At 47.1% G+C, this 70619-nt stretch overlaps 3 protein-coding genes and 1 long non-coding RNA gene across 4 annotated transcripts in view; all 4 read left to right on the top strand.

The window, feature by feature from the left end:
• The window catches only part of LOC125444858 (membrane primary amine oxidase-like), a 13166-nt gene extending 6935 nt beyond the window's left edge, over nt 1-6231 (top strand). The window contains exon 3 of the mRNA XM_048517586.1: nt 4564-6231. Coding sequence (XP_048373543.1) covers nt 4564-6226 — 1663 coding nt within the window. The 3' untranslated portion in view covers nt 6227-6231. The remainder of the gene's footprint in view (nt 1-4563) is intronic.
• A 3967-nt stretch (nt 6232-10198) lies between these two features.
• Nucleotides 10199-36666, top strand: LOC125444857 (primary amine oxidase, lung isozyme-like). The gene is made up of 6 exons (XM_048517584.1): nt 10199-10253; nt 11506-11702; nt 13101-13147; nt 21576-21603; nt 22513-23881; nt 36602-36666. Exons 1-6 carry the CDS (start codon nt 10199-10201, stop codon nt 36664-36666), a joined length of 1761 nt encoding a protein of 586 aa, XP_048373541.1.
• Nucleotides 36571-68992, top strand: LOC125445251 (membrane primary amine oxidase-like). The gene is made up of 4 exons (XM_048518213.1): nt 36571-38981; nt 59770-60055; nt 61746-61875; nt 68071-68992. Exons 1-4 carry the CDS (start codon nt 37412-37414, stop codon nt 68353-68355), a joined length of 2271 nt encoding a protein of 756 aa, XP_048374170.1. The 5' UTR covers nt 36571-37411; the 3' UTR covers nt 68356-68992.
• LOC125445252 lies at nt 62526-66067 on the top strand. Its single transcript, XR_007246280.1, has 3 exons — nt 62526-62718; nt 63310-63312; nt 66057-66067. It is a non-coding gene; the product is annotated as an uncharacterized LOC125445252 (long non-coding RNA).
• Nucleotides 68993-70619: the final 1627 nt, after the last annotated feature.

The following is a 70619-nucleotide window of genomic DNA, read 5'->3' as shown; positions in this document are numbered from 1 at the left end:
CATGTCCTTACTGGCGCCGGTGGGAGACGCCACAAAAATGAGGGGGCGGCGGTAGTGTTGCCGCAGTACCCCTGGGACATGCTCACGGCACCCCAGGGTACCACGGAACCCTGGTTGAGAATGGCTGCTCTAACAACTGACCCACCCCTGCAGCAATCAATAAAAGAGGCCATGCAAACAGATGGAGGCAAAAGGACTGGGCAAAGAGCAGGAGGAAAAGAACCCATCTCTGGATGAAGAAGAGAAGAAGAAGAGTTTGGATTTATATCCCCCCCCCCTTTCTCTCCTGTAGGAGACTCAAAGGGGCTGACAATCTCCTTGCCCTTCCTCCCTCACAACAAACACCCTGTGAAGTAGATGGGGCTGAGAGAGCTCAGAAGAACTGTGACTAGCCCAAGGTCACCCAGCTGGCGTGTGTGGGAGTGCACAGGCTAATCTGAATTCCCCAGCTAAGCCTCCACAGCTCAAGCGGCAGAGTGGGGAATCAAACCTGGTTCCTCCAGATTTAGAGTGCACCTGCCCTTAACCACCACACCACTGTATGCCCGAGTCCCTGAGGGAAAGAGTGCCTAAGCCACGCCCCCAAACCCTGTAGGGGCAAGAGATAAACACAGCTGGTTGGCCAGGATCTTCCACTGCATAAGAGCCCCGAACTTGCTGGTTGTCTCCCATCCAAATGCTTAGCTTCTGAGATCAGACAAGATGGGCCTTTCATTCCCTAGGCCTGTTGAAAATACTGAATTTGCTCTCTTGTGGGCATCGGACTGTTCTCATGATGTTTATACTTGTATATTGTTTTTAGTTTATTGTATCGTTTTATTGTGTGCATACAGGTAAGCGGCTTCAAGTCCCTTTGGGAGGCTGGCGGGATAGAAATATGATATGTAAAGTTGTGCCGTGACTTCAGAGCTGCGGGACATTTTGGCTTTGTAAAGACTCTGCATGTAGCCCACCAGCAGTTCTGGTAGAAACTGCTCAGGGGTGTGTGGAAACAGGTGTGTGACGGAGTAATGGCCAAGAGGGGACGCAGGAAATCCCCTGGCCCATTGAACCCTTGCAAGCGCCCCAAACTTCCTGGCCTGTCATTTCCACTGACTTTATTAGAAGAAGAAGAAGAAGAAGAAGAAGAAGAAGAAGAAGAAGAAGAAGAAGAAGAAGAAGAAGAAGAAGAAGAAGGAGGAGGAGGAGGAGGAGGAGGAGGAGGAGGAGGAGGAGGAGGAGGAGGAGGAGTTTGGATTTCTATCCCCCCTTTCTCTCCTGCAGGAGACTCAAAGGGGCTGACAATCTCCTTGCCCTTCTCCCCTCACAACAAACACCCTGTGAGGTGGGTGGGGCTGAGAGAGTTCTGAGAAGCTGTGACTAGCCCAAGGTCACCCAGCTGGCGTGTGTCGGAGTGCACAGGCTAGTCTGAATTCCCCACAGCTCAGGTGGCAGAGCTGGGAATCAAACCCGGTTCCTCCAGATTAGATACACGAGCTCTTAACCTCCTACGCCACTGCTGCTCCTTACTTACTTACCTGCCCCTCAGGAATGGGTGGAAATGGAACCTTCCCCAAAGTCACATTTCAAAGGCTGTGAAGGAGTCCCCCTGTCACAACCCCAGATGTGGTCATGATACCCCATGACTCAAAAGCTGGCTGATTGAAATCGAACAAGGAGGAAGGCTGGATCCCACTGTTTACCTCTCCTATCAACAGGTATCTAAATTATGCTAGAAATCTTTAGCTGGTCTAATGCGTCTGTGTTTAATTTCTCTTTGCCTTTGCCTTTTGCCCCATTGATTTACTCCCCAGTTAGGAGTCAATATATGCCAGATTCCACCTGCGTTTCACCTGCAAATAAACTCCTTTTGTTTCTCAAATGAATTGTTGCTCTGAGCATTGAGCCATGTTCCTTAGACTGCTCAAGTTTTAACTATCCTTCCAAGGTTTCTCCCATTTGCAGACTGCCTTGCCCAGGGGTCTGCAACCTGTGGCTCTCCAGATGTCCATGGACTACAAATCCCATCAGCCCCAATTGGCCATGCTGGCAGGGGCTGATGGGATTTGTAGTCCATGAACATCTGGAGAACCACAGGTTGCAGACCCCTGCCCTAGCCAAAGTCAGTGGAACCCTTGCAGACTCCCTAGCTAGCCAAAGTCAGTTGAGGGGTATAACTAGCTGAGGAATTGCACCTGACTGAAACCCCTGCTGTGGTGACAACCCCAGTCTCTTCACTCTTAGGCTCATTCCGCACATGCAGAATGATGCACTTTCAAACTGCTCTCAGTGCTCTTTGAAGCTGTGCAGAATGGCAAAATCCACTTGCAAACAATTGTGAAAGTGGTTTGAAAACGCATTCTTTTGCGTGTGCTGAAGGGGCCCTAGTTTATATTGGATTTTTCCCCCCTAGCCCTTTCCTTTATACCCAGTTGGGCACATCCCCTTCCACTTATTATTATTATGGTAGATTTCACAACTGCCAGATCTTTAGCTGGTTGTTGGCCTTCATTACAATTCGGGCCTCACCCAGAGGCCCAGGAAGTTGTAGTGTATCGGCATAGTATTCGTGCGGATCCCAGCAGGGCTGCCTTCTGAATTTGACAGATGTTAATTTTGTCAATTCGAAGATGTTTCAAGTGCTGCCCTAGCGTTTTCGGGATGGCACCCAGTGTGCCGATTACCACTGGGACGGCCTCAGCTGGTTTGTGCCATAGACGCTGAAGCTCGATTTTCAAATCATGGTATCTAGCAACCTTCTCGTGTTCTTTTTCAATGACCCTGCTGTCACCGGGGACTGCTATGTCGATGATGGTCGCTATCCCCTAGGGCAGTGATGGCGAACCTTTTCAAGACCGAGTGCCCAAACTACAACCCAAAACCCACTTATTTATTGCAAAGTGCCGACACGGCAATTTAACCTGAATACTGAATACTGAGAAAAAACAGTTGGCTCCAAAGTGCGCATTACTCGGGAGTTAGCTTGGTGGTCGTCGGTGGCTTTGCTTTGAAGCAACTGTGTAGCTCTTCCAACGGGTGAATCACGACCCTAGGAGGGGTTACTCAGAAGCAAGCCCCATTGCCAGCAACCGAGCTTACTCCCAGGTAAAGGATCACGCTTTAGTTCTTCGTATGAAAATCAGTGGGGTTTAACAGCTCTTGGCAGGGTTACCTACACCGCTTCCCCAAAACTAGGTCTTAGGTTTAATGCTAATAATTGAGCCCAGCAGCCCAGGCCAGCTTAGATGTGTGTGTGTGGGAGGTGGGGGCAACTCTGTGCATGCCCACAGAGAGGGCTCTGAGTGCCACCTCTGACACCCGTGCCATAGGTTCGCCACCACTGCCCTAGGGTTCAGTCACTTAAGTCACTACAGTTCCAAATAGGAAGTTGGAGTTGTCCAGGAATTACAGCTGCTCCACAGATGATCAAGATCAGTTTCTCTCGAGGAAATGGGGCAGCGTTGGAAGGTAGACTCTCTGGCAAAGCTTTTCCACTGAGCTTCCTCCCCTCCCAAACTCCACAGTCCCTCAGCACTGTGCCCATCTTTAGAGTAATTTCCCAAGCTGGGGTTGGAAGTCCTATTTCCAAAAAAAACCCCAGTCTGGTGGAATCCTTCCTTGCTGTTACAGAAGTATCAGTACAGGCTCTGTTGATACCTAGTCAGGTTACATAAGCTTTTTCTTAAACTGTCAACTGCACTTTATTAGTTGTGAAAGCTTCTGTTCTGTTCTGTTCAACAGGAAGTCAAAACCTGAAGCAATAAGCCAGCCCTGGCCAGATACAGCTTAGGAGAAAAAGTACAATCATAACTTCTGCCTTTGCAGGTTACATGGTCCCAGAAATCTTAAAATCTTCATAATTGTTAGCTCAGATATATTCCAAAAGCAGATCTAAATTTCATACCTTACAGACCCCACGGAGTATTTCCACAAGGAGTATTGTTTCACATAGTACCCCTTTCTGGCCTCCCCTTTCCACCACATTCTGAAATGCCCCCCCAAATCTTGTTTCAGGGATGCTAAGCTGGTGTTGTGGGGTATGTGCACATAGGAGTATGTCTTCCCTCCTTCTCGTGATCAGGCTGAGATTATGTTTGTTGAGTGATTTGATTTTGCAGTTTACTGGAGAAGTCCCGATGACATGGGATATGGCATAAGGATAGGAAAAAATGTCTTCTTAGTCTTAAAATATTTTAGTCCGGAAGAGGTGATGCTTTTGCAACAAGAATCTGCCAAAAGGAGACTCGGCTGGGCCTTTCATTCAATTCATTTTAAAGGGATTGTTGCAAAATCTCTCTCAAGTTTCCCTGTACCTGGCACCACCTGTATCCATTTAAGTCTTGTTAAGTCTACTTTAGATGTTATCTGTGTATGTATCCTACAACTCATTACAAGATACTTTTGAACATGTCTGAGGCGTATTATGAGGTGGGAAGGCCCTGTTGATGTCTTTGTTCAAAGTTTTTGAGAAATACTGAGTGGGAGGAACATGTTAGAGCAAGGAAAGGGTAGATATGTGAAACTCATTCACATACAAGGTCTCCTCCCCTAATTCAGGCTTTATCTTCATCTCACACTCTACAGTTTGCTTCAGTCTGCATTCTCCCAACTGCGCTACAAATCCCAAGAACCTACCATGCTGAAAACGAACTGGAAATTGGTTTGTGCCCTCCTAGCTGCGTGCACAGCAACGGCTTTCCTCATAGGCTGGATATTCCAAGGAAGACGAGAGAAGCCCCCTGTTTGTGAGACCCAACACCAGGATCGGTGCTCAGGGAAGGTACGCCAAGATGGACACGGCTCGGTCTTTGCTGACCTAACTCTGGAAGAGTTGTTGCAAGTCAAGAGGTACCTGTGGAACAACCTGGGTGTGCCTTTGGTGGAGCCCCCTCAAGCCAAGCCATCAGACAATTGCATTTATTCTGTCGGCCTTCATCTTCCCCCCAAAGCGGAGGTGCTGGCATTCTTGGACCACCAAGGCAGAAAACCCCCACGACAAGCTCTAGCTGTGGTCTATTTTGGAAACCAAGAGGACCCAAATGTCACGGAATATGTAGTGGGTCCTCTTCCAAAGCCAACATATCATCAAGATATCACAATTGAGAAGTATGGAGGGAAGCTACCATATTACCGAAGATTTTTTTTGATCAGTGAGCGAGAAGAAATATCTATTTTCTTCATGCGTGAGGAATATCCTAGAGCTCCAAACTTTATGCACCAGGTACTTGATTATAATGGAAGAAACCTTATGGTGCTCCCTGCTCTGCCACCAGGATTTAAATCGGGAGACAGAAAAGTCTGGATGGGTCATTTCCAGAATGTATCTGGTCCGTATTTGCATCCCGTTGGGTTGGAGCTGCAAGTGGATGTTAGCAGCTTGGATACTTCTGAGTGGCAAGTGTTGAATGTGTTCTACAATGGACAGTACTTTGAGGACATGGAAGACCTTGAAAGACAGTTCAACGAGGGAAGAGTTCGAGTGGCCAAAGTGAAGAAGGCTCCTCTTGACGGGGGGTTCTCATCGCTGAAACCAAGAGTCCCACCAGGGTGGCCAGGCCCTTTGCAATACGAGCCCCGCGGTCCCCGCTACTGCGTCAGGCACAACCAGGTCACCTTCATGTCTTGGAGTTTTGCCTTTGGAATGGAAGTAAACAGAGGACCACGGATCTTTGATGTTAGGTTTGACGGTGAGAGGATAGCCTATGAGTTAAGCTTGCAAGATGCTGCTGCCCTCTATGGGTCCAATTGTCCAGGGACAATGACTACCCGGTACATGGACCTAAGTTTTGCCCTTGGGAGAGATGCTGCCACCCTTACTCAGGGAGTGGATTGTCCTTACTTAGCTACGTATTTGGATGCGCACTACCTACTGGATTCTTCGTTACCTGTCACTCGCAAAAACTCTATTTGCATCTTTGAACAAAATGCTGCGATTCCAATACGGCGCCATTATGACCAGTCGGACCCTAAATTTTACGGAGGGCTGGTTGATTCCGTTCTGGTCTTCAGGGCCATTTCTACAATGGTGAACTATGACTATGTCTGGGATTTTGTGTTTCATCAAAATGGAGCTGTTGGTGTAAAAGTACACGCTACTGGATATATTATGTCTTCATTCTTCTTCGGTGATGGCGCAGATTTTGGGAACAGAGTCCAGGAATTTACACTGGGAACAATGCACACTCACAATATTCATTACAAAGCGGACTTGGACATTGGTGGTAAGTGTTGTTTTCTGTTTTTTTGAAGAAATGCAACACTCTGTATGCCTGTTTGGTGAATATTTAAGTTGAATCTGGAAGACTTAAGTATGTTGAGTCCCACAATCTGATGGTGAGGTGAGGATTAAGAGGCATCCAAGCTATCCCAAACGGGTGTCTGAGAGCTGGCTGTCCCGTCCATCCCTGGAAAAGGGATGCAAAGTGTGCTTCCCTTCAGTGCAGCTGTTTGCAAGAAAATTGTCATTTTTCCTGGGAGTTCTCAGTGAATAAAACTTTCTGTGTAGTAAAGTTGGACTGCCATCTTCAGGAGCACAGGTGTGAGGGAGAGTATGCTGTAACGATCAGTGGTGGGATCCAAAAATTTTAGTAACAGGTTCCCATGGTGGTGGGATTCAAACAGTGGCGTAGCGCCAATGGGGCTGGGCGGGGCACGACGGGGGCGTGGCCGGGCATTCCGGGGGCGGGGCATTAATAATTTCTCTGTTACTATAAAAAACTCTTACTGTAACAAAAAGTTCCTAATTTCCAGCTGGTATCTTTCTGTCCATAATTTAAACTCATTATAGCAAGTCCTATCGTCTACTGCCAACAGAAACTACTCCTCCTCCTCTAACTGACTGCCTGTCAAATACTTAATACTTTCAAATACTTGATTTTGTTTCTAGAACTCAAAAGAAGGATGCTTTCCTCAAACAAGGAACTTTACCATATTTCTAAAACATGTTTTTAAAGCAGCCCAACAGGGAGAATTATCCCGTTTTCTACCTTCACTAACCAGCCACATAGGAAACAACAGGACTTGATGATTTTTGGACCTAATGGAATTTCTAATGGCAAAGCAGACCCAATTAGTAACCCCCTCTCGGCACACACAAATAATTAGTAACCCACTCTCGGGAACTGGTGAGAACCTGCTGGATCCCACCTCTGGCAACGATGGACAGTGAGCCATAACAACCCCAAGTGCAGTGTATGTGTGGGCACTGTGCAATAATAGTGTTGCCATACTGGCAAGGGAAAACTGTGAAGGTATATTTTATTTAGATAGGCTTCCAACTTTCTTCCCGAGCAACAAGGCTCCCTCCCTTCCCAGGGCAAGAAGGATCTTCCAGGCAGCTCTTGGCCTTTTTCCTTGTAAGCTGGGATGCAAAACAGTGTTGGGTGGGGGTCTAGGCATCCCGTTGGTAAGAGGCCTAGATGAGAAGGGATACCCAGCCTACCTCCATCTTTGTGGCTGAGATCCAGGTTGCCTTTGTGAGCCAATGGTTGTTCCAAAGCTTCTAGACTCTCAACATGGCAAGTTTGCAACCGTCTGAAGCTTAGCTGCTGGGAACTACCTGGCAATGTTATTAAGCAGATCCCCCTTACGAAGCAGAGGCAAAATGCCTGAGGGTCACCAAGTGTCAACGGATGCATTTTCTCCCTTCACCAGTAATGTTTTTGCATTTTCCTCCAGCTGGTGCTGCCTTCTCCTGGGCTGTCTTATTAATGGGGTGTAGGGATCATGGTCTTTCTTTCTTTCTTTCTTTCTTTCTTTCTTTCTTTCTTTCTTTCTTTCTTTCTTTCTTTCTTTCTTTCTTTCTTTCTTTCTTTCTTTCTTTCTTTCTTTCTTTCCAGGAATCTTACCTGATTCTAAGAAGTGCCTTCATATGATTTCAGCTGCTTTCAATTACTTTTCTCTGCCCAAGGAAATAATCTGGCAGAGGAGAACAAAGAAGGGAAGATAATTTTTTGTGCCCCAACCCTCCTATTTTGTGAGCTCCCCAAGGCACCTGGTGGGCCACTGCAAGTAGCAGAGTGCTGGACTAGATGGACTCTGGTCTGATCCAGCAGGCTAGTTCTTATGTTCTTACCTCGTGACTGCTCATCTATCTAGCCAGCGGTCTCAGCAGGGCAGATCGTGCTGTTGATCTTTCTTTGAAGAACGGCATCTACTGAGCATTTAGCAAACAAATTAATCCCCTGTTTAAGCTGAGCCTGACTTTCGGTTAGTTTTGCCCGAACCAGTTTGTGGAGCCACCCGGGGGAGTTCTATAACTGGTGCCCTGCATATTGTTCCATTTTACTATTCCATTATGACCACTGTGCATAGACAGTTCATTCTCTCTGGGCTTATTATTTACTCATCTGACTAGATTATTTAGATGATTATTAGATTATTTACTCATCTGACTGTCAAGTTTGAGGAGGGGAGCAAGGCTAAATGTGAGCCAGAGCTGAGCGCCAGTGTAACCTCTTTCTGTGGGTTCTGTGGGGCAGTACTTGGAAGGAGTGGCAAATGAACTAAACAAAACAGTTTACTTCTCTTAACAAAAAACACTTTAAAATCATTTAACATGGCACTTCAAGGTCCCGTTCAGGTTGCATTGTCAAGTCCTTATATTTACAGTCTACTGATACTGCCAAGTCCAATTCTTCTTTGCAAGTGGGTTGGCTCCTGAAGACTCCAAGGGCTTGATGAACAGGATTCAACATGATGAAGGTTTCCAGGAGAACTCTCACCCATTACAAACATTAAAAAAACCCTTAACAAGATGTTAAGGGCTTATACCAATCAAGGTCCAAGTCTGGTAGCCTTGTCTCCTCCAAACTACATGAGCTCTGCAGCCTTCTGCTGCTTTTGAGTCTCCACCCCTTTCTGGGTCAACCCATTCTGAGCATGGGGGTTACACCAGGAGTGCTTTTAAATGACTTGAATACCTTGGGTACCAGAATTTGATTACCTCGGGGACCGAACCCTTACCTACTTGTTGTTAATCGGCTTCAAGAATTCCAAGGGTTTGGTGAGGTAGGAGGACTCTTTGGAAGCAGTGGCAGAGGAGCAGTGGCGTTCCCAGGCAAACTGGCGCCCTGGGCAAAATCTTAGTTTGATGCCCCCACCCCCCCCACGGGCAGAGCAGCCCGGCCACGGCACTCACCCTTTCCAGACGGCTCACAAATTCCAAAGGGGGGACGCGCACTCCGCGTTCCCAAGAGCTACCCACCCCCCCCTTCTTCCTCCCATCCAGCTGCACTTTCTAGGGGGGTGGCCGTCTAGGTGCCCCACACGAGGGAGAGGGGAAAGGCAACAGCATCCCCCTCCCACGCAGCCCGTCCACAAGCAGGTGCGCGGCACGGCAGGGGGGACGGGGGACGGAAGGGCTGCTCTGCCCTTCCGGAGAAACCCGAAACCTCTTGCAAACACCAGGGGCTGCCCCACTGGATTGGACTGCCGGGATTATATACTCAATGAGGAATGGGCAGGCACATCCCTCAAGACCCGGCCCCCGCCCAAGCTTTGGACACAGCTGCCCCGGGGCTTGATCTTGCCGCCCAGCCCGACGTCTCCCTAGCGCTGGTGGCAGGCGGCGGACGGGCGAGCGAGCGAGTGCGTGTGCCTTGCCCGGGAAGGGGGCCCTGGCTGTCGGCCTGCGTAGCGGCTTCTTCTGGGGGGGGCAGGGTCAAGCACAATGGGAGGGGGCGGCTCTGGGACCAGACAGGCAGCCGCCGCCGCCGCCGCCAGAAGCCAAGCTAGCCCTCTCCGCCTGCCTAAGCTGCAGCCCAAGGCAAGAGCTCCACCTGTCGCCCACCCCCCGCCCCAGAGGCGGCGGCGGCGGCGGCGCTGGCTCTTGAGGTGCACGAGCCCTGCGGGGGGGCTGGTCAAGATTTCTCCAGCTGATGAGGGCTGATGAGCCACCGCCGACCCCCCCCCCCCCTCAGCCCTTCAAGTGGCCCGTGAGGAGCAGAGGAGGGCTCTGGCACGCTCCCTCCGCAGCACCAGGCTCTGCTGCCCGTCCACTCCAGCCTCCGGCACGTGGGAGCCTGGACCAGCCCGATCTCCTGTCTCCTTCCCTTTCTCCCTCTCCCGCACACATGCGCGCAGGCACGGGCTCTCCCAGGCCAGACCACTTGCGGCTGTTCCAAGCCAGTCCCCGGGGAGCTGCGCGCGCGCGCCTGATGTTGTGTGTGGGGGGGGGGGGGAGGAGGAGAGGCAGAAGGATGCCCTCTGCGTGGTCCTAATGCGCTGCCTTGTGGGCCAAGGGGGCCGGCCGCCTGGCCGGGCAGGGAAAGATGGTGGGTGGGGTCAGGGCAGCCGCACGAAGCTGCGGAGGCGGAGCTAGCTCTCCCCCGTCCTGAGTCTGACTCAGTGGCGTAACTCAAACTTAAACTGGAGCCCCTGGGCGAACCACAGAGTTTGATTCCCCATGCGCGTGCCCAATGCAGTTCGCTTTTGCACCCCTTGTAGCTTCGCTTGATGGCGTATCTAGGCAGGCTGGGAGTTTGCCGCCCCCCCATGGGCAGCCACCCTCCCCCACTGTGACCAAGCAATGATTTTTTACACCAGGTTGTTTCAAGGTCACCATCACATTTATAGAACGTACTTGCTTTCTCTGAAATCTGAGCACAGCGGTAAGCCGTACTTACCTGGCAGAAATAATTTTTTGAAAACATTTTCCAAATGCTTTCAGAAATGTTTTATTACTGCTATGGCTTATGTATGGCGTTGTATCCAGTACCCCCAGTTGGGGGAAACAGCATCACTTTCAGTGTTTCCAAAGGAGAGATCTGGAGCTCCCTAGGGTTTAAACAGAGGTGATTAACTGGAATCCACTTCCAAACAGCATCATTTTCAATGGTGTTTTAAGCAGAGGGAGCCCAGATTCTCCTTTTTAAATCCCGCCTTAAAGGAAGAATCTGGGGTTCCCAGTTTAATAACATTGGAAGTGATCACTATTTTGAGGATGATTCTCTACCCTGAAACAACATCACTTGCAATGTTTAAACTGGGGACCTCAGATTCTCCCTTTAAATCCATGTAAAAGGCAGGGGGATTTAAAAGGAAAATATGGGGAAATTTGGGAGGTGCTTGCTGGCAGGGGTGCAATTGTTAAGCTAGCAGCACCAAACTTTCAGGGTATCTTTAGGAGACTTCCCTAATGATACCACCCAGGTTTGGTGAAGTTGTGGGGGGGGTCCCAAAGTTGCTCGACCCTCAAAGGTGTAGCCTCATCTCCTATTAGCTCCCATTGGAAACAATGGGGGATGGGGCACCCCCTTTGGGAGTCCATAACTTTGGACTCCCTGGCTCAAGCCTCCTGAAACTCCCTGGGTGATAGCATCAGGAGAGTCTCCCAAAACATCCCTGAAATTTTGGTGCTAATGCGCCTAAAAACTGCGCCCTCTGCAGGCCAAAAATGGAAAAACACTGAAAATACAAAAAAATCCTGGAAACAAGTATAAGCCCCCCACGGGGCTTTCGCCCAGAGACAGCTACCCACTTTGCTTAATGGGAGCATCTTCTCTGTGGTCTGACTTTCTGGAGCAGCCAGGCTGCTCGGGTGGCTTGTGGGCCGGGCGGCAGGCGGCCACCATGCAGAGTGGGCGGGGCTGATCAAACATTGTGTCGCCCATCACGTGACATATAATTTCTACGCCCAAGGCAGCTGCCCATTCTGCCCAATGGGCGGTCCGCCTCTGCAGAGGAGTAGCAGCGGAGAGGAGGACTGGGACAGAAATTACAAGGTGAGCTCTCCAGAGGAACCAGCCTCTGTAGTCTAGAAATTAGCTGTGATCCCAGGGTGCCTCCAGGCCCCGCCGGGGGGAACGGCAGCCTTAGTTAGACGGATGCTTTCAACCTGCAGGCCTTACCACCTGGTAGGGATTAATCCTGTCTACCTTTCCTACTATGCTTTGTGTGTTTAATCCATATGCCTATAACATCAAATAGCAATAATTAATCCAATAAGAGAATCGGGGTATTTAAAAGTTATTGTTTCAGCTCGCAATCTATAAATTAACATTTTCAACAAATTTGCCATGCCAGTGTATTGGTTTCAGTTTACCTCAATAAGGGCAGTTTGGATGTGAAATCAAGGATCTGTGTTCATCTATACCACTGTGTTCATCTATACCACTGTGTTCATCTATACCACTGTGTTCATCTATACCAGGGGTCCCCAGACTTTTTAAACAGGGGGCCAGTTCACTGTCCCTCAGACTGTTGGAGGGCCGGACTAAAAAAAACTATGAACAAATTCCTATGCACAAATGATTGTAAAATGTTTGATTTCACCTTTCAGCCTTTCTGTCATGGTCTATTTTTAGAACAGTGACCAAAGTATGTCAAGTACAGAGTGGGCTCCAAATATTGTTGGGGAGGCTGTGGGGCCACCTTCCCCTGTAAAAAAAAAAAAGCAGAACTTTCCCAATGAAGCATTCCATCTAACCCAGGATCAGGTATCTTCCTGGGTTCTTTCCTCCTCAGCAATAATGAGCGATTAGCCAGCCTGGCTGATGCCAATGGGAAGTGAGCAAGAACAAATAGCAAGAGAGCAACACAAGGAGTAGCCGAGGAGGGAAGGCCCGAACAGGGAGTTACCACGTGTAAGGTTTCCAACTCTGGGTCAGAAGAATTCCTTGGAGATTTGGGGATGCTGTCATGTAATTTCAATCAACAGCCGTTGGGGCCGGTTCCTCCTCTCCCTCGAGCCCCCACTGCACATGAATGGAGCCATCGCCGCCATGCCTGGCGGGCCGGATAAATGCCTTCAGGGGGCCACATTTGGCCCCCGGGCCGTAGTTTGGGGACCCCTGATCTATACTAAATTGGTTAGCAAGTTCCCTCATGCTCCCATTTTTTAAAAGGTAAATTCAGCCATAGCGTTCCTGTATTGGACCGAGGCAGTACGACTCTATGGAAGTGAGATTAAATCTGTTTCCCCGCAATGTTTTCCCAGTTTATGCCCCCCCTGCAACAGCCCACATGGTTACCCATTAAACCTCTGCCCCCATGACAGTGATGCTGCCTTCCACTTTTCATTAAACAGAAATTTGCAGCACATGTACATCATCTCTGTCCTCTCTCTTTCCTGTGTTTTCCTGATTTAAACTGCCCTCTGCAGCTCTTATTTACCCCCAAAGGGTGGAACTGCACTGGTTCTCAAGTCCAGAGCAAACAAACAAAAAAGGTATGTGTTTTTGGGATTCATTTTTAAATGATTTTCCACACAACCAAAATAAAAGAGGAAGGAAACAAAACCTTTTTTCCAAAGAGTTCTGCACAGTTTTTAGCCCAAAATGTTTTGCCAACGTTTTATTTCAGCCTTAAAACGTTTTATCTGATTCATCAATTTCAGCTATTTGTTTTTCCTGAAATGTTTTAAAAAACGTTTCCTCCTTGCCTGTGTGGACAAACAGGAAACGTTTTATTTCCTCTGCCTGAACTAGCAGCTCCAATGCCCCTCTTCTACTCTGCCATTTTCTGCAGCTTCAGATTCTCTGGCTGTCCCCCATTTTCTGGAGATTTGTAAGGACGTTTTCTCACCGGGCATCTCAATTTTCTGCCGTTTCCGCCATTGCTGTACAGTAATAAATTTATAATTCTTATTATGTGAATGTGTTGTTTTTTCTTATTTTAAAAAATTGTGTGTGATGGGTTGGACCAGGGGTTGGGAACCTGCGGCTCGAGAGCCGCATGCGGCTCTTCTGCCCTTGCACTGCGGCTCCATGAGCCGAGCCGCCGGATTCATCCTTGCCTGCCCTGCAGTGGCAGCAGTACAGGCTTACCAACTGCCCGTGGCCTGCCTGGGCAGTGCAGCGAGCTTCCCCACAATAAGCCCACCCCATTCGAGTAGGGCGGGTGCTTTCAATGACTAGCAAGGAATAGCCGTTGGCCCCATCCTTACCCATACAGGCAACTGGAGCAGATACTTCTCAGAATGAGTGGAGTAAAAGGTAAAAAACCACAATATATACAGTATTATCTTTATTTTAAATGTCAAAAATTATTTGCGGCTCCAAGTGTTTTCTTTTCCCATGGAAAACGGGTCCAAATGGCTCTTTGAGTGTTAAAGGTTCCCTACCCCTGGGTTGGACGCTTTGTAAATTCAGTGGGAGGGGGGAATGGAAGTTGTTCTCTTAAAGAGATGGCTCCTCCTTTCTTATAATATTAAACAATTACACAGCAAAACAAACTTTCTAGCATTGTTCCATTTGCCTGCCTAGAATGTCTTCTGAATTTCACAGAGACTGGTGTAGTGTCTTTCTTTCATTCCTTTGGACCAAGATGTAAACACAGCGTTCCAACTTTTTCTCCTTTCAAATTTATAGACAGTCTTCCTCTCCCCTCCCCCACTCCTCGCAGGGATTGATGGCCGACTTTTCCCCCAAAAGACAAAAAAGAATGGTAGCAGGCTGCTCAAAATCAACATAAGATATCTTTATCCTTGGCTGGTCTGGGAGCAACCCAGAAATGGTCACACAGAGGGCATAGGGGCACCTCCTCACATGTAAATGAGGGAACGTGAGGACACCCCACTGCAAAGGCACTGCGGGACAGTGGCGTAGCTACAATGGGTGGAGGGGTTGCGACGCCCCGGGTGGAGCCACAGTGGAGGCATGGCCGGGCCATGGTGGGGGTGTTCCGGGTGCGTTCCAGGGCGGGGCGGGTGGCGTTTTCCTCCAGCTGGTGCTGCCTTCTCCTGGGCTGTCTTATTAATGGGGTATAGCGATCATGGTCCTTCCTTCCTTCCTTCCTTCCTTCCTTCCTTCCTTCCTTCCTTCCTTCCTTCCTTCCTTCCTTCCTTCCTTCCTTCCTTCCTTCCTTCCTTCCTTCCTTCCTTCCTTCCTTCCTTCCTTCCTTCCTTCCTTCCTTCCTTCCTTCCTTCCGTTACCGCTCTGCCTGAGTAACTTTTATTTTCCCAGGTCTGCCAGCTCTCAGCAGCGCAGAGGAACAGAAACAGGACCCAACACAGCGAGAATATTGAAAATAAAAATGAGTTTATTGAGATGCTGACCTATGTGTCAGCACCTCCACACCACGGCAACTGCAGCTGCCTAGCAGCACACAACTAACTTTTATACACTTTCTCCATCCCGAGGGAGTCAAGGGGGAGCTAAGACAGCCTACAACCATTCATTTATAGATACATGGGAACCAATTAGAGTCCAGAGGGCAGGTGCTTGCTTGAACCCCGGCAGAGAGGCGAGTGAGGTGATGGCAGTGAGCACAGGCAGGAGGAAAAGAGCACAAAAGAGTCCAGGTGCTTGGGGTCAGGAAAGCGAAACCCTAGCGGACCCGGCGGCATCCCTTATCTGCCTGCCTGGTGGGACAAGGCAGATGGAGGTGCTTCTTCCGGGGTTCCCTTTTGTCCCAGCAGTGAAATTTCATGGTTTTAGCAAATGAAAGAGTTATTACCCAACTGGAGCAACGGAGATTTGGATTCCTGCCCAGCAGACGGAGGTTCCATGCAGACGCAAATACAAAATACAACAGTAATTCCTACATTCTACCTAATACAACTTGTTCCTATCTAACTTATAAAGAAACAAAACATAAATTCACCTTTATGAACAACAAGATCAGAAATGGAATAATTCCTTCTGACTCCGCTATCACTTCCGTCCTTCCTTCTTTCCAGGAATCTCACCTGATTCTAAGAAGTGCCTTTATGTGATTTCAGCTGGTTTCAATTACTTTTCGCTGCCCAAGGAAATAATCTAGCAGAGGAGAACAAACAAGGGAAGATAAAGGGATTACGAAAGCTCCCTGAAATTTTTTTTTTTTTTGGTACTTTAGAGGCCCTCCCTGCACCTGCGGCTGTTGCTAATCTGTTTAACTAGCGATCTCAGCAGGGCAGATCGGGCTGTTGATCTTTCTTTGAAGAACGGAATCTGCTGAGCATTTAACAAACAAATTAATCCCTTGTTTAAGCTGAGCCTGACTTTCGGTTAGTTTTGCCCGAACCAGTTTGTGGAACAACCCGGGGGAGTTCTATAACTGGTGCCCTGCATATGGTTCCATTATACCAGGGGTCTTCAAACTATGGCCCTCCAGATGTTCATAGACTACAATTCCCATAAACCCTACCACTTGGCCATGCTGGCAGGGGCTGATGGGAATTGTAGTCCATGAACATCCGGAGGGCCATAGTTTGAAGACCCCTGCATTATACTGTTCCAATTCCAATTCCAAAACCTTTATTAGGCATAAAATTGAGAGAACATCAAGAATGTCCAGATGCAATAGAAAATCATTCTCTGTTACACAATCAATAAAACATGCCTTAAGAATACGGCAACTGCTTCTGTATTCAGGAGCTTAAACATTTTTATGTTGTCTGAAAGTAGCCCACAAATCAATTCTAATGTTGTTATACTTCGAGCAATACAACAAAAAATGACAGATTGAATCTGATGTACGGGGACGGTATTGGCAACGGCGTTCATTTTGTGGAATGTTGAGAAAGCGACCTTGGAGGAAAACTGAGGGGAAGGAGTTACACCTTGCTCTGGTTATGACCCATCTATTCTTTTAGTCAACTAGTTGGTCCAGATATACAGCTAGGCTTGATTTCTGGGGAATAATCCCAAGGTGTAGTAGGGAGCAAGAGCTTTGCGCTGTACTCAGGGGAGATGGATATTCCAAGTCATATAGTCTTGTCTTTAGCCGGTGGTAGATCTCCTTGGTGGTGAATTATTTGTGTGTGCCGAGAGGGGGTGACTCATTGGTGATTTTGCCCCGTGATTTTTGCCTTAGTTACGCCCCTCCTCTCAGCAGTAGCGCGCAGAACTTGAAGCAGTCTAGCAGGAGGTGCCCCGGCGTGCGTGGCAGCCTGCGCCTGCGTGCATTCCTTTCCCGCCCAACGACAGGCGCAGCGGTTGCGTCCTTGCCACAGCCCCGCCCAGGAATACCCGGCCATGCCCCCGTCGTGGCTGGCCCAGCCCCATTGGTGCTACGCCACAGTTTGAATCCTACTACCATGGGAACCTGTTACTAAAATTTTTGGATCCCACCACTGCACGCAACCAAAACTTAAATGTTACAGCCCATGCCATAGTTTCAAGTAAGTGCTGTCCTGATTCCAAGCAGAGGACACTGTAGGGGACACAACGTGGGCTCCCAAATAACTTGTACAGGAAATTTGATTGAACTCGTTCCAAATTCTGATGCCAAGCTTGGATCCAGATGGGAATACCGTACAAAAGGTACTGAGCCACCTTAGCACCGAATACCTTTAACGCTACTGGAATAAACCTACCACCATGGATGTTGTAAAATTTGGATGTTGTAAACACCGTGGATGTTGTAAACTTTTTCTCCTTTCAAATTTATAGACAGTCTTCCGCCACTCCCCCCCCGCACTCCTCGCAGGGATTGATGGGCTGGTGGGCCACTGCGAGTAGCAGAGAGCTGGACTAGATGGACTCTGGTCTGATCCAGCTGGCTTGTTCTTATGTTCTTATGATGGCCGGCTTTTCCCTAAAAAGACAAAAAGAATGGTAGCAGGCTGCACAATATCAATATAATTTATTTATTTATCTATTATATTCATATACCGCCCTCCCCCGGAGGGCTCAGGGCGGTGAGCCCTCCTCCCTCCGGGGGAAGGCTCACCGGTCTAAGGACATTTCCTTAGAATTTCCTTCTAAGGACATTTCCTTAGAATAAGAATTTTTTATTCTTGGCTGGTCTGGAAGCGACCCAGAAATGGCCACACAGAGGGCTTGGGGGCACCTTCTCACATGTAAATGAGGGAATACGAGGACACCCCACTGCGAAGGCACTGTGGGGCAGTGGCGTAGCTCCAATGGGGTGGGGGGTCGCGATGCCCAGGGTGGAGCCACGATGGAGGCATGGCCAGGGCATGGTGGGGGTGTTCAGGGTGGGTGGTGCCGTGGAAGGGGCTCAGGGTGCGCGTGAGCCCCGAGCGCATTTTCCCTTTGCTCCGCCTCTGCTGTGGGGTGAGGAATGGCATGGAAAGTGCCGGAGTTGTCAATATAATTGACAGGATGGGATCATCAAATACAACACAATAAAATTAAGGTTGTAGAAACAGTCAGAAACGTAAAACAGGACTGAAGCAAAGAGTGAGTATTAACATGAGATGACACATTACATTTTGCCATAATGACATAGTAGGATCCTAGTTTCAGCAAATTAAACGCAGTAATAAAGAGCAGGGTCCCTCTTGTCTCTTTGTTGGGTTCTTATCCATGTGGGCAGGATGAGGAGACAGGCTGCACCACACACACACCTGCCTTGCATATATACCCTTATATGCATGCGCGCATTGCACGCACGGCATTATACTAGGAATGTTTAGCTGGTCTGATTTGGGTATGTTTTCTTTTCCTTTGGGTTTGTATTTTCCTAAGTCCATTTATTACCCATTTAGGATTTTAACTTAATCAAGATTCTGCCCATGTCTTCTCACTTTTTCTGCCTACATAAGCCTCTTTTGTTTTATTTGGAATAGAGATAAAAATGCTCAAGCAAATTCATTAAAAAACCCTTCCCCCAAGAATTTTCTGAATTGAAGAATTCCGGGGAGCCCTGGGGAAAAAAGAGTATGAATTTTTTTAAAAAAATAAGTAAAATGCTGATTAAGACCATTTTCCCACCCACACAAAAAGTGTAGCCTGGAAATGTCCTTAGACCAGTGATGGCGAACCTAAGGCACGGGTGCCAGAGTTGGCACTCGGAGCCCTTTCTGTGGGCATGCGCACACAGAGTTCATCATGTGGGGGGGGGCAGAAAATCATCCCCCCCCACATCTAGGCTGGCTTGGGCCACTGAAGAGCGACATGTCTACGCCTTCCCTTGGCAATGAGCTGCTTAGGGAGGACTTCGACTGGCGGGCCTGAATGCCACAATATGCTCCAGGTAGCTGCTGCTTAGAGCATGGGGCGCAGAGGAGACAGAGATGCTACAGAGGCACAGAGCGGTGCGCTCAGGACTTGCTGGAGGCTAGAGCAGACTGGCCCCTGCTCGAGCGGGTGGGGCGGAGGAAGAGGGAGCCAACCGGTTTTTTCTAAACTAAAACCTCAGCATTCAGGTTAAATTGCCAGGTTGGCACTTTGCGATAAATAAGTGGGGTTTGGGTTGCAATTTGGGCACTCGGTCTCAAAAAGGTTCGCCATCACTGCCTTCTACTTTTTAAATGGGGGGATATGGGGAACCCCGGAAAAGGCTCCTATGTGTAGTATGAAATGTTTAATGTAAGACCGTCTACTGCCTTGGATGATGGTCACTCCCATGTGTAATGGAGACATTCAGCATGAAAGATTGTTTTGTTGAAATGTAAAGAATGGCTTAGGTCTGTGAGACGGGGATTGGGTGGTTGCGGGGATGCCGGGCACAGGTGATCAGACTCTACCTCTTGTCCTAACCGCGAGAATGCTCAACCTCACCCCAATGGCTGGCCGGGCCAGGCTGTTGAGGCCGATCTATCAGGAGAGATCGTCAAGGGGCGTCTCTCCTCCATCTTAGGCCGTCGGTCCTCTTGTCAGGGTGTCTTGCCATACATGGTCTGTAGGGGTGCGTTAGCGAACCCAGTAGAGCTTCAGAAAGTGCACAGGAATGCCTGCACCATCTGTCCCCTCCTGGGCTTACACATACGAACATCACGAGATCCCCCAGACACCAGGGTCACAAGATGCCTGAATGTGGATTCGACCCAGACAGGAACATTTCTCCCTGCACGTACTCAACCCTCCGCTGAGTCATGAATTGCGCAACTTTCTCCCACTCTCCCGCCTTACCCAAACCCTTAATAAAGGTGCCAGGGACCCCAGCTCGGCAGACTAGCCAGATCAGCTAGATTAGCCGCTGGCTTCTCTCCACCGACTTCCTGCGTCTCGTCTCTTCATTGCGTCGTCGTAACGACTTCAATGATCATCTTTGGTACCCATCAGTTTGGGTCTCATGACTTAGTGGGGTGATCCTACTACACAGTCCCATGACTGGCTATAGTGGACTCTTGAGTCACAGATGATTCTGAAACATTTCCGACACTTGTCTTTTGCCTTGGTTTCCGTGACTTTTTACTGACCTAAAGCGTACAAGTCTACTTTTCACCAGCCCAAAGGTGGAGGGCATCTGCGCAATTGTGTTCCCTGGCCTGGATCTTCAGACTGCCTTCACTCTGATAGTCACTCTTTCATTCACTCAGTGTCAGGGGGATAGTATCTTCTCGAAGCAATGTTTGAAATTGCTGGGGGTGGAACAATACCTAAGGTGTTATGTTAACTACCATCAGGATAACTGGGTTGATTTACTACCATTTGCTAAATTTGCATTCAATAACATGGTGCACCACAGCATGGGCAAGAGCCTCTTCCCCATAGTACACAGGTGTCAAACTCGTGGCCCTCCAGATGTTATGGACTACAGTTCCCATCCTGGCAGAGGATTATGGGAACTGTAGTCCATAACATCTGGAGGGCCGCGAGTTTGACACCTATGCCATAGTGTATGGACAGGAGGGTAAACCATTCCTGCAGTGGCAGTGGATGGGCCTGTGATTTACAAGTGAGCATCACAAACTTGTAGCATTCTTGGGAAATGATCCAAGATTTGTTAAAGAGGGCCAACGGAAGCAATAAAAAGCATGCGGACAAAAAAAGCGGCTGACGGTGTCGTACAGGGTGGGGGATTCTGCACATCTGTCCACCCACAACCTCTGAGGGCTGCAGGGGAGCCAGAAATTAGGGCCGTTTAAGGTGTTGGAGCTGCCTAAAAACTTACATGCTGTACACCCCGTGTTCCATTGCAGCCTACTGAAAAAGGCACTCCTGGCGGATCGTTCTCGTCCAAGATTAGCTGCACCCCCTCCCAAGTGGATTGGAGAAGGGATTCATCACAAAGTGGATTCTATCATGGATTCATAAGTCTTTAGGGGGCAACTCAACTACCTGGTCTCTTTGACCCATTACCCAGCTGGTTTCAACGAATCGGTTGATGTGGATAAGGTTCGGGCCCCTCGTTTAATAAAGGCATTCCGCTGCAATATCCTCACCGACCTAAGGGAGGGGGGAGAGACCCTTAAGAGTGTTTGTTGTGAGGGGGGAAGGGCAAGGAGATTGCAAGCCCCTTTGAGTCTTCTACAGGAGAGAAAGGGGGGATAGAAATCCAAACTCCTCCTCCTCCTTCTCCTCCTCCTCCTCCTCCTCCTCCTCCTCCTCCTCCTTCTCCTTCTCCTTCTCCTTCTCCTTCTCCTTCTCCTTCTCCTTCTCCTTCTCCTTCTCCTTCTCCTTCTCCTTCTCCTTCTCCTTCTCCTTCTCCTTCTCCTTCTCCTCCTTTCTTCTTCTTCTTCTTCTTCTTCTTCTTCTTCTTCTTCTTCTTCTTCTTCTTCTTCTTCTTCTTCTTCTTCTTCTTCTTCTTCTTCTTCTTCTTCTTCTTCTAATGCCTGGGGGATAGAATCTCTGTGACTGAGATGCATTCCTAATGCAACGTAACTGCTTGAAACAACTCATCAATGCTGCTGAAAGATATATGTAACCAGTCTGCTATATGAAACCACTGCCATTTGGGGTATTCTTTCCTTGATTTTTCCTTTATGGCTTCACATGCTTTGTAGATAACTAGGCTTTCCCCTGACACCCTGGTCCCGTGAGAAAAAGAGTTACATCTGTTGTCTCTTGGGTCAGGAAGCCATGTAGTTCTCTACTACTATCTGCTTGCGACCTTGGGGCACCTTAGCTCCAAAGATTGTTTTTCACAACTTCTTTAGAAAATGGGAGGGGGGCTTGCTTTGGGGATAAAGGGGACTGTGAATGCTAGCTTCAGCAGGACTGACTTTTCTAGAGCTTCGATGCCTAGTCAATAAATTCTACTGAGCAATAACTCACAGTTCATTTGTTGGCTTAAGGGTCTGCGACCTAACTCTCAGCTCTCCTCCACACATGCAAAGGTCACGTGACCTACAGGTTGCCCAGGTTACAGAAACTTAATTTTGAAGGAATTCCCACAAAACTTCTTCCTGGAGATAAAGTTTCCCTGTACCTGGCATCACCTATATCTGATGCACTTAAGTCTACTTTAGATGTTATCTAGGCATGTATCCCATAACTCATTACAAGGTGCTTTTGAACTTGTCTAAGGAGTATTTGAAGGTGGAAAGGCACTGTTGATGTCTTTGTTCAAGGTTTTTGAGAAATGCTGACTGGGAGGAACATGCCAGAGCAAGAAAAATATAGAGGTGTGAAACTCATTCACACATGAGGTCTCCTCCCCAAATTCAGGCTTTATCTTCATTTCGCACCCTAAGTACCGCTTCAGTCTGCGTTCTCCGAACTGCGCTACAAACCCCAAGAACCTACGATGCTGAAAATGAACTGGAAACTGGTTTGTGCCCTCCTAGCTATATGCACAGCAACGGCTTTCCTCATAGGCTGGATATTCCAAGCAAGACGAGAGAAGCCCCCCTGTTTGTGAGATAACACCGGAATTAAGGTGCTCAGGGAAGGGAGGCCAAGATGGACACAGCTCAGTCTTTGCTGACCTAACTCTGGACCGAGTTGCCTGGGAGTCAAAGAAATGCCGCAAACGGAGACAACCCGCAAATTGCTTGGATTGGAAGTGGAGCCCCCTGAAGCCATGCCATCCGACAATTGCATTTATTCAATCAACCTTCATTTTCCCCCCAAAGCGGAGGTGCTGGCATTCTTGGACCACCAAGGCAGAAGACCCCAACGACAAGCTCTCGCTGTAGTCAATTTTGGAAATGAAGAGGATCCAAATATCACTGAATATGTAGTGGGTCCTCTTCCAAAGCCAACATATCATCAAGACATCACAGTTGAGAAGTATGGAGGGAAGCTACCATATTACCGAAGATTTCTTTCAGGTCGTGACCGAGACATAATCAATACTCTCTTTATGCGCGAGGAATATCCTAAAGCTCCAAACTTTATGCGCCAGGTATTTGATTATAACGAGAATGACTTTTTTCTGCTTCCTGGTCTCCCGCCGGGATTTAAATCAGGAGACAGAAATGTGTGGATGACTCATTTCCAGAATGTATCTGGTTCGTATTCACATCCTGTTGGACTGGAGCTGGAGGTGGATATTAGCAGCTTGGATACTTCTCAGTGGAAAGTTCTGAATGTGTTCTACAATGGACAGTACTTTGAGGACATGGAAGACCTTGAAAGACAGTTCAACGAGGGAAGAGTTCGAGTGGCCAAGGTGAAGAAGGCTCCTCATGACGGGGGGTTCTCATCGCTGAAACCAAGAGTCCCGCCAGAGTGGCCAGGCCCTTTGCAATACGAGCCCCGCGGTCCCCGCTACTGCGTCAGGGACAACCAGGTCACCTTCATGTCTTGGAGTTTTGCGTTTGGAATGGAAGTGAACAGAGGACCACGGCTCTTTGACGTTAGGTTTGAAGGTGAGAGGATAGCCTATGAGTTAAGTGTGCAAGATGCCGCTTCCCTCTATGGGTCCAATAGTCCAGCGACAATGGATGCCATTTACATGGACCTAGGTTTTGCCCTTGGGAGAGATGCCGTCACCCTCACCCGGGGAGTGGATTGTCCTTACCTAGCTACGTACTTGGATAGGCACTATATGCATGAGTCTGCATTACCTATCACCCGCCAAAACTCTATCTGTATCTTTGAGCAAAATGCTGCGATTCCGATACGGCGCCATTATGACCAGTCGGACCCTAAATTTTATGGAGGGCTGGTTGATTCCGTTCTGGTCTTCAGGGCCATTTCTACAATGGTGAACTATGACTATGTCTGGGATTTTGTGTTTCATCAAAATGGAGCGGTTGGCGTCAAGATACATGCTACTGGATATTTTTTTTCTTCGTTCTTCTTCGATGATGCCGCGGATTTCGGGAACCGAGTCCAGGAATTTACGCTGGGAACCATGCACACTCACAATATTCATTACAAAGCGGACTTGGACGTTGGTGGTAAGTGTTGTTTTCTGATTTGTCTGAGGGAGACTATGCTGTAACAATGGGCACTGCGCTGTAACAACCCCAAGTGCGGTATATGTGTGGGGACTGTGCAATAATAGTGTTGCCATACTGGCAAGGGAAAACTGTGAAGGTATATTTTATTTAGGTAGGCTTCCAACTTTCTGCCCCAGAAACAAGGCTCCCTCCCTTCCCAGGGCAAGAAGGATCTTCCAGGCAGCTCTTGGCCTTTTTCTCTATAGGCTGGGATGCAAATCAGTGTTGGGTGGGGGTCTAGGCATCCCGTTGGTAAGAGGCCTAGATGAGAAGGGATACCCAGCCTACCTCCATCTTTGCAGCTGAGATGCAGCTTGCCTTTCAGAGGTAATGGTGTATTTTTATGCTGTGGGTTGTTCCAAAGCTTCTAGACTCTCAACAGGGAAATTTGCAACGGTCTGAAGCTTAGCTGCTGGGGGAACTACCTGGCAATGTTACTACGCAGATCCCCCTTAGGAAGCAGAGACAAAATGCCTGGGGGTCACCAAGTGTCAACAGATACATTTCCCTCTTCACCAGTAATGTTTTTGCAGTTTCCTCCAGCTGGTGCTGCCATCTCTCGCGCTCTCTTATTAATGGGGTATAGGCAGTGGTGGGATTCAGCAGGTTCACACCACTTCTTTCTTTCTTTCTTTCTTTCTTTCTTTCTTTCTTTCTTTCTTTCTTTCTTTCTTTCTTTCTTTCTTTCTTTCTTTCTTTCTTTCTTTCTTTCTTTCTTTACTTCTTGATCCTTCTTTTCCTTCTGGAATTCCTAATGGCAAAGCTTTCCCAATTAGTAACCTTCCCTCTCGGCACACACAAATAATTAGTAACCCACTCTCGGGAACTGGTGAGAACTTCCTGGATCCCTTCTTTCTTTCTTTCTTTCTTTCTTTCTTTTCTTTCTTTCTTTCTTTCTTTCTTTCTTTCTGCTGGCCCTTTCCACACAGGCCTCTGGGCGCCCTCACGCCGGCAAGAATTCTGCCGGCGTGGGGGTGCAGAAACCGATACGCATAAACATCGCGAGCGGCCCCAGCAGAGGCCGGCGCAGGAGAGGCGGCTCCGCATGGAGCCGCCTCTTCCCTGTCCCTCGCTTACTTGCCCTTGTCCCGTCGTTGCCCTGCTGTCTTCCTAAGCCCCGCCCACGCTGCCCTCCGACCTCCAGGGGTCAGAGGACAGTGTGGGCAGGGCTTAGGAAGACAGCAGGCTGTGACAACGAGTTAGGCTGAGTAAACAAGGGAAGGGGGAAACAAACGTGTTCCAGGCGGTGCTGCAGGGGAACATGCTGTTTTTTCTCAAAGCTGCTGCTAAAGGGGTGTTTTTGAGAACGACCTGGCAGCCGCCCTGAGGGAGGTGGAAGGGGAGCCAGATTCGGCGGCTGCTGCGTTTCAGCAGCGCCGCCTGTGTCTGAACGGCAATGACCTAGGTGCGGCGTTTTACCCGTTTCCAGGCCGCCATTTTTTGGCCCGATGCGAGGAAGCGGCCTTTCTCTTTCTTTCTTTCTTTCTTTCGTTCTTTCTTTCTTTCTTTCTTTCTTTCTTTCTTTCTTTCTTTCTTTCTTTCTTTCTTTCTTTCTTTCTTTCTTTCTTTCTTTCTTTCTTTCTTACTTACTTGCCTGATTCTAAGAAGTACCTTCATATGATTTCAGCTGGTTTCTATTTCTTCTCTCTGCCCAAGGAAATAATCTAACAGAAGAGAACAAAGAAGGGAAGATAAAAGGTGCAATTCTAATTTTTTGTGTCCTAATGACTCTCCTTCCTCTTGGCTGCTAATCTGTCTAACCAGCACTCTCAGCAGGGCAGATCGTGCTGTTGATCTTTCTTTGAAGAACGGCATCTGCTGAGCATTTAGCAAACAAATTAATCCCATGTTTAAACTGAGCCTGACTTGCAGTTGGTTTTGCCCGAACCAGTTTGTGGAGCCACCCGGGGGAATTCTATAACTGGTGCCCTGCATATTGTTCCATTTTACTATTCCATTATGACCTCTGTGCATAGACAGTTCACTCTCTCTGTGCTTATCCTGGTTGTACTATGGTTGTGGAGGCACCTACTTGCTATGAGCCAGGAGAGAAGATCACAATTGAATCTTTGGGCCTAGATTAATTGTTTCTTTAAGGAGCAGCAGTGGCGTAGTGGCTGAGAGCAGTGGCCAAGAGCAGGTGCACTCTGATCTGGAGGAACCGGGCTTGATTCCCAACTCTGCCGCTTGAGCTGTGGAAGGATATCTGGGGAATTCAGATTAGCCTGGGCACTCCCACACACGCCAGCTGGGTGACCTTGGGCTAGTCACAGTTCTTCCGAGCTCTCTCAGCCCCACCCACCTCACAGGGTGTTTATTGTGAGGGCGGGAAGGGAAAGGAGATTGTAAGCCCCTTTGAGTCTCCTGCAGGAGAGAAAGGGGGGATATAAATCCAAACTCCTCCTCCTCCTCCTCCTCCTCCTCTTCTTCTTCTTCTCCTCCTCCTCCTCCTCTTCCTCTTCCTCTTCCTCTTCCTCTTCCTCTTCTTCTTCTTCTTCTTCTTCTTCTTCTTCTTCTTCTCCTCCTCCTCTTCCTCCTCCTCCTCCTCCTCCACCTCTTCTTCTTCTTTCTCCTCTTCCTCTTCCTCTTCCTCTTCCTCTTCCTCTTCCTCTTCCTCTTCCTCTTCCTCTTCCTCTTCCTCTTCCTCTTCCTCTTCCTCTTCCTCTTCTTCTTCTTCTCCTCCTCCTCCTCCTCCTCCTCCTCCTCCTCCTCCTCCTCCTCCTCCTCCTCCTCCTCCTCTTCTTCTTCTTCTTCTTCTTCTTCTTCTTCTTCTTCTTCTTCTTCTTCTTCTTCTTCTTCTTCTTCTTCTTCTTCTTCTTCTTCTTCTTCTTCTTCTTCTTCTTCTTCTTCTTCTTCTTCTTCTTCTTCTTCTTCTTCCTCCTGCCCAGTTTCTTGTTCCAGCAGAAAAGTTTTCTACCCATAACACTTGTTTGTAACTTCAGTCTTTTCACCCAATGACGGCACCTCTTGCAAAACCGCAAATATCTTCCTGCCTTACACAGCAATGCTCTTTCACGTCAGGCATGGCTGGAGCTGGGAATTTGGCACAGTGTGCTGCCCTCCTAGAGTCTAATTTCACCACTTCTCTTTTTCCTCTGTGGCAGTGAGGAAGAATGGCACAGCGTGCCAAGAGAGCTCCTGACTCGCTCGTTTACTCCTTCTCATAAGGCAGCCAAGTCACCCTGCCTGTGGTGGTTAAAACAAAAATACGGCATGCATCCCTGCAGCTGGGTTTGGCTTGTCTGCCAGTGACTCTGAAACAGTGAATTGATTCCGGCCTGTCATGCCGGACAGAGAGCACCGGCCCCTCTCGTAAAGCACTGCCTTTAATCCTGAAGGGGGCAAGCCACCACGGTTGGCAGTGATGCAGGAGGAGACAGGAGCCTGCATCAAAGGAGGGATGGGGGGGTTGCTTGCCAAAGGCGCACCTTGGGCGTGCCCTCCCAAAGGGGTGTGAAGTAGAAACTACACTCCTTGCTGCCTTCCCCCGCCCCCCTCACTTGCCTCCCCCTGCCCCACGCTTACCGTTGTTTAAAGTGGCTTCCATTGCAGGGCACGCCACTTCCCAGGAGGCGGGGGGCGCATAACGTCTCCCTAGGAAGTGTGGTTCCCAACAAACCTCGACCCCTAAGCGCCATTTCCACACACACACACCGCGCTTCTACCAGTTAGAAGTCCTCTGTGCCCTGTGCACGCGCTTTGAACCCGGAGGAACTGTTTTCAACACCAAGCTCATGCCAAGAACAAAAACAAATAGAGGGTTTAAAAGGAATAACAAATACATAAATTAAAATAGACTATATAATAAATCTTGCATGATTTACAAGTGACGAATAACACAAAGTGATGCATGCTGCTATATACAGTCTTTCTGTCTGCGTTTTAGATATACTATAGGGTTGTACTTCCATGAGAAATATCAAGTAAAACAAGAGCTAGCCCTTTAAGAAGTGCACCCATAATAAAGGTTGTTTTGTTGTTTGTAATATTGCATAGATCAAACTAGTATTTTACTGTAAAAATGTGGAATGTGAACAGGACTATAGGGCAAAAGCCGCAATGTACCCGAGGCAAATAGTGTATAAAAGCACACATAAGGTCCCAAAAAGTGTATTCAAATCAGTAAACCATTTCCACAAATATGATCTAGACCAGTGATGAAACCCTAAGGCAGGTGCCAGAGGAATTGTAGCCACTCAGAACCCTCTCTGTGAGGTCAGGCAGAGCCCTTTGACAGGGGGGTTGCTAGAGACTCTCCTGCACCAGAGTGTTGCTCCACATCTGTAAAATGGACAAATGTGTTGGGGTTGGGGTCACCTGTATGAGAGACTGTGTATTAAGGGGTTGTGGCATTAGGAAGGTTAAGAACCACTGCTCTAGAGCCTATTATTTCATCACTGTTTGAAATAACCAGGTGCTTACAACAGTCAGGTGTGTTCAATTAGAAGTCAGCAGTGTAATTGTAGAAGGCACAGAACAAGGGCAATGGTTCCAATGGGAGCGCTATATTCCGAGCACGAAGCACAAACCTGAAGCAGAATGTTTTGCGCGCTAAATGGCGTTTTCGAACAATGACATCTTCTTCAGTGCATCACAATTGCATAATTAAATTTTACGCACATTTGAAGAGCTAACGCAGGAGATTATTGCCACTACTACGACCACCAGTCATGTGAAAAGAACCAAATCAAGAAGTCGACATGACCTAGATACTTAAATGATAGATACTATCGCACCAGCTGACTCTTACGGAGACATACAATCTTTAGAGATACCTCCTGTAGTAGCTTGCAAGATTTTTATGCACTTCTCCCTAAAGAACCAACTTCATGAAATTCTCAAAGAGCGTAGAATTGATACTACTAAATGATCACTGGGAACCCAACTTGTACAGGCAATGGCTGCGACTCAAGGTTTGGTCCCTTGTATCCAATGATTCAGGTTCACTTAGTTTCCATAGCTTGTATACCCAGTCATATCTGGCAGAAATGCGCCCTTGATGATGTTTTAATAGGACCCTTCATTTTCCTAAAATTTGCATGTTTCTGCCTACATAAGCGACGGTCAGAGTGGCCCCCTGTCTGTGCAGAAGAGAGGTCATTGAAATTGTGCATAGAATTAAGGACCACAAGGGCTCAGGACCAGGCAAGGAGTTCCCAAGAGTTATTTAAGAACTTTGTTGACTGGTGGTCCCGATTTAGCAGCTCTTTTTTACATCCGTTAATCAAACGAAGCTCTTGTACCCATCAGATTGGACCCATCTTGATTATAATTCCCTGTCTTCAAAGGAGATTTTTTGCTCCCTTCAATTACCGATCCGATTGGTTTAGTATCATGTAAAGGTATATGCAAAATATTTGCACAATAGAAACTCCTCTTCATGGATTACAAGCAAATCAGTAGCCCCAGAACAAATGGGATTTCCTTGTGGAAATCTACTTTAGATCATTGTTTGATCCCTTGGGACTCGTCTAAAAAAATACACCAATGGCAGATAAAATCATCCCTATTTGGCCTTTTGGACTTAAAGGGGCATTTGACTCTGTCTCCAGAGATCTACTATGGAAAACTTGTTAGCTCAAGGAATTGACAGAGGCTACTTACACTAGTAATGGCCACTACATCATGACACTACCCTGTCAAAGTCCAAATGCTCTCCTGATGGTATATAGTCATATATACCAATTAACAGGGGTGTCAAACAGGGGTGTGCTTTGGCTAACCCTATTTAATCTTTTTTTTAAGTGATCGGCCTTTTGATGGAGGATTCTCCTTTGCTACCCTCTTTGAATCATATGACCATACTGCTTACTTTGTATGCTGATGGCTATATTACTCTCCCGTTACAAAGCTGGCTTAGGCTTACTGGCAGCTGTGTTGAATATTGTAGTCATAATAACCTGGCGGCTTAATTTTGCAAAGTCAAAATAATGGTTTTTACTTGTTCTTGGGAGACCATTTAGTTGGTAATAAATGTGAACAGCTTGAACAGGTCAAACATTTTAAATACACCTGGGTCGCTCCCCACTTTAATTATAACTCCCTCTTGGGTTACCCAAGTGGCCATTAGATCAAGCAAACTTTAGTTACCAGGAGCCATTATAGCATTATTACCAGCACCAAAGGTCATGAATTTGTACCTGCAGCCATTAAAGACATTTAATGCCTAAGGAAAACCACCATGCAATTACTATCTGAGAATCCCACTGTGGATACAAGCATGGAGCTGCGATATAGAAGAGTTCAGTCATGCTTTCTCTATAGTATACCGACACCTCCTCAGTCCCATATGCGGTCTGTTTGGAGGGTGAACCAACATCTACTCCATGCAAAGAGCATGGTGCATGACTTTCCAATTCTGGATCTGATTATTGCTTTAACAGCTGTATCACAAAGCTTTACCTACCAGGCTCTTTCTTTCCTTGAAAACCGTGGTGGTCCCTTTGTTAGTAATCCATGAAATGGGTCTATCCTTGGATGCATTGGTTCTAATGAATGTCGGCTAAAGCTGACTATCAAAGAGATTGTGATCTGAGTATAGTCACCACCTGATCAACCATATGAGCTAATAAGCATGCTCCCTTGCACTTAGGTATACCATTAAAACCCTATATACCATGTCAAGTATTTCCCTTTGGTCTTAGAACCCAATTGCAGCCGAGCCAGCCCTTGCCAGATTTAATATTCTCCCTTCAGCTACCACTCAGGGCAGAATACAGAAGGTACCTTTTAATGAAGATTTTGTCCCTACTGGTTCAGCTCCTGAAGAATCAATCCAACCATTGATATTACACTGCCGTTACACACAGTTTAGCCAGGAATAAATATCTAAACCCGTGGTTAAAACCCCCCATTGATAATATTAATCTATCAATTGTAGTGCTGCAGTGTTGGATTGTGGTTCTGCACCTGAAGTGTATTCACACAGGCGCTGGCCCCAACTTTTGTGCTCTGTCATCAGCAAATGGTTATAACTGTACTGGAGATTGTATCATTACACTGAGGTCGCCATTTTTCTGGTATATTGCTGCTGTTTTAATTATGCCATTAAAGGTTTATATATATATATATATATATATACAGTCTTTCTGTCTGCGTTTTGAATGTACTCTTGATTTGTACTTCATAAATGTCTGGTAACGCTCTAGAGCCTATTTTAAATGCATAATAAAGGTGGTTGTTGTTGTAATATTGCATGAATCAAACTAATGACTGCAATAAAAATATTGGAGATAAGCGAACAGACCCACCAAGGCAAAAAACCGCAATGTACCCGAGGCAAGTAGTATATAAAAGCACACATAAGGTCACAAAAAGTGTATTCAAATCAGTAAACCATTTCCACAAATATGATCTAGACTGACAACATATGTTAGCACCTTATACGAGTTCAAAATGTTCATACAAGTAATAATGCTCATTCAAGTCTCTCGTAATCATCACTGTTACACTAATGCAGAGAGTCTTCAGCAACCCCTGTCAAAGGGTCGTTCGACCCCCACAGAGAGGGCTCTGAGTGCCACCTCTGGCACCCGTGCCTTAGGTTCGCCATCACTGGTCTAGATCATATTTGTGGAAATGGTTTACTGATTTGAATACACTTTTTGGGACCTTATGTGTGCTTTTATACACTATTTGCCTCGGGTACATTGCGGTTTTTTGCCTTGGTGGGTCTGTTCGCTTATCTCCAATATTTTTATTGCAGTCATTAGTTTGATTCATGCAATATTACAACAACAAAAAACAACCTTTATTAGGCATTTAAAATAGCTCTAGAGCGTTACCAGACATTTATGAAGTACAAATCAAGAGTACATTCAAAACGCAGACAGAAAGACTGTATATAGCAGTATGCATTACTTAGAAAGGTCTGTCACTTGTAAATCATGCAAGATTTATTATATAGTTTATTTTAATTATGGCTTGTTATTCTTTTAAACCCTTTATTTGTTTTTGTTCTTTACATGAGCTTGGTAAAACAGTACCCTCCGGGTCCAAAGCGCGTGCCAGGGCACAGAGACTTCACTGCAGAGGCGTGGTGTGTGTGTGTGGAAATGGCGCCTAGGGCAAAATGGCGGCCTGTTGGGAACTACACTTCCTAGGAGACGTTGCGAGCCCCGCCTCCTGGGAAGTGTCGTTCCCACCAGGCTACTTTAAACAACGGTAAGCGTGGGGCAGGGGGAGGCGCAGGGGGTGGGGGAAGGGGTTGGAGTGCAGTTTTCCACACACCCCAGGCACGCCCGCGGTGCGCTGTGCACCCCTCATCCCCTTATAGCTCTGCCTCTGCATCACTGCCAACCGTGGTGGCTTGCCCCCTTCAGGATTAAAGGCAGTGCTTTACGAGAGGGGCCGGTGCTCTCTGTCCGGCATGACAGGCCAGAATCAATTTGCTGTTTCAGAGTCACTGGCAGGGCTGTTCGCTCATCTCCTGTGTTTCCCGTTGCACCGTTGTCATTCTCAGCAATGAAAATATTTACCTTCATGTGTCAAAATAGTAAATCCAACCAGAAGGGGCAAATGCTGAGGGCATCCAATTGAAGGTGAACCTGATGCTGACAAAACGAATGCCCAGCCATCCAAACTTCAGGAGACACAGCAGCAGCCCTGCAGGAAATAGGTGCCCCTACTCACAGCAAGACACCCCCCCTCAGAGTCCCAAATAAAATCTCCAGCACAGAGCCAGCTGGGCATAACAGCAAGCCCCATTGAAGTCTATGGTGGGAAAAAACAATCACTTTCTTCCACTATAGAACTTGCTGAAGAGCCTGGCAGATTCTCTTCTCTGAAGTGGCTCCATTGCAGCCAATGGGAATTTCTGGGGGTGTCTATGGGGTGCACATTTTTCAAGGTAGGGCACCAAACTTTCAGGGTATCTTCAGGAGACTCGCTTGATGATACCACCCAGATTTCGTGACCTTTGTTTCTGGCGGCGGCGGGAGATGGGCCCCACACTTTTAGGGGTCTATAAAAGTGAACCCCAAGAAGCAAAGCTCACCAAACCTGGGTGGTGCCAACATGAGAGTCTCCTGAAGATACCCTGAAAGCTTTGTGCATCTACCTTGAAAAATTTGCACCCTGCTTACACCCCCAGAATTTCCCCATTGGCTGCAATGGAACCAGGGCAGTTCAGAGCAGAGAATCTGGGGAAATGTTGGAGTGCCTGTCATGGGTGCATTTCTAAAGCTAATGGCACCAAAATTTCAGGGCACCTTTCAGAGACTCTCCTGATGACACTACCCAGGTTTGGTGTAGTTTGGTTCAGGGGGTCCAAAGTTATGGGCCCCATCTCTTCTTAGCTCCCATTGGAAACAATGGAGGATGGGGCACCCCATTTGAGGGTCCATAACTTTGGACCCCCTGAACCACACATCACCAAACTTGGTTGGTATCATCAAGTGAGTCTCCAGAAGATATCCTGAAATGTTGGTGCTGCTAGCATTAAAAATGCACCCCTAGCAGCCCAACCCCCCCCAAACACCAAAATACAAAAAAATCAGACGGACCCAAATTATTCAGGATACCAAATATGATATTCGTCTAATTCAGGCAAACGGATAATTTTATGCCCAAATAAACCTGAATCCGAATTTTACCAAATATTTTTGGTATTGCTCAAGCCTATTGAGAACCCAGTCAACTTCTGCGGAAGTGCTGAACATGAACCAAGGCTCTAACTGTGGGTTCTTGTGTTGGAGGAGTAAAATATTGGATCAGAAGAAGACTTTTTCTTATTAAAATGATTATATGTGTATTAAACAATTCTATTTTTATTAATTGTAATGTATTGAAAAACTGAATGAGAGCAAAAAATCAACGGATGCATTATTTGCAACCTGTACCACTCCTCTAAGTATTATATTTTGTTGAATATGTTTTTTCACTACTATTCAACTCATACTTCTATTAGATTTCAATCAATGCCTTCAGCAGTGCTTAGTGGTAGATATACACGAATACCATTTTCTCAGCGCTTTTGTATCTGTGGAAAACAAGAGCCTGAGGATCTCTTTCATTACATACTCTCCTGTCCTTTATATTCAGAAATAAGGAAAAGGTTTTTGGAGCCAATACTACCTAGGACAGCTTTTTTGTCCGATGATGAGAAACTGATTTTCTTACTATCTGATATTGATTCCTGTGTTTCTTACAAGTTGGCTCTCTTTGCCCTGGCGGCTAGGAAATTACGAGCAAAGTATTTAAAGCGTTGTTTGAACTGATGTTCCAAAGTATGGGAGGTTAACTTAGACTAGCTGAAGAAGCTGCAAAAACATCTGACATGGAAAGTATTTGATGGGGCATTTTAATTTAGAAATTGCGAATACAAATAATTTATATTTTAACGTAAAACTAAGTTATTGTTTTAATTTAAATGTTTTAACTGCATGTGTCTCTGAATTGTTATAGCCAATGGCTCAAACAATAAATACTTGACTTGAGTGACTGACTACTATTCAACTCTATAGTAGGTTGACCAGACGTCCCGCTTTTGGCTGGACAGTCCCGCCTTCAAACAATTTGTCCTGCGTCCCGCGGGTTATTTCAATTGTCCTGATTTTTGGAAGGCTGCTGCACTGCCTTCTGGGGCGCAAGGCAGTGCGGCAGCAGGAGCGCACTGCCTTCTGGGCTTCCTGCCATTTCCCGCCCTGTGACAGGGCGGGAAACAGCAGTGCCCCAGAAGGCAGCACGCTCCATGACTCTGCGCTTAGCATGTGCGGCCACCCGCCTACCCACCCATCCCGGTTTACAAAGGTGACCATCTGGTCACCTTACTCTATAGTACCAATAGTAAATAACCACTCTTTGCTACAAAACAGTTGGTTGCCGCTGCATTGGTCCACTGAGGACTGGTGAGAGGGGATTTTTTTAATGGTGGCAGCCTGCAGTGCAACATCTCTTCTGGTGTTTGCTGGAAGTGATGTCATATTGCTGCTGCACTTCCTCCCAGTGGCCCTCCATGGACAATAAACAGGGAGAGTGGGAGGTCTCACTACCTGGATTTCTCTTCAGTAAAGGCAACTCTGCAAATGCCAGGTGAGCAGTGGCAGTGATTTACACCCTTACCTGTTGCTCAAGTGGAATGGGTGCAAAGGAAGCTGAAGGGGAACGGGTGGCAAGGCAGCCTGCCAGTGAAGATGGGTCATTGGCAATGTTGGGATCCATAAATTTTAGTAACAGGTTCCCATGGTGGTGGGATTCAAACAGTGGTGTAGCACCAATGGGGCTAAGCGGGGCACGACGGGGGTGTGGCTGGGCATTCCGGGGGTGGGGCATTAATAATTTCTCTATGACTGTAAAAAACTCTTACTGTAAAAAAAAGTTCCTAGTTTAAAGCTGGTATCTTTCTGTCCATAATTTAAACTCATTATAGCAAGTTCTATCGTCTACTGCCAACAGAAACAACTACTTCTCCTCTAACTGACTGCCTGTCAAATACTTAATACTTTCAAATACTTGATTTTGTTTCTAGAAATCAAAAGAAGGATGCTTTCTTCAAACAAGGAACTTTACCACATTTCTAAAACATGTTTTTAAAACAGCCCAACAGGGAGAATTATCCCGTTTTCGACCTTCGCTAACCAGCCACATAGGAAACAACAGGACTTTATGATTTTTGGACCTAATGGGATTTCTAACGGAAAAGCGGACCCAATTAGTAACCCCCTCTCGGCACACACAAATAATTAGTAACTCCCTCTCGGGAACTGGTGAGAACCTGCTGGATCCCACCTCTGGTCATTGGGAACATATTGTAGCAAAGCTTCAACATTTGTGTAAGCAGCAACGCACACTCCAGGTGCTGATTTTAACCTCCCACAACTTGAGGTCCCTTTAGGGACAGAGAACAGAGTACCGCTCCCCCCCCCCCGCATGTCCTGCCTTCCAGCTGGGAACAGATTGCTTGCGGGCCCCTGAGCAGCATGCTAACAGCCGTGCCTTGGCGACAGCTCCTCAGCCCCAGGACCCCCTTCAGACCCTTGGCTAAGCCTCTTCTGAAGAGACGCATGACTTTGCTGTGTGTGTGTGTGTGTGGGGGGGGACAACGACAAAGAGTCTTCTTACCAGTGATTGTCAAATAGCTATTTAAAAACAAAACAAACATGTTACGCTTCAAGTGTGCGCATTTTGTGTTCATGATCTTCTTAAAATATGTTACCTGATTTGAGCTGTCAGAGTCTGTGTGGGTTAAAAATCTGAACGAGTGACCAATGACGTGTGCGGGGTGTCCCTTGTGTCTATTGCACTACCTTCCACCTTAAAATGTTCTGCTGTGCTCATAAACAGAAGGGATAGACCTTAAAAGTAAAGAGGGGTGCTGAGATGCTCTCTTGCAGCCGAGGTCTGAGCAGGGTAAGGAGTGCTCAGCCGGTACCAGGCTGCAACCTAGGACTCAAGTCCAGCGAAGGACTTGCCATGGAGAGGAGCGATTTTGGTCCAAGACAGACCCAGGGCATATGGGGACAGCGACGACCTGTGGAAGGAGACAGGGTTGAAAGGATTCAGGAAACCAAGATGGAAGCAGGCTGGAACCAGGAGTGGAAATTGCCAGCCGCGTCTCTCCCGGGTGGATGTGTTTGTGTTTTTCTTTCCCCCACTGGAGACACAGACGGCTTGAGACATTCCTGTTGCTGCAGGGTGGAATTCTTGCACAGGGAGGTCAGCATACGCTTTTTGCCCCAGAAAGGCTGATGGAAGAGGAAAAATGCCGCCTGCTCTCGACCAGCAGTTTCTTGGATTCCCTGTGACGCAGGCCAGCCCTTGATCCTCAACCTGGGGTTCGGAGAACCTGTGAAGCTCGGAGAACCTGGAGGTGTGTTTGCCTGACTTTAACCCTTTTGGTGGCTCAAAGAGATCCCTCTCCTTTGCTGCGCTCACTGTAGCTCTAATGGAAAGTAGCCTCTCCTTGGTCTTACACGAAGTCTGGTCTTCCTTGTGAAAAGCCGGGAGTCGCAATATTCCAGTTTATAAAAACTGGTGTATGTGTGTTTGTGTGTTAGTCACCCTTTAAGCAAATAACTGGAGAGTTTACTTTTATGGGTTTTGTGGACTGTGGCCCAAGATTCTGAATGCAACTTGGTGCATTTTGCAGCATCCCGTTTGCTGATCCGAGGCAAGTTGTGGTGCGAGCACCAAGTGATTACAAGGGGAAGGGGAGCATTTTTGCAGCGCTCGGCACATTTTCAGCTTGCGAGGATCAGGTAGCTGAGGCCACCTGTGCGTAGTCAAGAATCTGCATCATCCGTGTTCCGACCTCTGGCTTTGCAGACAGCCCCAGGGAGCCGGCTGGGCTGAACAAACAGCAAGGAGAGAGAGGTGTTCTTCCCGTGGGTTGCTTCTGCCAAGGGGCGAAGGCGTGAAGCCCAGGGATTCCTTTTTGCTGACCCTCTGCAAGCCCCCTGGACTCCTCCCTCACCCTCCTCTTGCCCTGTCTTTATCCAGTTGGGACTGGGACGCCTCTGCCGTGCTCCTTGGTACTCCTCTGCTGCAGACATGAATCTGAAAACTGTCCTCCTCTGGCTGCTTTTAGTCTTGGTTGCTGTTCTGGCCTTAGTTTGTATCTTGCTGCTTCCGAATAAGAAACCTCCTCAGTGTGATGATCGTGTCCAAGGCTCCCTGGAGCATTCGCACAGTGAGCAGAGCTGGATCTTTGCTGATCTGACGCAAGAGGAGTTGATCCAGGTCATGCTGTACTTGAAGTCCAACCTCGGGGTACGTTTGGAAGATGCATCTCACGCCAGCCCTTCTGATAATTGCATTTATTCCATTGACTTGCAGCTGCCACCCAAAGCAGAGTCTCTCTTGTTCTTGGACCACGGTGGAAGTCGTCCCCTGCGGCAGGCACTGGCTGTGGTCTATTTTGGAAACCAGCCGGAGCCAAACGTCACCGAGTATATGGTGGGACCACTCCCACAGCTGACGTATCACCGGGATGTGACTCGGCAAAAGTATGGAGGGCGCATACCCTATTATCGTCGGCCCCTGCTCGATGCTGAATATCAGCAGATGACCCGTGTCCTGTTCAGTGTGGTGCTCCCCACAGCTCCGAGCTTCATGCAAGAAGTATTGAACTATGATGGGGACAATCTAGCAGCAATGATCACAGCCCCTCACGGACAGAAATCTGGGGACCGGGCCACTTGGCTGGTCCTGTTCCAGAATGCAACTGGCTACTTTTTACATCCAGTCGGGCTGGAGGTCCTATTGGATCACAGCAGCCTGAATATCAACGAATGGACAGTGAAGGATGTGTTCTATAACGGCCGGTACTACAGAGACATGGTACAGCTGGAGAGAGAATTCACTACAGGCCACGTGCCTGTGAAGATGATCAAGAGGGGCCTGGCTGGTGGGGATTTTTCCTCTCTGAAACCCAGAGTGCAGCCTACGGGATCCGGACCTTTTTATTATGAACCTTCCGGGCCGCGTTACAGTGTGAAAAATAACCAAGTTGTCTCTTTGTTGTGGAGCTTTGCCTACAGGATGGACACCAGCAAGGGGCTGCGTCTGTTTGACATCCGATTCCGTGGTCAAAGGATTGTCTATGAGCTCAGCGTGCAAGACGCCATGTCAGTTTATGGCTCCAACAGCCCTGGCGGGATGTCAACCCGGTACATGGATGGGAACTTTGGGATTGGGAGGCTCACACACTCCCTCGTGCGAGGGGTCGACTGCCCGTATTTTGCTACCTACCTCGATGTTTGCTTTCTCGCTCAAGCGCAAAGGCCCATCGTTACGCCAGATGCCCTCTGTGTTTTTGAGCAGGCCACGGGGACCCCACTTCGACGCCATTACTCCAGGCATCAGCCGCTCTACTATGGGGGACTGCCTGCCACGGCATTGATTTTGCGCTCTGTGGCGACCATGGGCAACTATGACTATGTCTGGGACTTTGTGTTCCATCCAACTGGCGCCATCGAAGGCAAAGTCCAAGCCACAGGTTATATAAGCTCATCTTTCTTCTTTGGCGACGGGCTGGACTTCGGCAACAGGGTTGGGGAGCACACCCTGGGAACCATCCACACGCACGCCATTGGCTACAAGGTCGACTTGGATGTTGGTGGTAAGTACCTGCATAGTCCACCTTTCGATACGTTGCAGGTAGACTTAAAATCTGATGGAACGATGCTCTCTTTTGCAAAGCATTGCTTTGTGCAACATTTGTCTAGCACAGATGTATGCAGTGGTGGGATCCAAAAATTTTAGTAACAGGTTCCCTCGCCAGCCCCTCCCTCAGCAAAGGGGGCAGAGGCGTACCTAGGCAAACCTGAGCCCTGGGCAAAACCTGAGTTGGATGCCCCCCCCGCAGGCAGCCACCCACCACATTTTTTTTTGCACCAGGTCATTTCTAAATCATCATCCCATTATAGAAAATGCCCCAGCTCACAAATCGGAGCACAGCAATGGTGAAACACACAGGTTCTTTGATAGAGACTGGGGAGATAAAAGGCACAAAAGGCTGAGAATCAACGAATTGCAGTACCTGGAAGGGATTAACCCAGTTCAGGGAGTTACATTATTAGTCGCAATTGCTATATGGAACCTTCGCGTTCAAAGGCAGGATGCCTCTCGGGGAGGCGAGGGCATGGAGGCGGAAAAGCGGACCCAATTAGTAACCCCCTCTCGGCACACACAAATAATGAGTAATCCCCTCTCGGGAACTGGTGAGAACCTGCTGGATCCCGCCTCTGGATGTGTGACCTAAAAAGTTTGTGTAGGAAGAATGTGCACACCTGGATTGCCAACTTCCAGGTGGGGTCTGGAGGTCCCTCAGAATTAGAACTGGTCTCGAGACAACTGAGATCAGCTCCCCTGGAGAAGCAGCTGTGTTGGAGGGTGAAACCTGTGGCGTTCGCTCCCTGCTAAACTCCTTCCTCTCTCCAAACCCCACCCTCCCGAAGCGGTACCTTGCAAATTCCCCATCGCCCAGCTGGCAGCAAAGCCCACGCCACGCAATCCCGGGAATGGGCGCCGTGTGGTTTCCGGGGCTGCACGGCCGTGTCCTAGCAGCGTTCTCTCCTGACGTTTCGCCTGCATCTGTGGCTGGCCTCTTCGGAGGATCTGATGTTGGGAAAGCCTTCGACAATACAATACCAGGAATGATCCAGCACAAGAGATGTTACATTTCTGAAGCTTTGAAAGCCACGGAAAGAGATATTTGTTTTTAAAGAAAAAAACAAATTCTGGGAAAAATGGACATATATGCCGTACTTATCTTCCCAGTAAACCGAAACCTGTTTTGCTTCTTAAAAAAAATGCAGGAAGCATGTTTCATAACTTAGATCTCATATACAATAGTATTGATTGGTATCATTATGGAATTTAAAAGCATAAATGTCTTAATTTTCTACAAGTCAATAGAAAATATCCCAAGATTGTGTTCTTTTTGGGGGGGTGCTGTGTGGTTTCTGGGCTGTATGGCCGTGTTCTAGCAGCATTCTCTCCTGACGTTTCGCCTGCATCTGTGGCTGGCATCTTCAGAGGATCTGATAGTAGGAATGGAAAACCAGGAGATTGGAGTATTATATATATACTGTGAGGATGTCAACAGGTAGACCCCTCCTTGAATAGCAGTAGTGTGGTATGTGAGCTCACAAAGAGTCTGTAGCCTGGGAGTAACAATGAAGATAGGGCATGGTCAATGTGGGTGAATGCATCTGAATAGAAGTATCCTGGTCTTTGTTTCCTTTGATTGCTATTGTCTATAGTTGTCCTGTGTTTGTGTGGAGCTGATCAGTCACTGTCTTGATTCTAGAGTTTTTCAACACTGGCAGCCAAATTCTGTTCATTTTCATGGTTTCTTCCTTCCTGTTGAAGTCGTCCATGTGCTTGTCTGAATTTCAATGGCTTCTCTGTGCAGTCTGACGTAGTGGTTGTCAGAGTGGTCCAGAATTTCTGTGTTTTCAAATAATATTCTGTGTCCAGGTTGGTTTATCAAGTGTTCTGCTATTGCTGATTTTTCTGGCTGAAATAGTCTGCAGTGCCTTTCGTGTTCTTTAATTCGTGTCTGAGCGTTGCGTTTGGTGGTTCCTATGTAACTTATGTAAACTTTTTTAAAAAAATTTATTGATATTTTGGATTGTTACCGATTTATATTATACATCTTTATGTTTCATCCTCCATATCCTTTTACCCCCTTCCCCCCTCCCCCTTCTTCTTTTCTTCTTTAAATGTGCAGCAGCAGGTCCATTCTTTCTAATCTTCTTTTCCAGTTTTCTTCTGTCCAAGATTGTTTTCTAAGACAGAGGAGTCCATCAATAGCCAGAGTGCCAGACCACTCGAGAGGGAGACCCAATTCTGGGAGCACCAGTCCGCTTGGGGGCCCCAGGAAGCTGGAATCGTGATGCAGTCAGCGGTTAGGAAAATGGAGCCATTTAGTCATTTCTACAAGCAGCATTTTCCTAATAAAAGCAGTCTTCCTCCGGGGGGAAAGGGAGAGAGGCGCTGGGCTGTCTTGGCTGACTGTGAGCTGTAGCCACTAGGATTTCGTACATGTGTGAAGTGTTCTGAAGGAGCAGCAGTGGCGTAGGAGGTTAAGAGCTCGTGTATCTAATCTGGAGGAACCGGGTTTGATTCCCCGCTCTGCCGCCTGAGCTGTGGAGGCTTATCTGGGGAATTCAGATTAGCCTGCACACTCCCACACACGCCAGCTGGGTGACCTTGGGCTAGTCACAGCTTTCCGGAGCTCTCTCAGCCCCACCCACCTCACAGGGTGTTTGTTGTGAGGGGGGAAGGGCAAGGAGATTGTCAGCCCCTTTGAGTCTCCTGCAGGAGAGAAAGGGGGGATATAAATCCAAACTCTTCTTCTTCTTCTGGTCCTGAAGGATGCGGGGTGGGACTCTGACGTGTGTGCGTGCTGTCAAGTCGAGACACTTATGGGTGACCTGGTAGGGTTTGACACACCAAAGTTGTTTGCCATTGTCTGCCTCTGCATAGACTGTGAGAGTTCTGAGAGAACTGTGACTGGCCCAGGGTCACTCTGCAGATTTCATGGGGAGGAATGGGGAAGCTGGTTCTCCAGATCAGAGTCCACCACTCTGAATGACGTTACCCCACGGGCTCTTTCAAAGCCAACACCTGTTGCTGTGTGTGCATGAGGAAAAGAAAAACAACCTTCCCACGTTGCAGATTCCTGCACGAGTTAAGAGTGACGTTCTTCTTGACTACAGTTTCTGTTCTCCGAATCTTTGTCCTCAACTCAATACAAAACCCTTTTGATTTTTTGACTATTCTCATACAGCTGTTGTGGTTCTTTGAGAATTACAATTCATTTGGGATTTATTTGCATTTGTATTCCTTTCTAAGAGTTGATCGTTGTAAGTCTTGTGTAATTCAGTTTGTGTAGTATGTTGGGTGATCCAGTCCAAAAGTGGGGGGTGACTGAACGGCCATTGGAGTGGTGCAAGGCCGCACCAACACGTCTGTCCCCCTGGCTGGCGAGGGCAAAACCTGGGGAGGTGGGCAGGCACCGTGGAGTTCCACAGGAGTCAACTAGTTTCTGGCTGCCGCTTCCAGAGTTGTGTCGGCCTAACGTGGAGACCAATTAAGGTGGGGGGTGTTCTGGGAATGTTCCCGGAGGTGGAAGCTGACTAATTCAGGCTTTGGCCCCATGAATTCTGGCAGCAGGGAAGGTGGACTCATGTCACCCTTCTGAGTGGTGTATCGGTAACTTTGTTTTCCCCATGGAGGGCTTTCTGGTGGGCGGGGATGCTCTAGCTCCTCCGGCCTTCTGGAGGCAGCACAGCAGCAACGCTGTTCCCAGCCACCTCGCCAACAGGATCGGGCTGTGTGTGCCGAGAGGGGGTTACTAATTGGGTCTGCTTTTCCGTTAGAAATTCCATTAGGTCCAAAAACCATAAAGTCCTGTTGTTTCCTATGTAGCTGGTTAATGGTTAGGTCTAAAACGTGGGATACTCCTCCCTGTTGGGCTGTTTTAAAAACATGTTTCTAGCACATGGGTAAAGTTCCCTTGTTTAAGGGAAAGCGTCCTTCTTTGGATTCTCGGGAAACAAACATAAGAACATAAGAACAGGCAAGAACAAGCCAGCTGGATCAGACCAAAGTCCATTCAGTCCAGCTCTCATACTGTGAGTGGCCCACCAGGTATGCCTTTGGGAGCTCACATGGTGGATGTGAACGCAATGGCCTTCTCATGCTGTTGCTCCCCATCACCTCCTGTCTAAGGCATTTGCAGTCTCAGACTCAAGAGGGGATCAAGATTGGTAGCCATAAATCAACTCCTCCTCCATAAATCTGTCCAAGCCCCTTTTAAAGCTATCCAGGTTAGTGGCCATCACCACCTCCTGTGGCAGCATATTCCAAACACCAATCACACGCTATGTGAAGAAGTGTTTCCTTTTATTAGTCCCAGTAATTCTTCCCCCCAGCATTTTCAATGAATGTCCCCTGGGACTAGTATTGTGGGAGAAAGAGAGAAAAAATTTCTCTCTGTCAACATTTTTTCGTACCCCATGCATATGAATTTTGTAGACTTCAATCATATCCTCCCTCAGCCGTCTCCTCTCCAAATCCAAAGAGTCCCAAACGCTGCAGCCTCTCCTCATAGGGAAGGTGCTCCAGTCCCTCAATCATCCTTTTGTTGCCCTTCTGTAACTTTTTTCTATCTCCTCACATCCTTTTTGAGATGCGGCAATTCAGAACTGGACACAGTACCTGGCAAGTGCGGTCAATCTGCTTTATATATAAGGGCATGACAATCTCGGTAGCTTCCTATTATCAATTCCTTTTCTAATGATCCCCAGCATAGAGTTTGCCTTTTTCATTGTAGTTGCCATGCATTGAGTTGACATTCCCATGGAACTGCCAGCCAAGACGCCTAAATCCCTTTCCTGGTCTCAGACTGATAGCACTGGACCCCTGTAGCGTGTATGTGAAGTTTGGATTTTTTTGGCCCCTATGTACTTCTCACTTTACATTTTGCTACATTGAACTGCATTTGCCATTTTCCCTGGAGCCCACTCATCTAATTTATCAAGGTCCGCTTGGAGCTCATCGCAATCCTTTGTGGTTCCTACCACCCCACATAATTTGGTATCATCTGCAAACTTGGCTCACTTACCCACCCCCCACTTCCCAGGTCATTTATGAATAGGTTAAAGAGCACTGGTCCTAAAACGGATCCTTGGGGGACACCACTCCCTACATCTCTCCATCATTGTGAGAACTTCCCATTTACACCTACCTCTTTGTTTCCTGTTTCTCAACCAGTTTTTAATCCATAGGAGGACTTCCCCTCTTATTCCTTCTCATTGCTGAGTTTTCTCAACAGTCTCTGATGTGAGACTTTGTCAAAAGCCTTTTGGAAATCCAAGTAGACAATGTCCACCGGTTCACCCTTGTCCACATGCCTGTTTACACCCTCAAAGAACTCTAGTAAGCTTCAGGGCACAGGATTTGCTCTCCTTGCAAAAAGCCATGCTGACTCTTTCTCAGCAGGTCTTGCTTTTTTTCACATAAGTTTTATAATTTTATCTTTAATGATAGATTCTACTAATTTACCAGGAACAGATGTCAAACTGACTGGTCTGTAATTTCCCTGGTCCCCCCCCCTAGATCCTTTCTTAAAGATTGGTGTGACATTGGCCATCTTCCAGTCTTCAGGGATGGAGCCTGATTTCAGGGATAAGTTGCATATTAAAGTGAGAAGATCAGTAATTTCATGCTTGAGCTCTTTAAGAACTCTTGGGTGAATGCACCTGGGCCAGGGGATTTGGTAACATTTAGTCATCAAATGGCTGCTAGAACTTCTTCCTTGTCTACCTATACTATCTTCGCTTAGTTCCTCTGATTCTACTCCTAAGAAGCTTGGTTCAGGTGGTGGAATGTTCCTCACCTCCTCTTGGGTGAAGACCAGATGCAAAGAATTCATTCAGCTTTTCTGCAATCTCCCTGCCATCTTTTAGCACACCCTTTGTTCCCTTTGTCATCTAACGGGCCTACCGCCTCTAAGTTGGCTTCCAGTTTTTGATGTACTTGATGAATGGTTTGTTGTTGGTCTTGATGTTCCTAGCCCTGCGAGCCTCAGAATCGTCTTTTGCCTCCCTACAGCTAACTCGCTTCTCTTTTGCCACCATTTGTGTTCCCTCTCATATTCTTCATCAGCCAAACTGGACTTCCATTTTCTAAAAGACATTTTCTTTTTTCTGATAATTTCCTCAACCTCTCTTGTTAACCATGGTGGCTTTCTTTTGGACCAGGTATGCCTTTTCTAACCTGTGGTGAACACATTCCAGCTGAGCTTTTATTACTGTGTTTTTAACAACCTCCAAGCATCCTGGACAGTTTTGACTCTCTTGATTTTCCCTTTCAGCTTCACATACTATCCCCCTCATCTTTGAGAAATTTCCCTTTCTGATATGTAATGTAACTACATTAGTAGTTGCCATACTTGTTCTCAGATGCTGAGATAATTGAATCTGACAGCACAGTGGTCGCTGTTCCCTATCGGCTCAACAACACTGGACTTCCTGCACCAGGTCCTGGGTCCCATATAGAATTAGATCTAGGATCACCTCTCCCCTGGTTGGTTCCACAACCATCTGCTCTAAGCCACAAGTCATTTAGCATATCCAGGAATGCTCTCTCCTTACTATGACCTGAACATGCATTTTTTCCAGTTTATATGGGGATAGTTAAAATCACCCATTACCACTACATTTTTGTTTTTGTTGGCCTCTCTAATTTCTTTTTCCATCTCAGAATCCTCTTGTGCACTTTGGTCAGGGGGACGATAATATATTCCTAATATTAAACTGTCCTTCACACCTGGTATTGATATCCACAGTGATTCTGTAGGGGAACCAGCTCCCCTTGCATTGTCTATTTTATGTGATACTATGCTCTCTTTGATGTAAAGGGCAACTCCACCCCCAATGCGCCCTGTCCTATCCTTCCTATAGAGCCTGTAGCCTGGTATAACAGCATCCCACTGGTTCTCCTCATTCCACCATGTCTCTGTAATGCCCACTATATCAAAGTCCTCCTTCAAAACTCTGTACTCTAGCTCCCCCATTTTAGGTCGAATGCTTCTACTATTAGCATAGAGACACCTGTATACCCTGTCTCTGTCCTTAACCTGGGATTTATGTGCTTTACCCTCAAGTCTTTTGTAGACACTATCCCTTGTCACATGCACATTGCTATGTTCCTCGGTTGAATGTGGTTGATTTAGAAAAACCTCCCTCTCTGTCTGCATCCCCATAGATACTGTATTCCGAACCGAAGTCACCTCAGCTCCTGTCGGCTTTCCCCCAGTGATCAGTTTAAAAGCTGTTCTGCCACCTTTTTAATGTTGAGCGCCAGCAGCCTGGTTCCTCTTTGGTTAAGATGAAGCCCGTCCCGTTTGTACAGGCCTACCTTGTCCCAAAAGGTTCCCCAGTTCCTGACAAATCTGAAACCCTCTGCCTTACACCACCTTCTCATCCACGCATTGAGACCCTGTATCTCCGCTTGCCTAGCTCGCCCTGCGCGTGGAACGGGTAGCATTTCTGAGAATGCCACCTTGGAGGTCCTGGACTTCAACCTGTTTCCTAGCAGCCTAAATTTAGCTTCCAGAACCTCCCGGCTACATTTCCCAATGTCGTTGGTGCCAATGTGGACCACAACTGCTGACTCCACCCCAGCACTGTCTAAAAGCCTATCTAGACGAAGCGTGACATCCGCAACCTTCGCACCAGGCAGGCAAGTCACCATGCGGTCATCACGCCTCTCACAAACCCAACTCTCTACATTTCTAATGATCGAATCACCCACTACAAGGAGCCCCCCACCTCCCCGAGGGGTATCCTCAGTGCGATAGGATAGCTGATCACCAGTTAAGGAAGGGATCCCATCTAAGGGAGCATCTTCCCCCACCTCAGACTGGCACCCTCCATCCCCAAGGCCTTCATTCTCCAATTAAGTATCTCCAACATTAGTATCTCCATTCTCCAACATTAAGTATTTGAAAGTATTAAGTATTTGACAGGCAGTCAATGAGAGGAGAAGTAGTTGTTTCTGTTGGCAGTAGACAATAGGACTTGCTATGATGAGTTTAAATTATGGACAGAAAGATACCAGCTGGAAATTAGGAACTTTTTTTACAGTACGAGTTTTTTACAGTCACAGAGAAATTATTAATGCCCCGCCCACGAAATGCCCGGCCACGCCCCGTCATGCCCCGCCCAGCCCCATTGGTGCTACGCCACTGTTTGAATCCCACCACCATGGGAACCTGTTTCTAAATTTTTTGGATCCCACCACGGGCCCCAACCCCTCTTTCATGGATCCAAAAAGCCAGACCGACTAATAGCACAAGCGGTGGCTGCCCAGGGGAGTCTCCAGATGTCTTTTTGATAAGCTCTGGCCAAAAATAGAATCCCGCTTTTGTTCCCGGTGAACTCTGCTGGTTCTTCCTGTAGCCTCTTCTCACATTTCCTGGAGTAGCATACCTTGCAGCTGCTGAGGTTCGATGACAAAATAATCCCAGGTTTCGAGTACGTTTCCTATGAGGAAAAGCTACAAGGGTTGGGACACTTTTTCGTTTAGACTCCCAACTCCTTAGCTGTTTCTTGGAGGCGTGGTGCTCTAATCCCATGATGCTCACTGGAACACTTTCCTGCAACTGTTGGATAGTATTTCATAGGCACCCTGAGGCTGAGGCTCAGAGGCAGTGCAAAGTCCTTCCGGAAATATTATTAAGATATATAAAAGTACTGTGATTTATCCATCCATCCATCCATCCATCCATCCATCCATCCATCCATCCATCCATCCATCCATCCATCCATCCATCCATCCATCCATCCATCATCCATCCATCCATCCATCCATCCATCCATCCATCCATCCATCCATCCATCCATCCATCCATCCATCCATCCATCCATCATCCATCCATCCATCCATCCATCCATCCATCCATCCATCCATCCATCCATCCATCCATCCATCCATCGGTTGATTGATTGTTTAGATTTGTAGACCGCCCCATCCCCAAGGGGCTCTGGGCGGTGCACAACAATATATATCCAGTTTATAACAAAGTAAACGATTATTACATGTACTAAAATCCATTAAAACCATTAAAACAGTGGTCAATACAATAATAACAGGGGTCCCATAACCGAATTTATTAAAAAGCCTCCCCATCTTCTCGATCATTCCTTCTCTAATATTGCTCGGCATGGAATTTGCCCTTTTTATTGCTGCCACACGTCAAATGGAGAGTACGTGAGCATGCGCAAAGGCCTGTCACTATAAGCCGGGTTTGTGCCTCTGGTTTATTTCTAACGCCCAAATGGAAATAAAACTGCACCTCTACCAGAAGAGGGCATCACGGAAGCATCTGAAATGCCAGCCCACAGCTTCACTCACCCACTGTTTTCCAGTGGAATAAAATAGCTTCTTGGCTACAAAATAAGATGCCACAGTAACCCAGGCTGGCTTCAGACGTCCTCCCTAGTTCAGCCTCGGGAGATGTAGCACAGGCAGGGCCTTCCTGTTTTGTTGAGATGTTTTAAATTATAATCATAAACAGATACAAGTTCAAAGAAAACAAATGCAAGTGTGGTGACTTAATTTTGTCAAGCACAAGAAAATACATTTTGCTGAACATAAGCAACATCGCTGCCACGCCAGCCTAATAAAAGTGTTCTATTTCTTATTAAAATGCTACTATACAGCTGGTCTTTGATATGAACATATCGTTTATGATGTTTTAAGCCACTGTATTTAATCATACAAGTTATATGAGAGCAATTCACTGGGCACCAAGCACTTCAGAAGCTTACTTTAGTTGGAAGAAATGAAACTCATGGGGCAGCCTGACACTGAGGCCCCTTCCGCACACGCAAAATAATGCGTTTTCAAACCACTTTCACAGCTGTTTGCAAGTGGATTTTGCTATTCTGCTCAGCTTCAAAGAGCACTGAAAGCAGTTTGAAAGTGCATTATTCTGCATGTGCGGAATGAGCCTGAGTTTTTCAGATGGTTTGGGAAAACAGGGTAAGGAATTAGCAGAAGCTCACAAATACAGATAAAGGTAAAATAGAAACCAGTAGTTGTTATAGAAACCTTTTACGCAAGGTGTTTTTGACTTAAGTTTCACCAAATATGGGAATGGGCAAGGTGTGGTAAAAGGTGGGATGAGATGACCAGGTCTGTACGTCTTCTTGACTCAAACCAATGGTCAGAAGACAAGGAGGGATGTTTGTAAGAGGGTATAAATTATGTTACGCAAGCAACACCCCTTTGAACCTCCTCCCTGTTGCTGACAGAGGAGAGTTCCCTCTTCTGCGCAGAATTGAATGAAAACAATAAATCTCTGAACGCTGAAGAAGCTTTTGGATGGTTGTTTTTGTAACCGGTCAGAGCTTTTGCTCTGTGGACAGGGCCTTGCCCTGTGCCTATCATCTTGGCCTACAAACACTGCCCTTTAGTGTGCAGATGCTCGAGAGGGGCTGGATGGGGGTTGCCAGGTGGCAGGACAGGGGGAAGTGTGGGGAGGACCCCAAGAGAGAGAAGCTGATGTGACTTTTCTCTTGAGGGAGCGGACATTTTCTGTGGAAGAAGGGTTTCTGAGCAGACCAGCTGTAGAGCGGCAGCAGCAGCAATCGAAGTGTGACCGTTGGCCAGAGAGCGGCCATCTTCCTGTCTGGGCCTTTCTGCTCTGGAGCGTTCTTGGTTGCTGTGACAAGCGGCTCAGAACCTGTGAGGAAGGGAGACCTCGCCAAGTACACAGACCTCCCTGGAATTTCTGAGTTGGGGTCTCTGACTCGATAGACTCCCTTGTCCCCTCTCCCGGAGTTTGGGACTCCTCGGTTTATCTTATTGCCATCTCTGTGCTCTTCTGTACCCCTCATTTCCCTTCCCTTTCTAGAAAAGCTGCATCTAAACCGCAGCTCAAGGTGGCTGTGACAGTCACCTTGGCCAGTTTTTAGACCCACTTGCCATGAAAATTACTTGGGGATCTTGGCACATTCATTCTCCCTCAGCCTAGCCTAGCCTACTTCGCAGGGTGATTGTGAAGCAGAAGGGAGGGATTAAAAGGCACTGAATAATACATAAGAATAACGTTTTGATGGGAGGTTGCAGCAGCAAAGAACTGTGGGGTTGCCAGCTGCAGGTTGGGCATTTCCTGGAGAGGGAGGGGACCTAAGTGGGATGTAATTTTACCCTCCAAAGCAGTCATTCCTTCCAGAGGAACCAGCCTCTGTAGTCTAGAAATTAGCTGTGATCCCAGCCTGGAGGCCCCGCCGAGGGGAACGGCAGCCTTAGTTAGAAGGATGCTTTCAACCTGCAGGCAGGTAGCGATTAAACCTGTCTACCTTTCCTGCTATGCTTTGTGCGTTTTATCCATATACCTATAACTTCAAATAGCAATAATGAATCCAATAAGAGAATCAGGATATTTGCAGGTGGCATGGCCCTGAAAACCTTCATAATTGTTAGCTCAGACACATTACAGTTACAGAGACCTGAATTTAAGTTCTGTTTGTTGAGCGACCTCGTTTTGCAATTTCTGCTGAGTCTTTCATGCAATTCCCTTTCAAGGCATTGGTGTACAACTTCCTCCAGAAAAAGACCCCTTTCCACGTAAAGCTTTTAAAACGTTTTGAGGCAGGAAATGAAACTATTTCCTCCAAGGAGTTCTGCGTTGTTTTCTCCCGCTTATGTTCCGACAATGTTTTATTTCCAGCCTCAAAATGTTTTGAGTGAATGCTTTTAAAACAATCATTTGGTTTGAAACGTTCTCAAATGCCTTCACTTGCTGTGTGATCTATTTGCTACATTTTTCACACCTCTGTGCCATCGCCAGACTTCCTCAACACCATTTTATCATGTCACTGAGCTGACTCGGCTTCCCCTCTCCTGCTTATTTACACCATTTCTGGGGGTTTTTTTTGGGGGGGGGGTAATTTTCAAGGCATTGATCATCTGAAATACAGAGAATTACAGTGCCCTGTTGGGAGGCTGAGCCAAGCCCAAAGTAGGGCTTCAGTAGGAGGCCCCAACTAATGGGCCCAAGCAGAGGTGGGATCCAGCAGGTTCTCACAGGTTCCCGAGAGTAGGTTACTGATTATTTGTGTGTGCCGAGAGGGGGTTACTAATGGGTGATTTTGCCCCTTGATTTTTGCCTTTATTTACGCCCCCTCCTCTCAGCAGTAGCGCACAGAACTTGAAGCAGTCTAACAGTCGGAGCACTGGCGTGCGTGGCAGCCTGCGCCCGCGTGCATTTGTTTCCCGCCCAAGGACCGGCGCAGCGGCTGCGTCCTTGCCACAACCCCGTCCAGAAATGCCCCGCCCCCAGAATACCCAGCCACGCCCCCGTCGTGCCCCGCCCCGCCCCATTGGCGCCACGCCACAGTTTGAATCCCACCACCATGGGAACCTGTTACTAAAATTTTTGGATCCCACCACTGCATGTAACTAGAAACTCCAAATCAACAAACTCCAAAAAATGTAACATCACCCGAATGGGGGCTATGAGTGTGAGTGTGGACAAACATTCAGGTAACAGAGGGGTGGTGGATAACATTTTACAAACGTTTTAGGTGATTGGTGCAGATAGGGTCAAAGTTTCCATGGACCTGCCACCACCCATATCTGATCCACCAAAGTCTACTTTAGATGTTACTTATGCATGTATCCTGTAACCAGTGGTGGGATTCAAATAATTTAACAACCGGTTCCAGTGGTGGGATTCAAATAATTTAACTGGTTGTTTACAAGCACCAAATAATTTAACTGGTTGTTTACAAGCACCATTTTAACAACCGGTTCTGCCGAAGTGGTGCGAACCTCCAGAATCCCATTACAAAGTGCTTTTCAACTTGTCTGAGAAGTATTTTAAACTGGCAAGGCACTGTTGATTTCTTTCTTCAAAGTTTTTGGGAACTGCTGAGTGGGAGGAACATGCCAGAGCAAGGAAACGATAGATGTGTGAAACTCATTCAAACACAAGGTCTCCTCCCCGAATTCAGGCTTTATCTTCATCTCACACTCTAAATGCTGCTTCAGTCTGCATTCTCTCAACTGCGCTACAAACCCCGGAGAACTATGATGCTGAAAATGAACTGGAAATTGGTTTGTGCCCTCCTAGCTATATGCACAGCAACGGCTTTCCTCATAGGCTGGATATTCGAAGCAAGACGAGAGAAGCCCCCTGTTTGTGAGACCCAACAGCAGGATCGGTGCTCAGAGAAGGGAGGCCAAGATGGACACGGCTCGGTCTTTGCTGACCTAACTCTGGAAGAGATGATGCAAGTCAAGAAATACCTGTGGAACAACCTGGGTGTGCCTTTGGTGGAGCCCCCTCAAGCCAAGCAATCCGACAATTGCATTTATTCTGTTGGCCTTCATCTTCCCCCCAAAGCGGAGGTGCTGGCATTCTTGGACCACCAAGGGAGAAAACCCCCACGACAAGCTCTAGCTGTGGTCTATTTTGGCAACCAAGAGGACCCAAATGTCACGGAATATGTAGTGGGTCCTCTTCCAAAGCCAACATATCATCAAGATATCACAATTGAGACGTTTGGAGGGAAGCTACCATATTACCGGAGATTTTTTTTGAGACGTGACCTAGAAGAAATCAATCTTTTCTTCATGAGCAAAGAATATCCTAAAGCTCCAACTTTTATGCACCAGGTATTTGATTATAATGGAAGAAACCTTATAGCATACCCTTCTATGCCACCAGGATTTAAATCAGGAGACAGAAAAGTCTGGATGGGTCATTTCCAGAACGTTTCTGGTCCGTATTCACATCCCGTTGGGTTGGAGCTGGAAGTGGATGTTAGCAGCTTGAATGCTTCCGAGTGGAAAGTTCTGAATGTGTTCTACAATGGACAGTACTTTCAGGACATGGAAGACCTTGAAAGACAGTTCAACGAGGGAAGAGTTCGAGTGGCCAAAGTGAAGAAGGCTCCTCTTGACGGGGGGTTCTCATCGCTGAAACCAAGAGTCCCACCAGGGTGGCCAGGCCCTTTGCAATACGAGCCCCGCGGTCCCCGCTACTGCGTCAGGCACAACCAGGTCACCTTCATGTCTTGGAGTTTTGCCTTTGGAATGGAAGTGAACAGAGGACCACGGATCTTTGACGTTAGGTTTGACGGTGAGAGGCTAGTCTATGAGTTAAGCGTGCAAGATGCCTCTGCCCTCTATGGGTCCAACAGTCCAGGGACAATGATTACCCGGTACATGGACATCAGCTATGGCCTTGGGAGAGATGCCGTCACCCTCACCCGGGGAGTGGATTGTCCTTACTTAGCTACGTATTTGGATGCGCACTACCTACTGGATTCTTCATTACCTCTCACTCGCAAAAACTCTATATGCATCTTTGAACAAAATGCTGCGATTCCAATACGGCGCCATTATGACCAGTCGGACCCTAAATTTTATGGAGGGCTGGTTGATTCCGTTCTGGTCTTCAGGGCCATTTCTACAATGGGTAACTATGACTATGTCTGGGATTTTGTGTTTCATCAAAATGGAGCTGTCGGCATCAAGATGCATGCTACTGGATATATTTATTCTTCTTTCTTCTTCGGTGATGCCACGGATTTCGGGAACAGAGTCCAGGAGTTTGCACTGGGAACAATGCACACTCACAATGTTCATTACAAAGCGGACTTGGACGTTGGTGGTACGTGTCTGGTTTTTTATTCCTAGGAAATGTAGCAGGGTCGCTATCTTCTTAACGAAGCTTACCTTCTGGTTTTTAATGTGAGTTCCTAAATCTGTCAGTGGATTCCCACATCCACAATTGTGGTAGCATCTAATTTATGTTACTGTCTATGATTAGCATGAGAATGAATTTTGAGTCTAGGAAGTCGCACAGCGCTTTTCCGGTTTTAGTTATATTTGGCTGAGCCTTCTTTGTTCGTTCTGACACCATTGCATAATTGTTGTGCCAAAATCAAGCACTCCCGTCGAAATGTGTTGAGAGCTAAGTGAAATAGCAAGCTGCGTGTGAGCCAGTACCTCTCTCAAGCTAGGAGCAGCTATAACAGAAGTCCCCTCCCTTTTTGAGCCTGTGGGCATGTTTGAAATTCTGACAAGGCCTGGCGGTCGCAGCAAAAAATTGTTGTGTCAAAATGGCTGCAGCAGGAGTGGTGCCAATATCAAAATGATTGCTGCACCTTTCAGTTCAGTAATACCGTGCGCAGTAGACGTGGTGCATATTTTTTCTGGTATTTTTGGGGTTCGTGTTATCCAGTCCCAGAAATCTGCAAAAAACCTGAATAAAGCCTGGTTTGGTGGGTGATTTTGAAAATTTACACATCCATTAAACCCAAACATGAAAAATTTGAGCTGCCTCCAAACTCTGTGCTCGGTTCTGCCTCGCCTGCTGCATCCTAGCCCATGTGGCCTTCAGCAGAAGTGCAAAGCTGAGCCCGGAAGTCAACTCTGCACTGCGTGCCGCCTCCGAGACCCAGCCAGCAGGTAAGTGAGGGTGAAAGGAAGGAAGGAGAATATTTTTAATGGAATAATGCCAAAAATGATGACAGCACAACCTGTCGGCCATGGCAGTGTGGCCTTACTGACAAAGGGAAATTGTGCTGTGAAGACTTTTTAAAACTAAGGGTGAGCTACAAGCAGGCTTTCCCTTTCTGGGAGGTCCAGGCTGCCCACATCTTTGGGCGTTTCTCCACTCTAAAAATAACGTGGAGACTTACCGCTTTCATCTGCTGCAGGACCTTTTCGGCACGGGGTCATGTTCCCCACCGCAGCTTCCGCCCCTTCCTGAACGACCGCTGGCATCTGCGCAGCAGCCAGGCAGGACTCCCCACGATCCGTTCAGGGGTTGTCCTGATTGGCTGCTGCGTTCGTGATTTTCCCGTCGCCTGATGATGTGGACCCTCACGTCCAATCAGGGCATGGCGGGGCGTTCGTGATGCAGTGGGATTTTTTTTAATTTTCAACTGGACGAATCCTCGACTATTTGTGGACACATCTTGTCAACATCTTGTGTCCACAAATAGTCGAGGATTCGTCCAGTTGAAAATTTTAAAAAAATTCCCGCCGCATTGTGAACGCCCCGCCATGCCCTGATTGGACGGGAGGGTCCACGTCATCAGGCGGCAGGAAAAAGGAAACCAGGGCAACCACCCGGCCTTACCCACTGCCCCGTGCTCTGCGCGGGGTTATCAGAAAGGCTCTGTTCAAAAGAGGAGCCGAAATGTCGCGCGCTGAGAGGGCGCGAGAGGGGCAGAATCGGGGCGGCTGCGTTGTTGCCGCCCCTGTAGTGGGGAGTGCCACTGGACCCCACGCTAATTGGCAAGGTTAGCGGGCAACAAAAGGTGAGTGGGGAAAGGGCCTTTGTGAATGAGATGGAGAGTTGCCTGTCTGAGCTGATGGTGTATTTTTTTGGTGCTGCTTGACACTTGACACTTTGGTGCTGCTTTTGGTTTTTTCTGGAGCTGCTTGACACTTAGGCTCATTCCGCACAGGCAGAATAATGCACTTTCAAACTGCTTTCAGTGCTCTTTGAAGCTGGGCGGAATGGCAAAATCCACTTGCACACAGTTGCGAAAGTGGTTTGAAAACGCATTATTTTGCGTGTGCGGAAGAGGCCTTAGCTTGAAAGCTTTGCATTTTCTGCTGCCAGTTCCCTGGTTCTGCTGCCTTCTGATGTCCTCCGCTCTTTCCCAGCCTGGTTCCTGATTCTAAGCATTCCTGTCGCCTAGCTACCGAATGTTTCTCCCTCTTCCTCTGGTTTGTAGGGTTTTTTCCTATGCAAAGAAAGAATCAGGCAGAGCAGGAAAAAGAAGGGGAAAATAGAAGGAGCATCTCTATTTTGGGCGTGCCCACCCACTTATCGTGTAACTGCTGTCTCAGAGCTGCCGATCATGCTGTTGATCTTTCTTCGAGTAAATGAATCTTTGGAGTATGTAACAAACAAATTAACCATCGCTGAAGCTGAGTCTGGCTTTCTGCCGACTTTGCCATCACTTTATGTTCCAAATATGGCCTTTTCCTCATGCACATATTATCCCAGTGGTCACACCTTGGGCCTTTCCCCACTTACCTTAAGCCCCATGCTACTTGAGGAGAGTAGCGCGGGGTCCCCCGGCACTCCCCACAACAGGGGCGGCGACAGCACAGCCGCCCCGACGCTGCCGCTGCCGCTCCCCCTCAGTGCGCGGCATCCCAGGCGCTCTTCTTAAAGGCGCCTTTCGCGGGGTCATGGGGATGCCCGGGCGCGCGCCTGGGATGCCGCGCACTGACAGCAGCGCGTGGTATAGGGGGGATGGAAGAGAGTGGGGAAAGGCCCCTTGTGTCTTGGAAATGTTTTCTATACAGTCATTCTGGACACCTCCTTTCCCCACATTGCTTTGTTCCCCCCTTCTCTCTTAAGCTATGTTTATTCCACATTCTACTGCTGAAAATGTACTATTGCTGATGGTGTGGGATGTCATCTGTGAGGCAGAAGAAGAACCTTCCTTCCTTTTTTCCTTTGGCGCAGGTGTTCCGGCGCAGTTACATTCTGAAGTGGCAATTCAAAAATGTCTCAACCTCCATTTTGACTATTGAAAACTACCAACACAAAATGGAAGCTAAACAAATTCGTAGATCGGGTGCCATTGCCTCAGGGAAAAGAAGCATGTAGTGCCCTCCACATACAAATGCAATTGTTAACTGCAGCATCTCAACGTTCTATCACTGATGCAGTCCCCACTCCCCACTGCCTAACATTACATCGCTAGTTTAATATGAAATTGACAAAGTTGATCCAGTTGCCCCACTTCTTTGTATCTCTGCCTCAAGGTTAACATCACAAGTTCTATGTGAAATTGACAAAGTTGATCCAGTTGCCCCACTTCTTTGTATCTCTGCCTGAAGGTTAACGTCACAAGTTCTATGTGAAATTGACAAAGTTGATCCAGTTGCCCCACTTCTTTGTATCTCTGCCTAAGGTTAACATCACAAGTTCTATGTGAAGTTGACAAAGTTGATCCAGTTGCCCCACTTCTTTGTATCTCTGCCTGAAGGTTAACATCACAAGTTCTATGTGAAATTGACAAAGTTGCTCCAGTTGCTCTACTTCTTTGTATCTCTGCCTGAAGGTTAACATCACAAGTTCTATGTGAAATTGACAAAGTTGATCCAGTTGCCCCACTTCTTTGTATCTCTGCCTGAAGGTTAACATCACAAGTTCTATGTGAAATTGACAAAGTTGATCCAGTTGCCCCACTTCTTTGTATCTCTGCCTCAACATTACATTGCTAGTTCAATATGACAAAGAGAAAAAAAATTAAAAACCTTTTGAATACGGAGGAGGAAGGGGAGGAGAAAATGGCTGGAAGAGGGTTTGGGCAACTACAGTGGGCTTGGATGAAGACCAGGTGTTGGGTGGGCTGTTGAAATAAAGACTGTTTCAACCTGATTGCTCACTCAGAGGCTCATTCCGCACATGCAGAATAATGCACTTTCAAACTGCTTTCAGTGCTCTTTGAAGCTGTGCGGAATGGCAATATCCACTTGCAAACGGTTGTGAAAGTGGTTTGAAAACGCATTATTTTGTGTGTGCGGAAGGGGCCAGAGTAAGCTGGCTCGGAAATGAATTGGAAAACATTGCAGTTAAAGTGCTCAGGGGAACAGCAGAGGGAAAATGAAAGGGGAACGTTTCCAGAACCAAACAGAGGGGAAACTGTGTGGAATTCAAAGAAAACAACATATAGCATTTGGTGTCAAGATAGGTTACAAGCAACTTGTGCAGAAAAGGCCTATGCATAAGCTGGGGCTTAAATTTACATTAAGATCCAATGTGAAAGAGAATTTTTTATAAATTGATACACATGAAGGAACTTTTTGTCATTTGTAATAGACTTGGAAAAAACTAAGTAATTTTGGGGGTTAATACATTCAAAAATTAAACGATTTTAAAGATTAATCTATAAATGGAGCAAGAAACTTTCTGTTTAGGACTTATGGACAGATTTCTGGAAAGAAAAGATGCAGCTTTGGTCTTATATATGATGACAGCAGCAAGAATACTATAATTCCAAGTGATGTTATAATGTTGATGTTGGTTGTCATAATCCTAAGGGTAGAATGTTATATTCATTGTGGTTAGGATGATGTTATAATGCTATGTTAATTATTTATGTCCATTGATGTTATGTTTGCTGGGTTTTTTTTGATGTTATCGATGTTATTGATGTTGTCATTTTTACAGCTGTTGCCAACCGCCCTGAAGCCAGGGGAGGGCAGTATACAAATCTCATAAACCATAAACCATGTACAAAAATGGAAAATTCCAGCTATACCTACAATAGAACAATGGTTGGTGACACTGTTAGAATTGGCAGAGATGGCCGAACTCACTTTGTTACTTAAAGAAAACAATTTCTCTAAATTTTGGGGTAACTGGAAACTCTTGTTAGACCTTTGGGTTCCTCTGAAGATGCCAGCCACAGATGCAGGCGAAACGTCAGGAGAGAATGCTGCTAGAACACGGCCATACAGCCCGGAAACCCCAAGTGATTCCGGCCGTGAAAGCCTTCGACAATATCTTGTTAGACCATTTAGGTAAAACAGAAAAAAACCTGAACTGGAGACTTGTGGGTTTAAAGGTTTTTAAAAATCATAGAATAAGATTAACAGAGAAAAGTGTGAATTTCTTAGCGGTTAGTAGTAAGGAGTCCCATGCACAGAGTGGTAAGCTGCACAGAGTGGTACTGTAGTCAAAGCTCTGCTCACAACCTGAGTTCGATCCAGTGCAGGGGTCTGCAACCTGCGACTCTCCAGATGTTCATGGTCTACAATTCCCATCAGCCCCTGTGTCACAGTGTGTAACAGACTTCCCTCTGTGACACACCTCTGAAGATGCCAGCCACAGATGCAGGTGAAACGTTAGGAACAAGATCCACCAGACCACGGCCACACAGCCCGGAAAACCCACCGCAACCAGTTAGGGTGCTGTCCACCTGGTGGTTTTACTAAGCAAAGATTTACATCATGCACTCAGAAACTAGTTAAGTATGACTGGAATAATATTCCAAAAAGCACAGTGAGGAAGCGCTCTCCATTAAATCTGGGTATTAAACCTGCTGCTAATGTCGCTTTACCTTTGTATTTTTATATGTTAACAGTCCCTAAACTGAGATGAGCATATAGGATTGCATGACGTAATGCACTTCCAACAGCCCAAGTAAAGGGCCACTATTTAAGAACTCCTTCAAATCAAAGGCTCATTCCGCACATGCAGAATAATGCACTTTCAAACTGCTTTCAGTGTTCTTTGAAGCTGTGCGGAATAGCAAAATCCACTTGCAAACAGTTGTGAAAGTGGTTTGAAAACACATTATTTTGCATGTGCGGAAGGGGCCAAAGATTCTGTGACTGTCAAATGAATGTACTCAGTTCATGTGTGCGGCAGCATGTGTTTTTTGACTGTCTTAAATATGAAGCAGAAAGGGAACAGTTTCTGACTAAATGAAGCGTTAAACGTGTCCCTTTTTGTTATACTGTGAAATTAAGGTTGCTTCTTAATAATCTAAATCAAAAATGTACTAGATGTGGTAAAATTTTGTTCTGCAGTTTGTTGTCAAAAAATTTAAAAATAGGTCTACGGGCTGTTAAACCCAAATAAACTATGAACTATGAGTAGTAACTATTAAGATCTAATTCTACTTCTACTACTCAAGAGCAAGTAATAATTTCTTTTGGTGTTAATACTTGGAGCAGACGAAATCAAGAGCGCTTTTTGTTAAATGTACGTTTTGTGATTTTTTCCCTGTTTGGTGTTATTAAACTTGGAGGAAAAAATCTGAACGGCAAAAAAAAAGGAAAGTAAAAAGAATATGCTCTCTTACTGTTGTTCTTGTCCTTCTATTCCTTTCTAGGCGTGCAAAATTCTCTGGTAACCAATGATATGGCCTTTACTAAAGTGAGGGCCCCTTGGGATCAACAGCAGGAGATCCATCAGATGAGGCTGCAAAGAGAGCTCCTGGAAACGGAGGACGAGGCTGCCTTCCACCTTCATGATGACTTTCCCAGGAACATCTATTTTGCCGCAAATTGCACAAATAAGTGGGGGCATGACCGTGGCTATCGAATTCAGATATACAGCTTCTCTGGGGACCATCTGCCGGAGTCAGATCCTATGGAGCGAGCCATCAGTTGGGGCCGGTAAGTTAGTTATTTCTAGGGATGTCCCCACCCTCCAAAAAAACCCAGGGGTGGGGAAGTCAGATTCCTTGTCAATTGAAATACTTGAACTGTATTATTTACCATTCAGTATCTATTGTTGAGCATCTGCTTTACATACAGAAGGTCCTCAGCAGGTCCAGCTGAAAGAATCTAATAGTAGGTGATATGAAAGATGGCAAAGCTGCCTCATCTTTCTTCTTCTTCTTCTTCTTCTTCTTCTTCTTCTTCTTCTTCTTCTTCTTCTTCTTCTTCTTCTTCTTCTTCTTCTTCTTCTTCTTCTTCTTCTTCTTCTTCTTCTTATTCTTATTCTTATTCTTATTCTTATTATTATTATTATTATTATTATTTTTCAAACTTATATACCGCCCAACCCCCAAAGGGCTCTGGGCAGTGTACAACATAATAATCATAAAATACAAATAACAAGAGGGGCGAATAACAACAACCAATAAATAATAATAATAATAATAATAATAATAATAATAATAATAATAATAATAATAATAATAATAATAATAATAATAATAATAATAATAATAATAATAATAATTCAATTTCGGTATACCACCCCATCCCCAAAGGGCTCTGGGCGGTGTACAACATAATCATCATAAAATACAAATAACAAGAGGGGCGAATAACAACAACCAATAAATAATAATAATAATAATAATAATAATAATAATAATAATAATAATAATAATAATAATAATAATAATAATAATAATAATAATAATAATAATAATAATAATTCAATTTCGGTATACCGCCCCATCCCCAAAGGGCTCTGGGCGGTGTACAACATAATCATCATAAAATACAAATAACAAGAGGGGCGCATAAACAACAACCCATAAATAATACCTAACATTAAGCTAAAACAGAATGAGCTGATGAATTAAGCCCCATAAACTTTAAAATACTAATTTAAAACAGCGAATAATACATAAAACTAGCGTCCCGCAAAACCTTACTTAAAAATCCTCCTAACGAGGAGGAGGGAGGCACGGCGGATCCCAAGGATGTAAATGGACCCTCAGACAGGAGAACAGAGGGGGCACCATTCAGCGACTGGTCTCTCCAAAGGCCTGCCCATCAATATGGGCGGGGCCAAGAAAGTCTGAGGACACCGCCTTCCCAGGCCTGACTCCCCTCCCAGCTCCTTGCTGGCAGCTGGCAGTCCCTTCTGCCCTCCCCTCTGGGGAGAGCAGAAGCAACTGGAAGGCTCCATCCTCTCAACTTTGCTTTTATAAGCATGGGGCGAGGCTCCACCCCTTGGGGGCATGGCCCCACCCCCAAGCCCTGTCCCTTGCTTATAAAAGCAAAGGAGCCAAGGATGGAGCCTTCCAGTTGCTTCTGCTCTCCTCAGAGGGGAGTGCAGAAGGGACTGCCACCAGGAGCCAGGAGGGTGAGGCCTGAGGCGGGGCTCGGGGGCCCCACCCCAAGCCCCACCCCCAGACGTAGCAGCAGGCACCCAGAGAACGGCTGTCTCCAGGCACCATTTCCCCCCCATACGCCTCTGCTGGTTGGTTGAGTTGTATTCATGCAAAGATGTATTCATGCCGGAAGAGAATTTAAAAAGCATTCCCAGACAACATGTTCCATGACCAAACCTGCCTAGAAAAGTGGTGAACTCGCTTAGTCGTGCTTCTCTCATTCTGCTTTTGAGGTACAAGCTGGCTGTCACGAAGCGGAAAGAAGAAGAACCGTTCAGTACCAGCGTCTATAACCAGAACGACCCCTGGACACCGTCTGTCGCCTTTGAGGACTTCATAAACAATGAGACCATTGTCAATGAGGTGAGCTGCTATCTCTGTCAGATGCTGGCAAAGCTTATGAACAAACTCAGTTCCATATCCATTCTGACAGATGTTGCCAACGTTGCTAATAAAATGACAACCTCCGCACATCCATTTTTTGTTCTTCTCCTTGTCTGGCACCCACTCGATTTTAGGGTTAGTATAAAAGAGAAGGGTCCCTTTTTGAGCCCACGGGTGTCTTTGGTATTCTGACACAGCAGGGGGGTTGAGCCACAAAATAGTTGTCACAACTAATCAAATCTCCAAAGCCCAATCAGAAGTGTTGCTGGGCCAAAGCACCTGCCCCTTTCTAAAAACATTTGGCAGGTGCTAGGAAAATTGTTGGTGGGTAAATTGTTGGTGGGTACTATCAGCAGAGTAGAGCGGAGCTACCCTTGAGTAGACAATGAGGTCCAGTAGCCCAACTGCATACACTCAGCATCCCACCTTCTTGGAATAAGACACTTCACACGAGATGTTCTTTCCACAGGAAGGTTTTACTTGATAGTTGCACTATACAATACACTATGCACAGTTCTTAAACTACACAGGACTAAGCAGTAAGATAGAACAGAATAGAACTTAGAAACTAAGAACAAAGATAGAACTAGGACTAAGAACAAGGATACATACAGAGTTCTATACACAGCTTTATAATGTTCAAGCCAGTACTTTGCCCAGCAACAGTCTTCCATAGGAACAGAGTCACAGTCTCTTGCACCAATCACGTTAAAGGTCGACTATCACAAGTTGCTCCAGACTTTCTGGCTCTGGCTCTGTTGCTGACCCAGCTATCTGCTGCCTAGGAGATGAACGTTCTTTTTTTTTCATATACCATGACAGGTACCAAGACAATGAGGTGTCTTCAAAGCTATGGAGACTAGCTATGAGAATGCCTGTTCTCATATCGAGTCTCCTTAACTTCAAGGACACCTCATTGGGAACAAAAAAAGAAGGAAACACAACATCAGCTTGCAAAACTAACTTTATTGGTGTACTTTAAGCACTGAAATGGCGGGCAGCTGTGATGCAAGCAGAGGAAACATCCACGGGAAACAACATTCGGCAAATGGCGGGCGGCACGGAGCAGTGGGGAAAAGAACCGTTTTCAATTGAAACGCTTTAATGTTCCACACTATTCAGACAACAAAAAGCCAAAACAGTTCTTTTTATAATGTCTGCAAAATGTTTTATTTGCTCAGCGCAGCAAAAGGCACCCCCCACCCATCTGTGTAAGCATGGCAGTCATGAGTTTCGGGATGTATGTCTTCCTGGACCGTTTGCACTTCTATTCCAAGGGTCAAGTTTGACTTGACAACTGACAATCCATGAACTCACCTCCTGCATTTTTAAAGTGCTGATAACAGCTATCGGAGCTCTCTCAGCCCCACCCACCTCACGGGGTGTTTGTTGAGAGGCAGGAAGGGAAAGGAGATTGTAAGCCCCTTTAAGTCTCCTTACAGGAGAGAAAAGGGGGGGGGTACAAATCCAAACTCCTCCTCCTCCTCCTCCTAGTCCACCAATATGAACTGAGGCCATAGTGCAGGGTATGTTCCCTCCAGTGTATGTTCCATTTCTGCCACCAGGGGCGTTTCCCCACTTACCTTTGCTGCCCTTTGCTGCCCGCTACTCTCAGCACGCAGCATCTCTGGCGTGCGCCCAAGCGTCCCCACGACCCCACGCTCTGCGCGGGGTCATCAGAAGGAGCCGTTTCGAGGAACGCCAGGGATGCCGCGCGCTGAGGGGGCGCGAGATTGGCAGCGTCGGGGCGGCTGCGTTGTCGCCGCCCCTGTAGTGGGGAGTGCCCTGGGACTCCGCACTACTTGAGGAGAGTAGCACGGGGCTTAAGGTAAGTGGGGAAAGGGCCCAGGTTTCTGACTTCAGTAACTATCCTCCCTCAAAGCTGTATCTTTGCACTGCAAGGGAAGACCCACACAGCAGCTGTGTGTTTCCCCATCTTGGGTCAGTCAGCTGCTGTGCTGAGTAGATTGATGCTGGAGGACAGACTAAAATCCCTTCCCCATCAAGCCGTCCTAAGTCAAAACCAGGAGCCCCCATAGCTTAATGGGGGAAACCCTTCTGTGGTTTTTCCACTACTATGTCATATCTGTCCAAAGGCGTTTCTTCTTATCTTGCATGGCTAAGGTTGAGGGCTGTCCGGGTGCCTGTGTCCTACCTCCTGCATCTACGCAAAGCCCATGAAAAAAATGAGTGATGTGGTGCCTCTCTCACCTGGCTGTAGCCAGACAACGAACTTTAGCTGCAGTTGCCAACTTCCAGATTATCTCCCGGAATACAGCTGCTCTCCAAATGACAGTCATCAGTTCTCCCAGAGAAAATGGCCACTTTCAAGGGTAGACTCTATGACAGGGGTGGCAAACCTATGGCGCTCCAGATGTTCACGGACTGTGATATCAAACATAATAATAAACGGAATTGTCTGTATTTTGAAACAACACAGCCTTAAAACGGGGCGGTGGGGGGCGGGGCTTGGTGGATCCCTAGTGTCCCTTTTGTTAAGGAAAACTTTATCTGACTGACTGACTGACTGACTGACTGACTTATTTATTTATTTATCATTTCGATTTTTATACCGCCCTATCCCCAAGGGGCTCCGGGCGGTGTACAACAATTAATACAAATAAGTTAGGGGCAAACCATACAAATAAAACAGCAGCCCATAAAACTCCGGCATTAAAACATACTGAATTTCATTAAAACAGCGGTAATTTCATAATGAAGGCACCCGGAAAATCCTCTCCTTTAAAACCCTCCCCTAGGGAGCAGTCGGACTCCTCCATAGGAGGATAATCTTGATGGTATCGAACAGGGGCGCAATACTCAGCGGCTGGTTGCTCCAAAGGCCCGGCGGAACAACTCGGTCTTACAGGCCCTGCGGAACTCACCGAGATCCCGCAGGGCCTGGACAGCTAGACGGAGAGTGTTCCACCAGGCCAGGGCCAGGGCCGTAAAGGCCCTGGCCCGCGTGGAGGTCAGCCGCGTCACGGAGGGGCCGGGGACTGCCAGTAAATTCGCCTCTGCTGAACGTAGAGGGCGAGTGGGGACATATGGGGTAATGCGTCCTGAAGGTACAAGGGTCAATGTTTCCGTTTTAAGTACACATAGGGAAACAATTAAGCTAGTGCAGTTCCATTTCTCTGATGGCAAATTTTGGTATGGCACATTTCTGGCTGAAGAAAAGTTCTCACCGTGAATTAAGTTCTAACCCTTAGTTTATCTGCGTTGTTTGTATCCTGCCTCTCTGCCGATGCAATACAACTTGAAACACACTAGTAGGCAGGCAAGGGGCAGGAAAGGAAGAGGGAAAGAAGCAAACTCTGGTAGATGCTTATGTTAGAATGTGGTATTTATAGCAATGTTTATTGCTACAAATCTCACAAATGACAAAAACAAGCAGCTGTTTTCTCCGACTGCCTCCTCGAACAGTGTCTCTGTGGGATCTGGGACGAGAGCCGAGCCAGCCAAGCAGAGCAGAGCAGCTAAGAATTCCTGGAAACAGTTCTGGCAAAGGAAGTGGGCGTGGAACCCAAGTAAGGCAGCTCCTCTCTGAAGGCAGAACTGGTTCTGTGCAGTCGAGTGATGTCCTTGACGTTTAGGAATTAGCACATGTTAAGACTTGCTACTTTAGGAAGGAAGTAGAAGCACTTTGTTTGTTGTTAAGGAGCCGCACACTTGATAGCTGTAAAATACAACAGAAAGGGATTACAGGGAATATGATCAGCTGTCATGGTGGATTAAGGGAAGTGAGGAAGCTGGAAGGAACACCTACGAATAGCAGTCTGGGTAAACAAAGGCCCGTTATGTACCAGGTGTCTGCTGTGCGGCAGGGCTGAATTTCTGTTGCAGCAAGATTTCTTATACGGATGTACTCCTCTCCCCTTTCCCCTCTCCCTGTGGGCAAACAGCAGGCAAGGAATCGTCCAGATTTGTTAACGCTTCAATATTTGTTAATTATCATATTGCAATATAAATGTATCAATATAAACAGAGACTCACTGTAAAGTCATTGTCTTTTATTGCATTTGAAAACCTCCAAATGTCAGATCGACCATTTCCCTCACGCTCTCACTCCCAGAACCACTGCAGTTAACAGAAGGCTGTGGGAAGGGTGATGTTTGTAGGATTAATTACAAATGGTGGGCTAACCATTTAATAACAAGCCTCTCTCTTCTCCCGTGGCAGCAGCAGCAGTAGCAGGAAGTATTTGTCTCTGTGTGTGGAGCAGGGATGAGAATATCCATTTTAGGACATGGTCTCCTTCTTCAGCCGCAAGCGGCTCAGGGAATTTTTTTGCCTCTTTCATTTGTGGTGGGATTATTCATGGAAAAGGGCTACAATATCAGTATAACTGCAAAAACAGCAATATCGATACAATAGCAGCTGTAACAAAACCTTGAAATTAACAGGTGTGATGAGATCTGTGCCTTTGAGGATGAGTTGATGGGCGGAGCTAAGAGAAGCAAGAAAAGCAGACCCAGGAGAGTTTAGCAGGCTGTTTAGCAGGCAAGCTGCGAAGCAGTCAGTGAGTGCCTCCTTACGCAGAGGCGTAGATGGGCCAAACTGCGCCCGGGGCGGACTCTGCATTTTTCTCTCCCCCCTATGGGCCACGCTCCTGCACCCCCCCAACCCACTTATTTTAGTTCTGAGTTTCAGGCTGAAAAGTGGCCTGTTCCATTCAGGCTGAAAAATGCCCAGGTGGGAACTACACTACCCAGGAGCCCTTGGGGCTCGCAAGGTCTCCTGGGTAGTGAGGTTCCCACAAGGGCCCATTTCAGCCCGAATGGAACAGGCCACTTTTTCAGACTGAAACTAAGCCTGAAACTAAGAACTAAGGTAAGTGGGGGGCCGCAAAGGTGGGGTTGGGGGGCAATTTTCCGCCCCCCCCCCACAGGCGTGCATCCGGTGCGAGGCGCATCCCCCTTGTAGCTTCGCCTATGTCCTTGTGTGAAAACAGATAAACATGAAGAGACCCCAGTACAATGCCACTACGCAGCAAAAAGCCCCCCCAGGTAAGTGGTCCATACATCATGGGTCAAAGAGTCAGCAGCGGAGTGAACTGAAGGGAAGGGAGGGGAAGTGTTCTGTCTCTAGCCTGACTGATTCTTGTGCCCCCGCTGAAGCCTTGATGTTTGTGCAGGCATTGAGTCCATTCCCTCCAGCCCCCTCCTGGTGTTTTTGCCTCTCTAATGGCCACAGACTCCGAGGCAAACCCTCCTGACCTTCTAACGCTTCAAATGCATAATGCCAGCTTCTTCTGCTGTGGCGGAACCATGGTGTGTTCTCTTCCTAGAGTCTCTCCTGTCCTGTGGCAGTTTCTGCTCGGGGTCCTTTTCTGCTTCTTTCTCGAGTCATGCCTGTCTGTGATGGAGGTGGTTCTGTTACTGCATCAAAATCACACCTGCCCGTGAAAAGGGTAGCTTTAATCTCCGGATGGAGAACAGGAAAGCCTATGCAAATATACCAGAGTAAAACTTCAAAGGCCCAAATTACCTCGTGGCCGGAACAGAGCTTTCCTGAGCCATGGAGACAAAGGCTAGGAAGATTCCACCTCGGGATTTGGCCAGAGAAGCATCTCTGGGCCATGGGCTCCTGGAATGAGGACAGAGGAGTCCAAAGGGAACGTGCTTAGCTGAGAAATCTCTGCAACTGAAGTTTATTTATTTCTTTGATTTGAATATTCACAATAAAAATCCTTGAGAACTCAGCTCGTGTGGAGTTTTTGGATCGAAGAACCCAGGTATTACAGAAACAAGCTTGGCCCCCTCAGGCTTGGTTGAATCACACTGTCCATACTTCATGTTTCTCTTCTGCCACAACATTAGTGCCTTGTGCAGGTCTCTGCAGATACAGTAGACATTGGGGTGCTGTGTGGTTTCCGGGCTGTATGGCCGTGTTCTAGCAGCATTCTCTCCTGACGTTTCGCCTGCATCTGTGGCTGGCATCTTCAGAAGATCCTCTGAAGATGCCAGCCACAGATGCAGGTGAAACGTCAGAATGCTGCTAGAACACAGCCATACAGCCCAGAAACCACACAGCACCCCAGTGATTCCAGCCATGAAACCCTTCGACAATACAGTAGACATTTTTCCAAATGAGTAAGCTTGCCCCTACTTTGCCTCTTACCAGATCTTCCGATAAGTAACTAAGTGACGCAAACCTTTCTCTCCTGCCCAGGACCTCGTTGCCTGGATCACCGTCGGCTTCCTGCACATTCCACATGCTGAGGACATCCCCAACACAGTGACCCTTGGGAATGTGGTTGGGTTCATGCTGAGGCCCTACAACTATTTTGATGATGATCCCTCCATCTATTCTCCAGACGGCGTTTTCTTCACTAGCGAGCAGGATCCCACTTCCTGCGACGTCAACCACATTGCCTGCCTGCCGAAAGCAGCCGCCTGCGTGCCAGAGTTCCCACCTTTCAGTTACGAGGGCTTCCAAAATCTGACAAGGCCATGAATCCTTCTGGACTTTGTGGGGCTGGGGTGGGGGGAGGTGGGGTACCGTGGTGTAGTGGTGGTGAGACTTCGCTTGAGGTGTATGCGGCAAGGGCAGTTAGTACTGAGCTCTGTTCCAAATCTTCTTAACACAAATATTAACTCTTGTTTGCTTGTATTTATTTTGTATATTGTACAGAATTATCTTTTCTCTGGGCTGAGAGGAGCCAGGCAGATGACCTTAGTCTGCTTCTGCCAAGGGATTAAATGACCTTTTCCTTCTGAAGCTATTAACTGGTGTGTCCACACTGTAGGCCGAATAGGTGAAACAAGAATTCTTACTTTCTGTGAAATGCGATCAGGATCTCTAGCAAAGCATTCTTACCAAACTAAGCCAGTTTACATGATAGTCCAACCCAGAAAGGCAGACAGAACTCTCCTTGAAATGGTTTGCTTGGTGCTGTGAATGGGGAGAAGGAGATTCCAGTTTCCCTCCCACTCCACTTTTGCCAGCAGAAAGGGAGTTGGGGGAGTTTCGTGCCCCTTTTGTCTGGCTCCAGATGTTAGGCATATTATATACCGGTAATGCAGCAGTGGCGTAGGAGGGTTAAGAGCTTGTGTATCTAATCTGCAGGAACCAGGTTTGATTCCTAGCTCTGCCGCCTGAGCTGTGGAGGCTTATCTGGGGACTTCAGATTAGCCTGTGCACTCCCACACACGCCAGCTGGGTGACCTTGGGCTAGTCACAGCTTCTCAGAGCTCTCTCAGCCCCACCCACCTCACAGGGTGTTTGTTGTGAGGGGGGAAGGGCAAGGAGATTGTAAGCCCCTTTGAGTCTCCTGCAGGAGAGAAAGGGGGGATATAAATCCAAACTCCTCCTCCTCCTCCTCCTCCTCCTCCTCCTCCTCCTCCTCTTCTTCTTCTTCTTCTTCTTCTTCTTCTTCTTCTTCTTCTTCTTCAACTGGATCAAATCCAGAAAGGAATGTTTGTTGCTGGCCGTCACTGGAAGCAGCACCAGGAATAAGAATAAAAAGGAAAACTCATCTACTTAGAGGAAGTTCTTACCACAGAATTCTTGGCCATTTCTAGAGCCACCCAGATGCAACATAGGGTAACTCTAGAAATCACCAAGAACTTTGTGGTAAGAACTTCCTGTGAGTAGATGAGGCCTTTTTTTAAAAAAAAAAATTCTCCTTACTCTCCTCCTGCCACAATCCTGCCACCTGGTTGTTAGGCGCTAAACCTAATGAGGTTTCTGAACTCATAAAGTAGAGTTAGCGCAATAATGAGGCAGAGTCAGTTGCTTACTGAAAATAAAGTTTCCTTACTAACAGGGAAGGGAAACTTGGAAGAAAACAAGAAAACAATCTTCTACCTAGCTAGCTCATTAGCCAGCTTACTGCTTAGACTATCGCATGGCTACTACAGCACTGAGCGTCTGCGACTGAGCACGTGCAGAGTGTAACAAAGAATACATATCTAATGTCGACGTGCAGACTGGTGTGTAGCCCATGCCAGGTCTGCCTGACCAATCGGTATCAATTACCTGGTCAATGACTTCTGACCTCACTAACTAATTAGCATGCAACAATTAACTCCTTCATTACTGGATTGTGTGCCTGGCACTTGCCAAATCCCATCAAAACCCAGTAGGACTGCGTGGGGCAGATATATGTCATCCAATCCTTGCTAATAATCTGTGGCTGCCCAGAGATCCTGGGGTTTGAATGGCAGGAGTGGACTCTCTCAGAGTTGCTGGGTAAGCAGCTAGGCTTGCTATTCTTCTGTGCTTACCTGCCTAGAAAAGAAATAAAAGCTGCAACTATGTTTGCTCATTTACACACTCAGCCTTTGTCTTCCTTCCTTTTTTAAAGAAACATTTTAGAAAGACTTGCCTAACTCTTCCAGACGCTGCGTAGGGAGGGAGAGATGCTCACACTATGTTCGCCCACTGGCATCATCCACTGCCAACTTCTGTTGCCAGCTTAATGCTGTAGAAAGAGAAAGGAAGCCACTCAGCCACGCTGGGCTATAGTTCCCAAACAACCTCTGAGCTCAATGTTTTTTTTGGGGTGGGGCGGGAGTTGTTTCTGCTTTTGCAGCCAAGACACAGTTGACTTATGGCAGTGATGGTGAACCTATGGCACGGGTGCCAGAGGTGGCACTCAGAGCCCTCTCTGGGGGCACACACAAACAGAGTCGCCCCCCTCCACACATACATTTAGGCTGGCCTTGGCCGCTGGGCTCGATTATTAGCATTACACCTAAGACGTAGTTTTGGGGAAG

Source organism: Sphaerodactylus townsendi, linkage group LG15 (genome assembly GCF_021028975.2).
Source record: "Sphaerodactylus townsendi isolate TG3544 linkage group LG15, MPM_Stown_v2.3, whole genome shotgun sequence".
In the NCBI taxonomy this organism is placed as follows: domain Eukaryota; kingdom Metazoa; phylum Chordata; class Lepidosauria; order Squamata; family Sphaerodactylidae; genus Sphaerodactylus; species Sphaerodactylus townsendi.
Note: the sequence above shows the minus strand (reverse complement) of the source record. Positions and strands in the feature narration are given on the sequence as shown.

Bases quoted from the DNA above. Each gene is read 5' to 3' on its own strand.
- LOC125444857 (XM_048517584.1), top strand. From the start codon at position 10,199: ATGCGCTGCCTTGTGGGCCAAGGGGGCCGGCCGCCTGGCCGGGCAGGG. The intron at 21,604-22,512 runs GTCAGGAAGCCA...CCGCAAACGGAG, and splicing joins TTACATCTGTTGTCTCTTGG to ACAACCCGCAAATTGCTTGG. The intron at 23,882-36,601 runs GTAAGTGTTGTT...TTTTTGCCCCAG, and splicing joins AGCGGACTTGGACGTTGGTG to AAAGGCTGATGGAAGAGGAA.
- LOC125445251 (XM_048518213.1), top strand. From the start codon at position 37,412: ATGAATCTGAAAACTGTCCTCCTCTGGCTGCTTTTAGTCTTGGTTGCT. The intron at 60,056-61,745 runs GTAAGTTAGTTA...TCTGCTTTTGAG, and splicing joins CGAGCCATCAGTTGGGGCCG to GTACAAGCTGGCTGTCACGA. The intron at 61,876-68,070 runs GTGAGCTGCTAT...TCTCCTGCCCAG, and splicing joins ATGAGACCATTGTCAATGAG to GACCTCGTTGCCTGGATCAC.